Source organism: Phyllobates terribilis, unplaced genomic scaffold, assembly GCF_046119375.1.
Source record: "Phyllobates terribilis strain yellow unplaced genomic scaffold, ASM4611937v1 Scaffold_2__4_contigs__length_985480577, whole genome shotgun sequence".
In the NCBI taxonomy this organism is placed as follows: Eukaryota; Metazoa; Chordata; class Amphibia; order Anura; family Dendrobatidae; genus Phyllobates; species Phyllobates terribilis.
Genome location: NW_027362762.1, coordinates 728,002,001 through 728,074,089, shown reverse-complemented (window position 1 = coordinate 728,074,089; position 72,089 = coordinate 728,002,001).

Sequence of the window (72,089 nt, the reverse complement as noted above, 5' to 3'; positions counted from 1 at the left end):
AGAGCTAGCTGCAGAAAAAAATTATATTCAATTTGCAACCTGATGGAGGTCAGTATAGATGGACTAATAGACCAAGTCCCACACACTGCTACAAGCCCAAATATTTTTTCAGAGCTAGATGCAGAAAAAAAATATATTCAATTTGCAACCTGATGGAGGTCAGTATAGATGGACTAATAGAACAAGTCCCACACACTGCTAAAAGCCCAAATATTTTTTCAGAGCTAGATGCAGAAAAAAATTATATTCAATTTGCAACCTGGTGGAGGTCAGTATAGATGGATTAATAGACTAAGACCCACACACTGCTAGAAGCCCAAATATTTTTTCAGAGCTAGCTGCAGAAAAAAAATATTTTTAATTTCCAACCTGATGTAGGTCAGTATAGATGGACTAATAGACCAAGTCCCAGACACTTCTAGAAGCCCAAATATTTTTTCAGAGCTTGATGCAGAAAAAATTATATTCAATTTGCAACCTGATGGAGGTCAGTATAGATGGACTAATAGAACAAGTCCCACACACTGCTAGAAGCCCAAATATTTTTTCAGGGCTAGATGCAGAAAAAAATGATATTGAATTTGCCACCTGATGGAGGTCAGTATAGATGGACTAATAGATCAAGTCCCACACACTGCTAGAATCCCAAATATTTTTTCAGAGCTAGATGCAGAAAAAAATATTTTTAATTTGCAACCTGATGGAGGTCCGTAAAGATCGACTAATAGACCAAGTCCCACACACTGCTAGAAGCCCAAATATTTTTTCAGAGCTAGATGCAGGAAAAAAATATTTTTAATTTGCAACCTGATGGAGGTAAGTATAGATGGACTAATAGACCAAGTCCCACACACTGCTAGAAGCCCAAATATATTTTCTGAGCTAGATGCATAAAAAAATTATATTCAATTTGCAACCTGATGGAGGTCAGTATAGATGGACTAATAGACCAAAACCCACACACTGCTAGAAGCCCAAATATTTTTTCAGAGCTAGATAAAGAAAAAAATTATATTGAATTTGCAACCTGATGGAGGTCCGTATAGATGGACTAATAGAACAAGTCCCACACACTGCTAGAAGCCTAAATATTTTTTCAGAACTAGATGCAGAAAAAATTATATTGAATTTGCAACCTGATGGAGGTCAGTATAGATGGACTAATAGAACAAGTCCCACACACTGCTAGATGCCCAAATATTTTTTCAGAGCTAGATGCAGAAAAAAATTATATTCAATTTGCAACCTGATGGAGGTCAGTATAGATGGACTAATAGACCAAGTCCCACACACTGCTAGAAGCCCAAATATTTTTTCAGAGCTAGATGCAGATAAAAATTATTTTTAATTTGAAACCTGATGGAGGTCAGTATAGATGGACTAATAGAACAAGTCCCACACACTGTTAGAAGCCGAAATATTTTTTCAGAGCTAGATGAAGAAAAAAATTATATTCAATTTGCAACCTTATGGAGGTCAGTATAGATGGACTAATAGAATGATGCTATGCCCAAAAGGTTTTACTTCACTAGGTGCAGTAAAAAAATTGGTATTCTATACACAGGTGGTGTAGCTTGCAACACAGAGAGGCTACTCCACTGACTAACACACTCTGCAATACGCCAAAAAGGATTAGCTTTGCTAGATTTAGCCAAATGCTGCGAAAAAAATTGCACAGCACTGGCACAGACCTGCCTGGCAAAAACTGATAGGAACTGATGTAACTTAGTCCTGAAAAGGACTGCAATTACAATTAGTCTTTACTCCCAACCTTGTCTGTTTAAGAGCACAGACCTGCCTGATAAAAGTCGTAGGACATGCTGTAACCTAGTCCTTAAAAGGACTGCAATCACAACTCTTCCCTACTAGTGTTGAGCCACCCCCGTAGTGTTCGAGTTCGGTTCGGTTCGTCGAACACCCGTGTGTTCGCCGAACTGTTCGTCGAACTGTTCGTCGAACACCTTCGAACACCGTTAAAACCAATGGCAGGCAAACAAAAACACATAGAAACACATAGAAAACACCTTCAAAGGTGTCCAAAAGCTGACAAACTGCTCAGAAGACACAACTAACACATGGAAAAGTGACAAGTACATATAGTCATTCGAAAAGAAAAGAGGTGGAGGAGTAAAAGGAGGGGGAGACACAGATATAGGCATGTCATGCCCTTCTAAAATCCAAAAAGTGAGAAGCCGAGACGGCCAGTCCGCTCCTGCCCGTGCCACCTCCGTGTCGCCGGGTTTGTGCCAGAGCCGCGGTGAACCCTGACGGCCAGCCCCCCTCTCCCAATACTGGTGCCTGTCCGCTGGTGGGTCGAGAGAGCCCCCCTGTGGTGGAGGCAGCTCTAAGCTTTTTAATTTAAATTGTCCCTCTAATTTGAATGAATACACTTTAAATCCATTTACAAGGATCTATTGGAGGGCAAGTCTCATGCCAGCAGCCGCGTAATTCCAGCTCCAGTAGCGTCCACTAAAGCTGCTGCAGTTAAAAATATTTTATAAGGATCGAGCTCGGCTGTCCACCGCAAGGCATCCTAGTGCCAGTCCCAGCCCCTATGCCTTGGGGTGCCTCCTGATGCTCTTCACTGAGTATCCCGTGGTCCCGAAGCATTTCCTTTGAAAAAATTAAGTGTCCAAACTACAGGTGGTGTAGCTTGCTTAACAGCCGGGATAATCCGCTGACTAGCAGACACTGCTACTAGGCACAAAGTATTTCCTGGGCTAGATGCAGTTAAAAATTTGTAAGTAGATACTCTCGTTGGATGCTGAGAAAGCATTCCATAAAGTCTCCTGGCACGCCATATATGATTCTCTTAAAAAGCTTGGGGTAGGGGTCTAGGGGACCCTTTTATAGCCAAAATCACGGCCCTGTATCACAATACGTCACCTAGGCTGAAGATAAATGGAACTGTAGCACCGAGGGCTCGGTTGCTACAGACGTATTGCACCTCACCCAGAGGTGTGATATCTCACTCTCAGATAAGGATGGAGTGTGGATCAGGACCCGACACCTGCATGCATTACACCACATTGCCGTGGGGCAGGGCGACCAATATGCCCCTGAGATGGGCACGACAGTCCCTGTCCCTGGCTGGAGTGGGGGGAGGGAACACTGAGGAAGGGGAACCCTGCAGTGCAGGAGCAGGGAGGAAGCAGTTCCTGGGTGCATTGAGAAGGGAGTATAAAAGGTGGGCACCATCTTAGTTCAGTGCAGAGAAGTCTGAGCAGAAGTGGCAGGGAGCAGGGGCTCTGCATGAGCTCTGCTCCGGAGGCGGGCCTAGTAACAGAGGCCCAGGCCTGCAAGAGGGAGAAGGAAGGAAGAGGAGCGGAGAAGGCTCCAGGAACGAGGAATGAAGGGATCCCAGGGGTGCGGACGGGCGAGTCGCCACCGCACGCCCGAATCCACCTGCGTGGAGGGGTCAGGCCAAAGGGGGAGACCGGTCCCCGAACTAGTGGAGGCAGGAAACGACCCTCAGCTAGAAACCGGAGGCTCTGACATTTTATGTGGCGCAGCCCCTTGCTCCACCCGCTAGGTAGGCACCACATAGGGTCAGGGAAACTGGCGCCAAGTTTACCAAGAGGAGGCCCGAGGCAGCCGGACAGAAGTGTTGGTAAGAAGGCCAGACAAAGGACACACAAAGGGGGTCCTGTGAAGCGCTCCAAAGTTATCTGGGAGTTGTCTGAGCCCCTCACCTGGTGAGCACAGTACGACGTGGGCAGCCGTTACCTGCAGAAGTGGTCTGGATAATAAGAACTGTGAGTAAAGGCCCTGAACTGCATCACTGACTCCGTGTCGTTACTGCTGCTGCCCTGCACCATCACCCCCATCCTCCGCATACACTGCCCTGAGGCTATACTCCTCCCGTGGGGAGTTATGCTACGCTCTGCTGCACCCACAACACCAGCCTTAGCGGTCTGCCCTGTAGCGGCGGTTCACTCTGACCGCAATCCACGGGTGGCGTAGTCGGACATTTAAACATCAAAACCACATAAATAGTTCCGCCACTGGTTTGACCGCCCTGAGCCACGGAACCGGATCGCCGCCACGAAGACTACAACCACCAGCATCCACCAAAAAGGGTCCGGCTCCGGGTGTCCCAAGGCCCAGGGGGTGTGTCAGAACATTTTCATCACCTTTCACAATCACCAATGGGACAAGGCAGGGATGTCCTCTGTCCCCTCTCTTATACATCCTAGTGACGGAGCACCTGCTCTCATCAATTCGCCATAACCCCAATATTAGGTGGATTGAGGTGGGAGGCACCGAGTACAAGTGCTCTCTATTTGCTGATGATGTCCTAGTATATATCACTCAATCACATATATCCATCCCTGCTGTTATGGCTGAAATAGATCACTTTGCTACATGGTAAAATTTTAAAATCAATGCAGCGAAGTCTGAGGCCCTCGATGTCTCCCTCCCTAAATCCATATAGGATTCCATCCAGTCCAACTTTCCCTTTGCCTGGCCCTCACAGGGTATCAAATACTTAGGAATTCCTATTCATAGAGACCTCTCCCATCTATGTTATCTTAATTTTGGGCCCTTTATTGAACAATTCCATACAGACCACGGTTGGCAAGTTAGAACTGTAAGATTCACTACGTGAACCACTGGTGTTTTGTGGAAAAGCACATGTACACCGCGTTCCAAATTATTATGCAAAAAGTGTTTAGGAGTGATAAGGGAAGAATTTGTTTGTTTGTCAGTTAAACTCATTGATGGTGATGTGTGTCAGGGCTCTTTATATCACTGTAAGCAATTGCAGACACCTGTGCTAATTAGTTTGGCAGGTGTGTCCAATGAAAGGCAAGACTACTTAAGAAGGCTCTCTCACATTATTAAGCAGCCTACATTTTCTGCCAAAATGGGAAAGAAAAAGGATGTGTCGGCTGCTGAGAAGTAACAAATTGTGGAGTGTTTAGGTCAAGGCATGACTACAATCAACATTGTGCGATGATCAGGATGAAGTGTCTTGGCAATCAAGAAGTATGTAGCTGATTCACAGTACACACGTGTGCGTGCTGATAAGGGCAAATTGAGGACTCTTTCCTAAAGGCAATTACGTCAGGTTGAAAGAGCGGCGGCAAAAAAGCCTTGTCATAGCAGCAGACAAGTTTTTGAAGCTGCTTGTGCCTCCAACGTCCCCCGAACAACAAGATGCAGGGTCCTTCAGAGGTTTGCAGCTGTGCATACGCCATCCTGTCGACCTCCTCTATCCACTTCACACAAGCAGAAACGGCTCCAGTGGGCCAAACATTACATGAAGACTGATTTCAAAACTGTTTTGTTCACGGATGAGTGCCGTGCAGCGCTCGATGGTCCAGATGAATGGAGTGGAGGATGGCTGGTTGATGGACACCCCACGCAAACACGGCTACAGCGCCAACAAGGAGGATGTGGAGTAATGTTTTGGGCTGGAATCATGGGGAGAGAGATTGTCGGCCCCTTTAGGATCCCTGAAGGCGCTAAAGATGAACTCCATAATGTATGTGGATTTTCTCAAACAGCACTTCCTGCCATGGTTCAAGAAGAAGAACCGTGTATTTCACAGCAAGATCATTTTTCTGCATGATAATGCACCATCTCATGCTGCACATAAAACATCTGCATCTCTGGCTGATATGGGCATAAAAGGGGACAAACTTATGGTGTGACCCCCATGCTCCCCTGACCTCTACCCCATTCAGAACCTTTGGAGCATCATTAAAAGGAGTGTCTATGATGGCGGGAGGCAGTTCACATCTAAGCAACAGCTCTGGGAGGGTATTCTGTCCTCATGCAAAACAATTGAAGCAGAAACCATCCAAAACCTGACAAATTCAATGGACGAGAGAGTTCAGAAGCTCCTTTCGAACAAGGGGTCCTATGTGAAAATGTAACATCACCTAGAATAAAGTTTTGAGTTGAAAACTGTTTGATTTCAGTTTCTAACAACCTGCTAATGCTTATAATTTCAAAAATGACCATTTTTTTGTTCTTTATTAAAATGAAAAGGTTGATCGAAAAGTTTGGGGGATCTAAGAGTGTGGCAACCCAGTAGTCATGATTACTTCGAATTCTGACAATATGAGGGTCATGCTGCAGGTAGTGCAGCAAGAAGGCACTTATGTGTCTTGCGCATCTCGGAGCCCCAAAATTATTTTCCGGGCTAGATGCAGCTAAAAATTATTTTTAATTTTAAATCTGGTGAAGCTTATTATAGATGGCCTAATAGGATCAGTGCTGCACACTGCTACAAAGCCCAAATTATTTTCCAGTCAAGATACAGATAAACATGATTAGTAATTTGAAAGCTTAAAACGGTTGGTAGGGTGATTTTAACCAATCATCAAGCTTTTACTCTCCCCAGGATGACACAGGGGTAGAAAAGTCGTTTCGGATCCATGATTTGTTCATCTTTATGAACGTGAGTCTGTCTACATTATCAGTGGAGAGCCGCGTGCGCTTATCTGTCAGCACACCACCAGCAGCGCTGAACACACGTTCAGACAGAACGCTGGCTGCGGGGCATGACAAGATCTCCAAGGCGTAAGTGGCTAGCTCCGGCCATTTATCCAGATTGGAAGCCCAAAAAGAGCAAGGCTCCAGTGACACAGTCGTGGCTTCAATGTTTACTTGGAGATACTCCTGTACCATCGTCTCTAGGCGTTGACTATGTGTCAGACTTCTTGTCTCCTGTGGCCTTGCAAAGGATGGGCTAAAAAAGTGGTGAAATGATTCCGCAAAATTGATGTTACCAGCAGATACTGTGGTTCTGTTACGGTTTGAGTGCTGAACACTTGACGGTCCCACGGTTGGCAAGTTGGAACTGTGAGATTCACTACGTGCACCACTGGTATTTTGTGGAAAAGCACATGTAAGATTCTGCAGCAGTCTCTGCTGATACTCCTGCATGCGTGCATCCCTTTCTATGGCAGGAATAATTTCTGCAAATTTACTTTTGTACCGGGGATCTAACAGTGTGGCAACCCAGTAGTCAGGATTATTTCTAATTCTCACAATTCGAGGGTCATGTTGCAGGTAGTGCAGCAAGAAGGCACTCATGTGTGTTGCGCATCCAGGAGCACCAAGTCCCTGTTGTGTTGGTGGCGAGGTAACAATCATGCTTCCTTCCTCTGTCCTCTCCCCCCAACCTCGCACAACAGAAATGTGATCAAGGTCTCCCTCATCTGATGAGTCTTCCATCAGTTCGTCCTCCACTTCTTCCTGGGCTCCTGCACCTTCCTCACTAGTTTGGCTGCTACCATGCGCCCTGGTAAAATCATCTCCCCCACCCTCACATGCCTGCCGCCTTGGTGCTGCCGACCGTCTGGACCTTGCAGATGTTAGCCCTTCCGCATACAACTCCTCCTCCTCTTCTTCCTCCACCTCCTCTTGTGCCACCACCTGACTCCGAATTCTGTTTAACATGTGCTCCAGCATGTAAATCACCGGAATAGTCATGCTGATAATGGCATCGTCAGCACTAAACATCTTCGTCGCCATTTCAAAACTGTGCAGAAGGGTGCATAGGTCCCTGATCTGAGACCACTCCTCCAGCGTGATTTGCCCCACCTCTGAATCTCGTTGGCCCAGGCTATACGTCAGAACGTATTGCACCAGGGCTTGTCGGTGCTGCCACAGTCGCTGCAACATGTGCAGAGTTGAATTCCACCGGGTAGGCACATCGCATTTTAGCCGGTGAAGTGGCAGGCCCAACGACTTCTGTAGAGATGTAAGTCGCTGAGCTGCGGGATGCGAACGGCGGAAGTGAGCACACAGCGACCGTGCCCCCTGCAGAAGGCCATCTAGTCTGGGATAGTGGGCTAAAAATTGCTGGACAACCAGGTTCAACACGTGAGCCATACAAGGCACGTGTGTGACATTGCCCCGGCGAAGGGCCGCACCCAGGTTTGCAGCATTGTCGCACACGGCCTTCCCTGGTTTCAGGTCCAGTGGAGACAACCATTCATGAAATTGGTTCTCCAGAGCTGACCACAACTCCTCAGCTGTGTGACTCACATTTCCCAGACATTTCAATGTAAAAACCGCCTGATGACGTTGAGCCCTACTGCCAGCATAGTAAGGAGGTGTGCAGGATCCCTTCTGCGCAGTTAGAAAGCTTGTGGCATGACCAGACAGGCTTTGGGTGCAGGTGGAAGACCGAGAGGAGGTTGAGGAGGCAGAAGCAGTGGAGGAACTTTGACATAAAGAGGATTGACGCACAACTCGTGGGGACGGCAAGACTTGGACAGCAGCCCCTTGTCCTGCTGTCACCATAGTTACCCAGTGCCCAGTCAGCGACATGTAACGCCCCTGTCCATGCCTACTCGTCCAAGTGTCTGTGGTGAAATGCACCCTGTCACACACAGAGTTTCTCAAAGAAGCGGTGATGTTGTGTGCGACATGCTGGTGGAGCGCAGGCACACCTTTCTTTGAGAAGTAGTGCCGACTGGGCATCTGGTACTGGGGCACTGCGACGGACATAAGGTCTCGAAAATCCTCTGTGTCCACCAGGCGGAAAGGCAGCATTTCTGTAGCCAAGAGCTTGCAGATGGTGAAATTCAACCTCTTAGCTTTCTCATGGCTAGGAGGAAATGGTCTTTTACTTGTCCACATCTGAGGGACCGAGGGCTGGCTATTGTGCTTAGACGGGGTTGATAAGGGTGTCCCCGGCAAACTGCCGGTCTGTGAGGAAGATGCAGGCGGACATGTTAGGTTGCCTTGATCCAAAGAGCGATGTCGGACAGCGCTCAAGACCAGCTGGTGTTACCACCTCCAAAGAAAATGATGACCTGCCAATCACGCTGGCTGTTGCGGGTAAAGATGTGGCAGGTCTGCGCCCCAAAACAGGTGTGACTGCTGTCCCCCCAGTCACAGAGGATGAAGAGGCCGCGGATGCACAAGATATGGCAGACGGTGGTTGGCCCGGCCGGCTAGGCCGCATTGTAGCACACTGAGCTTCCCACTGCAACTTATGCTTCATGTCCATGTGCCGGTTCATGCATGAAGTACTCAAACTATGTATTTTTTGGCCTCTACTTAGCTTTTGCTGACAAATGTTACAGATAACACGAGTTGGGTCATCTTTATCGATCTGAAAAAATGCCCAGGCTATGCAAGGCTTAGCACCCATGCGACCTGAAGAGCCACCACGACTTGTGGTGAGAGGCAGAGTTGTGTTTGAGGATGCAGTTGTTGACGTGCTTCCAGTACTACGTCTCTGTCCTGGAAGGCGCAACCTGACCTCGTCGTCACTAGCATCTTCCTCCACCTCCTCTGCTGACCTCATCTCTTGGCTGACTGTTGGTTGACAGTAAGTGGGATCTCCGACCTCATCATCATCACCCTGTGCGTTATCACACCCGTCGTCCTCAGAGCCAACCTGTTCCTGCCCTGACAAAAAACTAAAGTTGTCGCTCCAATCAGGTATTTGAGTCTTATCATCGTCTTCCTCATTGTCTCCACCAACAGGAGTTACAGTTTGGGAATGAGGGTCTACATTATGGTCAGAACCTTCTGCGTCTGGTCCTGGATCCGACTCATAAAGATTCTGGGCATCAGTGCAGATCATTTCCTCGTCTGGATTCACAGAAGCGCTGGAGTCGACCTCTGATTCCCAGGCTATAGTATGAGTAAACAGCTCTGCAGACTCAACCATCTGTTCTACCTCATACTCAGACGGGCAGCTGGAGATTTGGGAGCTGTGAGGAAGCAAGTGCGATTTGGGTGACACCTTTGAGGACTGGAATATTTGTGATGTTGAAGTTGATGTGGAGGAGAGCCCACTTAAAGGAGCACTTGATATCCGTTGAAGCACCTGCTGTTTTTGTGCCTCATCTGGAATTTGTAGCGATTGGCGTGGCCGTAAGAAAGGGATCTTATCACATTGTCCGCTAAAAGAAGTAGACATTTTAGTTTGGCTGGAAGATGGTCTTTCTTCTGCACCTACCCCAAGGACACAACCTTTTTTCCCCTTCCCAACACGCCTATTCCCCTTTCCACCAGCAGCAGGCCTTTTTCCACTCATTTTGGTGGTTAACTAATTCACAACTCTGGAGTTGTTTGCACAAAAAAACAATGGATGGTAACCGAGCAGAGCTGAGTGGCCAAACTGTGGTATTAGGCCAAAACTATTGGCTGGGTTAGATGCAGAAAAAACTTATTTTTAATTTGCAACCTGATGGAGGTCAGTATAGATGGACTAATAGACCAAGTCCCACACACCGCTAGAAGCCCAAATATTTTTTCAGAGCTAGATGCAGAAAAAAATTATATTCAATTTGCAACCTGCTGGAGGTCAGTATAGAAGGACTAATAGAACAAGTCCCACACACTGCTAGAAGCCCAAATATTTTTTCAGAGCTAAATGAAGAAAAAAATTATTTTTAATTTGCAACCTGATGGAGGTCAGTATAGATGGACTAATAGACCAAGTCCCACACACTGCTAGAAGCCCAAATATTTTTTCAGAGCTAGATGCAGAAAAAAATTATTTTTAATTTGCAACCTGATGGAGGTCAGTATAGATGGACTAATAGACCAAGTCCCACACACCGCTAGAAGCCCAAATATTTTTTCAGAGCTAGATGCAGAAAATTTTTTTATTCAATTTGCAACCTGATGGAGGTCAGTATAGATGGACTAATAGACCAAGTCCCACACACTGCTAGAAGCCCAAATATTTTTTCAGAGCTAGATGCAGAAAAAAATTATTTTTAATTTGCAACCTGATGGAGGTCAGTATAGATGGACTAATAGACCAAGTCCCACACACTGCTAGAAGCCCAAATATTTTTTCAGAGCTAGATGCAGAAAAAAATTATTTTTAATTTGCAACCTGATGGAGGTCAGTATAGATGGACTAATAGAATGATGCTATGCCCAAAAGATTTTACTTCACTAGGTGCAGTAAAAAAATTGGTATTCTATACACAGGTGGTATATCTTGCAACACAGATAGGCTACTCCACTGACTAACACACTCTGCAATAGGCCAAAAAGGATTAGCTTTGCTAGATTCAGCCAAATGCTGTGAAAAAAACTTGCACAGCACTGGCACAGACCTGCCTGGCAAAAACTGATAGGAACTGATGTAACCTAGTCCTGAAAAGGACTCCAATTACAATTAGTCTTTACTCCCACAATCTATCTATTTAAGAGCACAGACCTGCTTGATAAAAGTCGTAGGAAATGCTGTAACCTAGTCCTTAAAAGGACTGCAATCACAACTATTCCCTACTCCCAAGCTATCTGTATATTTGTGCGAAAATTGGCTTGAAATTAACAAGGTATAGCGCACACAGCAACAGCGGTGCCGTCTAACACGCAGCTGCAGCAGTGAGAAAATGGTGGCGACGGGGAAAATGCCTTGGTCTTATAGGGCAAGGACATGTGACATACACTGCCAATCACACATGCCCTTGCTTGTGTGAAAAAAAGCACTTCGCTCCGTGTGTGCGCTGCTGATAGGCTGACAGATTGCACCTCCCCACTGCAAATGCGGGAAAGAGAAAAAAAAATGGAGATCTTCATTGTTCCTGCAGAGATCCATCCCCTGCCCCTCCCCCCGCCCCGCTGTACACTCAAACTGCGTATTAACATTAATTTTCATCATTACTGAGAAAAAATCCAGTTATTATTTTGGTGCACGAACAGTTATCGAACATAACCTCGAACAGCCGAATTTTTCTCAAATTGTTCGTGTTCACCGACCGGCTCGAACACCGACCAAAACAGCTCGAATTTGAGATTGGCGAACAGTTCGAGTAGAACAACGCTCATCTCTATTCCCTACTCCCAAGCTATCTGTAGATTTGTGCGAAAATTGGCTTTAAATTAACAAGGTATAGCGCACACAGCAACAGCGGTGCCGTCTAACACGCAGCTGCAGCAGTGAGAAAATGGTGGCGACGGGGAAAATGGCTGGGTCTTATAGGGCAAGGACATGTGACATACACTGCCAATGACACATGCCCTTGCTTGTGTGAAAAAAAGCAGTTTGCTCCGTGTGTGCTCTGCTGATAGGCTGACAGATTGCAGCTCCCCACTGTAAATGCGGGAAAGGAAAAAAAAAATGGAGATCTTCATTATTCCTGCAGAGATCCATCCCCTGCCCCTCCCCCAGTCCCGCTGTACACTCAAACTGCGTATTAACATTAATTTTCATCATTACTGAGAAAAAATCCAGTTATGATTTTGGTGCACGAACAGTTATCGAACATAACCTCGAACAGCCGAATTTTTCTCAAATTGTTCGTGTTCGCCGAACGGCTCGAACACCGCCCAAAACAGCTCGAATTTGAGATTGGCGAACAGTTCGAGTAGAACAACGCTCATCTCTATTGTTGAGTACCAGCATCAACAAGGGAGTAGGCAATAGTTGTGATTGCAGTCCTTTTAAGGACTAGGTTACAGCATTTCCTACGACTTTTATCAGGCAGGTCTGTGCTCTTAAATAGATATAGTGTGGGAGTAAAGACTAATTGTAATTGCAGTCCTTTTCAGGACTAGGTTACATCAGTTCCTATCAGTTTTTGCCAGGCAGGTCTGTGCCAGTGCTGTGCAAGTTTTTTTCACAGCATTTGGCTGAATCTAGCAAAGCTAATCGTTTTTGGCCTATTGCAGAGTGTGTTAGTCAGTGGAGTAGCCTATCTGTGTTGCAAGATATACCACCTGTGTATAGAATACCAATTTTTTTACTGCACCTAGTGAAGTAAAATCTTTTGGGCATAGCATCATTCTATTAGTCCATCTATACTGACCTCCATCAGGTTGCAAATTGAATATAATTTTTTTCTGCATCTAGCTCTGAAAAAATATTTGGGCTTCTAGCAGTGTGTGGGACTTGTTCTATTAGTCCATCTATACTGACCTCCATCAGGTTGCAAACTGAATATAATTTTTTTCTGCATCTAGCTCTGAAAAAAATATTTGGCCTTCTAGCAGTGTGTGGGACTTTCTCTATTAGTCCATCTATACTGACCTCCATCAGGTTGCAAATTAAAAATAATTTTTATCTGCATCTAGCTCTGAAAAAATATTTTGCCTTCTAGCAGTGTGTGGGACTTTCTCTATTTGTCCATCTATACTGACCTCCATCAGGTTGCAAATTGAAAATAATTTTTATCTGCATCTACCTCTGAAAAAATATTTGGGCTTCTAGCTGTGTGTGGGACTTGTTCTATTAGTCCATCTATACTGACCTCCATCAGGTTGCAAACTGAATATAATTTTTTTCTGCATCTAGCTCTGAAAAAATATTTGGCCTTCTAGTAGTGTGTGGGACTTTCTCTATTAGTCCATCTATACTGACCTCCATCAGGTTGCAAATTAAAAATAATTTTTATCTGCATCTAGCTCTGAAAAAATATTTGGCCTTCTAGCAGTGTGTGGGACTTTCTCTATTAGTCCATCTATACTGACCTCCATCAGGTTGCAAATTAAAAATAATTTTTATCTGCATCTACCTCTGAAAAAATATTTGGGCTTCTAGCTATGTGTGGGACTTGTTCTATTAGTCCATCTATACTGACCTCCATCAGGTTGCAAACTGAATATAATTTTTTTCTGCATCTAGCTCTGAAAAAATATTTGGCCTTCTAGCAGTGTGTGGGACTTTCTCTATTAGTCCATCTATACTGACCTCCATCAGGTTGCAAATTAAAAATAATTTTTATCTGCATCTAGCTCTGAAAAAATATTTGGCCTTCTAGCAGTGTGTGGGACTTTCTCTATTAGTCCATCTATACTGACCTCCATCAGGTTGCAAATTGAAAATAATTTTTATCTGCATCTACCTCTGAAAAAATATTTGGGCTTCTAGCTGTGTGTGGGACTTGTTCTATTAGTCCATCTATACTGACCTCCATCAGGTTGCAAACTGAATATAATTTTTTTCTGCATCTAGCTCTGAAAAAATATTTGGCCTTCTAGTAGTGTGTGGGACTTTCTCTATTAGTCCATCTATACTGACCTCCATCAGGTTGCAAATTAAAAATAATTTTTATCTGCATCTACCTCTGAAAAAATATTTGGGCTTCTAGCTGTGTGTGGGACTTTTTCTATTAGTCCATCTATACTGACCTCCATCAGGTTGCAAATTGAATATAATTTTTTTCTGCATCTAGCTCTGAAAAAATATTTGGGCTTCTAGCAGTGTGTGGGACTTGTTCTATTAGTCCATCTATACTGACCTCCATCAGGTTGCAAACTGAATATAATTTTTTTCTACATCTAGCTCTGAAAAAAATATTTGGCCTTCTAGCAGTGTGTGGGACTTTCTCTATTAGTCCATCTATACTGACCTCCATCAGGTTGCAAATTAAAAATAATTTTTATCTGCATCTAGCTCTGAAAAAATATTTGGCCTTCTAGCAGTGTGTGGGACTTTCTCTATTAGTCCATCTATACTGACCTCCATCAGGTTGCAAATTAAAAATAATTTTTATCTGCATCTACCTCTGAAAAAATATTTGGGCTTCTAGCTATGTGTGGGACTTGTTCTATTAGTCCATCTATACTGACCTCCATCAGGTTGCAAACTGAATATAATTTTTTTCTGCATCTAGCTCTGAAAAAATATTTGGCCTTCTAGCAGTGTGTGGGACTTTCTCTATTAGTCCATCTATACTGACCTCCATCAGGTTGCAAATTAAAAATAATTTTTATCTGCATCTAGCTCTGAAAAAATATTTGGCCTTCTAGCAGTGTGTGGGACTTTCTCTATTAGTCCATCTATACTGACCTCCATCAGGTTGCAAATTGAAAATAATTTTTATCTGCATCTACCTCTGAAAAAATATTTGGGCTTCTAGCTGTGTGTGGGACTTGTTCTATTAGTCCATCTATACTGACCTCCATCAGGTTGCAAACTGAATATAATTTTTTTCTGCATCTAGCTCTGAAAAAATATTTGGCCTTCTAGTAGTGTGTGGGACTTTCTCTATTAGTCCATCTATACTGACCTCCATCAGGTTGCAAATTAAAAATAATTTTTATCTGCATCTAGCTCTGAAAAAATATTTGGCCTTCTAGCAGTGTGCGGGACTTTCTCTATTACTCCATCTATACTGACCTCCATCAGGTTGCAAATTAAAAATAATTTTTATCTGCATCTACCTCTGAAAAAATATTTGGGATTCTAGCTGTGTGTGGGACTTGTTCTATTAGTCCATCTATACTGACCTCCATCAGGTTGCAAACTGAATATAATTTTTTTCTGCATCTAGCTCTGAAAAAATATTTGGCCTTCTAGTAGTGTGTGGGACTTTCTCTATTAGTCCATCTATACTGACCTCCATCAGGTTGCAAATTAAAAATAATTTTTATCTGCATCTACCTCTGAAAAAATATTTGGGCTTCTAGCTGTGTGTGGGACTTTTTCTATTAGTCCATCTATACTGACCTCCATCAGGTTGCAAAATGAATATAATTTATTTCTGCATCTATCTCTGAAAAAATATTTGGCCTTCTAGCAGTGTGTGGGACTTTCTCAATTAGTCCATCTATACTGACCTCCATCAGGTTGCAAATTAAAAATTATTTTTTTTCTGCATCTACCTCTGAAAAAATATTGGGCTTCTAGCTGTGTGTGGGACTTGTTCTATTAATCCATCTATACAGACCTCCATCAGGTTGCAAACTGAATATAATTTTTTTCTGTATCCACCTCTGAAAAAATATTTGGGCTTCTAGCTGTGTGTGGGACTTGTTCTATTAGTCCATCTATACTGACCTCCATCAGGTTGCAAACTGAATATAATTTTTTTCTGCATCTAGCTCTGAAAAAATATTTGGGCTTCTAGCTGTGTGTGGGACTTGTTCTATTAGTCCATCTATACTGACCTCCATCAGGTTGCAAATCGAATATAATTTTTTTCTCCATCTAACCCAGCCAATAGTTTTGGCCTAATACCACAGTTTGGCCACTCAGCTCTGCTCGGTTCCCATCCATTGTTTTTTTGTGCAAACAACTCCAGAGTTGTGAATTAGTTAACCACCAAAATGAGTGGAAAAAGGCCTGCTGCTGGTGGAAAGGGGAATAGGCGTGTTGGGAAGGGGAAAAAAGGTTGTGTCCATGGTTGAGTCTGCAGAGCTGTTTACTCATACTATAGCCTGGGAATCAGAGGTCGGCTCCAGCGCTTCTGTGATTCCAGACGAGGAAATGATCTGCACTGATGCCCAGAATCTTTATGAGTCGGATCCAGGACCAGACGCAGAAGGTTCTGAACATAATGTAGACCCTCATTCCCAAACTGTAACTCATGTTGGTGGAGACAATGAGGAAGATTATGATGAGACTCAAATACCTGATTGGAGCGACAACTTTAGTTATTTGTAAAGGCAGGAACAGGTTGGCTCTGAGGACGACGGGTGTGACAACGCACAGGGTGATGATGATGAGGTTGTAGATCCCACTTACTGTCAACCCACAGTCAGCCAAGAGATGAGGTCAGCAGAGGAGGTGAAGAAGAATGCTAGTGACGACGAGGTCAGGTTGCGCCTTCCTGGACAGAGACGTAGTACTGGAAGCACGTCAACAACTGCATCCTCAAACACAACTCTGCCTCTCACCACAAGTCGTGGTGGCTCTTCAGGTCGCATGGGTGCTAAGCCTTGCATAGCCTGGGCATTTTTTCATATCGATAAAGATGACCCAACTCGTGTTATCTGTAACATTTGTCAGCAAAAGCTAAGTAGAGGCCAAAAAATACATAGTTTGAGTACTTCATGCATGAACCGGCACATGGACATGAAGCATAAGTTGCAGTGGGAAGCTCAGTGTGCTACAATGCGGCCTAGCCGGCCGGGCCAACCACCGTCTGCCATATCTTGTGCATCCATGGCCTCTTCATCCTCTGTGACTGGGGGGACAGCAGTCACACCTGTTTTGGGGCGCAGACCTGCCACCTCTTTGTAGTGCCGGCGTCCCTGCCCTCTGCTAGGCAGGGACGCTGCTCCCCTCACCGCTCTGCTCCATGCCCGGCATCCTCCCCCCGCTCTGCTGTCAGCGCGCGCTCCGTCCCGGCGTCCACCTCCTGCTCTGCTCTCAGCGCGCGCTCCTTCCCGGCCCCTGTGCTTAGGGCGCGCGCGCGCTCCCCTCCTCTTAAAGGGGCCGCGCGCGCCGCCCTAAAGAGTCCCCGGCCAATGGCCGGAGGACTTCATCATATATAAGGCACCTCCTCCAAAATGGAGGTGCCCGAGCAATGTTGTTTGCACCTGTGTCTCACCTGTGCTTCAGCCCTCAGGTCCCGTTGCCAGTTTCCTGCCAGTTTCCTGCCAGTTACCTGCCAGTTACCTGTCTGATTCCTGCCTGAATACTTGTTACCTGTCTGCCAGTCTGAGGTCCGACGGTCTGCCTTACTACTCCTGTCAGTCTGTCTAAAGGACCAGTCTGCCCGCTCACCTGGGAGCGCATATCAGCTACCTGCCTGCTTGCCTGAGGTCCGACGGTCTGCCTTACTACTCCGGTCAGTCTGTCTATGGACCAGCTTGCCCGCTCACCTGGGAGCGCTTCTCCGTTATCTGCCTGCTTGCCAGCCCGGAGGCTCCGTTGTCACGTGCTGTGACCACCAGCTATCTCAGAGACTCTTGCCCGCTCACCTGGGAGCGCATCTCCGTTACCTGCCTGCTTGCCAGCCCGGAGGTCCCGTTGTCACGTGCGGTGACCACCAGCTATTCCAGAGACTCTTGCCCGCTCACCTGGGAGCGCTTCTCCGTTACCTACCTGCCTGCCAGCCCGGAGGTTCCGCCGTCACGTGCCGTGACCACCTGCTATTCCAGAGACTCTCGCTTGCTCACCTGGGAGCACACATCTACCATCTGCCTGCTAGAATACCCGGAGGCTCTGCCATCACAGGTCGTACCTACCCCTTACCCAGAGACTGCCCTGATCACTTGCCGTAACTCCCTGTCCGTTCACCCAGAGACTGCCACCCGCTCCCTTACAAGGGCCGCCCCCTTGTATAGTAGCTCAGAGGTTCCGCCTTCCGGACCCGTTACACTCTTTACCCGCAACAGCCAGCGTGATTGGCAGGTCATCATTTTCTTTGGAGGTGGCAACACCAGCTGGTGTGGAGTGCTGTCCGACATCGATAGCACCTCCTTTGGATCAAGGCAACCTAACATGTCCGCCTGCATCTTCCTCACAGACCGGCAGTTTGCCGGGGACACCCTTATCAACCCCGTCTAAGCACAATAGCCAGCCCTCGGTCCCTCAGATGTGGACAAGTAAAAGACCATTTCCTCCTAGCCATGAGAAAGCTAAGAGGTTGAATTTCACCATCTGCAAGCTCTTGGCTACAGAAATGCTGCCTTTCCGCCTGGTGGACACAGAGGATTTTTGAGACCTTATGTCCGTCGCAGTGCCCCAGTACCAGATGCCCAGTCGGAGCTACTTCTCAAAGAAAGGTGTGCCTGCGCTCCACCAGCATGTCGCACACAACATCACCGCTTCTTTGAGAAACTCTGTGTGTGACAGGGTGCATTTCACCACAGACACTTGGACGAGTAGGCATGGACAGGGGCGTTACATGTCGCTGACTGGGCACTGGGTAACTATGGTAACAGCAGGACAAGGGGCTGCTGTCCAAGTCTTGCCGTCCCCACGAGTTGTGCGTCAATCCTCTTTATGTCAAAGTTCCTCCACTGCTTCTGCCTCCTCAACCTCCTCTCGGTCTTCCACCTGCACCCAAAGCCTGTCTGGTCATGCCACAAGCTTTCTAACTGCGCAGAAGGGATCCTGCACACCTCCTTACTATGCTGGCAGTAGGGTTCAATATCATCAGGCGGTTTTTACTTTGAAATGTCTTGGAAATGTGAGTCACACAGCTGAGGAGTTGTGGTCAGCTCTGGAGAACCAATTTCATGAATGGTTGTCTCCACTGGACCTGAAACCAGGGAAGGCTGTGTGCGACAATGCTGCAAACCTGGGTGCGGCCCTTCGCCGGGGCAATGTCACACACGTGCCTTGTATGGCTCACGTGTTGAACCTGGTTGTCCAGCAATTTTTATCCCACTATCCCAGACTAGATGGCCTTCTGCAGAGGGCACGGTCGCTGTGTGCTCACTTCCGCCGTTCGCATCCCGCAGCTCAGCGACTTACATCTCTACAGAAGTCGTTGGGCCTGCCACTTCACCGGCTAAAATGCGATGTGCCTACCCGGTGGAATTCAACTCTGCACATGTTGCAGCGACTGTGGCAGCACCGACAAGCCCTGGTGCAATAGGTTCTGACGTATAGCCTGGGCCAACGAGATCCAGAGGTGGGGCAAATCACGCTGGAGGAGTGGTCTCAGATCAGGGACCTATGCACCCTTCTACACAGTTTTGAAATGGCGACGAAGATGTTTAGTGCTGACGATGCCATTATCAGCATGACTATTCCGGTGATTTACATGCTGGAGCACATGTTAAACAGAATTCGGAGTCAGGTGGTGGCACAAGAGGAGGTGGAGGAAGTAGAGGAGGAGGAGTTGTATGCGGAAGGGCTAACATCTGCAAGGTCCAGACGGTCGGCAGCACCAAGGCGGCAGGCATGTGAGGGTGGGGGAGATGGTTTTACCAGGGCGCATGGTAGCAGCCAAACTAGTGAGGAAGGTGCAGGAGCCCAGGAAGAAGTGGAGGACGAACTGATGGAAGACTCATCAGATGAGCGATACCTTGATCACATTTCTGTTGTGCGAGGTTGGGGGCAGAGGACAGAGGAAGGAGGCATGATTGTTACCTCGCCACCAACACAACAGGGACTTGGTGCTCCTGGATGCGCAACACACATGAGTGCCTTCTTGCTGCACTACCTGCAACATGACCCTCGAATTGTGAGAATTAGAAATAATCCTGACTACTGGGTTGCCACACTGTTAGATCCCCGGTACAAAAGTAAATTTGCCGAAATTATTCCTGCCATAGAAAGGGATGCACGCATGCAGGAGTATCAGCAGAGACTGTTGCAGAATCTTACATGTGCTTTTCCACAAAACATCAGTGGTGCACGTAGTGAATCTCACAGTTCCAACTTGCCAACCGTGGGACCGTCAAGTGTTCAGCACTCAAACCGTAACAGAACCACAGTATCTGCTGGTAACATCAATTTTGCGGAATCATTTCACCACTTTTTTAGCCCATCCTTTGCAAGGCCACAGGAGACAAGAAGTCTGACACATAGTCAACGCCTAGAGACGATGGTACAGGAGTATCTCCAAGTAAACATTGAAGCCATGACTGTGTCACTGGACCCTTGCTCTTTTTGGGCTTCCAATCTGGATAAATGGCCGGAGCTAGCCACTTACGCCTTGGAGATCTTGTCATGCCCTGCAGCCAGCGTTCTGTCTGAACGTGTGTTCAGCGCTGCTGGTGGTGTGCTGACAGATAAGCGCACGCGGCTCTCCACTGATAATGTAGACAGACTCACGTTCATAAAGATGAACAAATCATGGATCCGAAACGACTTTTCTACCCCTGTGTCATCCTGGGGAGAGTAAAAGCTTGATGATTGGTTAAAATCACCCTACCAACCGTTTTAAGCTTTCAAATTACTAATCATATTTATCTGTATCTTGGCTGGAAAATAATTTGGGCTTTGTAGCAGTGTGCAGCACTGATTCTATTAGGCCATCTATAATAAGCTCCACCAGATTTAAAATTACTAATCATGTTTATCTGTATCTTGGCTGGAAAATAATTTGGGCTTTGTAGCAGTGTGCAGCACTGATCCTATTAGGCCATCTATACTAAGCTCCACCAGATTTAAAATTAATAATAATTTTTAGCTGCATCTAGCCCGGAAAATAATTTTGGGGCTCCGAGATGCACAAGACACATAAGTGCCTTCTTGCTGCACTACCTGCAACATGACCCTCATATTGTCAGAATTCGAAGTAATCATGACTACTGGGTTGCCACACTCTTAGATCCCCCAAACTTTTCGATCAACCTTTTCATTTTAATAAAGACCAAAAAAATGGTCATTTTTGAAATTATAAGCCTTAGCAGGTTATTAGAAACTGAAATCAAACAGTTTTCAACTCAAAACTTTATTCTAGGTGATGTTACATTTTCACATAGGACCCCTTGTTCGAAAGGAGCTTCTGAACTCTCTCGTCCATTGAATTTGTCAGGTTTTGGATGGTTTCTGCTTCAATTGTTTTGCATGAGGACATAATACCCTCCCAGAGGTGTTGCTTAGATGTGAACTGCCTCCCGCCATCATAGACACTCCTTTTGATGATGCTGCAGAGGTTCTGAATGGGGTAGAGGTCAGGGGAGCATGGGGGTCACACCATAAGTTTGTCCCATTTTATGCCCTATCAGCCAGAGATGCAGATGTTTTATGTGCAGCATGAGATGGTACATTATCATGCAAAAAAATGATCTTGCTGTGAAATACACGGTTCTTCTTCTTGAACCATGGCAGGAAGTGCTGTTTGAGAAAATCCACATACATTATGGAGTTCATCTTTAGCGCCTTCAGGGATCCTAAAGGGGCCGACAATCTCTCTCCCCATGATTCCAGCCCAAAACATTATTCCACCTCCTCCTTGTTGGCGCTGTAGCCGTGTTTGCGTGGGGTGTCCATCAACCAGCCATCCTCCACTCCATCCATCTGGACCATCGAGCGCTGCACGGCACTCATCCGTGAACAAAACAGTTTTGAAATCAGTCTTCATGTAATGTTTAGCCCACTGGAGCCGTTTCTGCTTGTGTGAAGTGGATAGAGGAGGTCGACAGGATGGCGTATGCACAGCTGCAAACCTCTGAAGGACCCTGCATCTTGTTGTTCGGGGGACGTTGGAGGCACCAGCAGCTTCAAAAACGTGTCTGCTGCTATGACAAGGCTTTTTTGCCGCTGCTCTTTTAACCTGACGTAATTGCCTGTAGGAAAGAGTCCTCAATTTGCCCTTATCAGCACGCACACGTGTGTACTGTGAATCAGCTACATACTTCTTGATTGCCAAGACACTTCATCCTGATCATCGCACAATGTTGATTGTAGTCATGCCTTGACCTAAACCCTCCACAATTTGTTGCTTCTCAGCAGCCGACACATCCTTTTTCTTTCCCATTTTGGCAGAAAATGTAGGCTGCTTAATAATGTGAGACAGCCTTCTTAAGTAGCCTTGCCTTTCATTGGACACACCTGCCAAACTAATTAGCACAGGTGTCTGCAATTGCTTACAGTGATATAAAGAGCCCTGACACACATCACCATCAATGAGTTTAACTGACAAACAAACAAATTCTTCCCTTATCACTCCTAAACACTTTTTGCATAATAATTTGGAACACAGTGTACATGTGCTTTTCCACAAAACACCAGTGGTTCACGTAGTGAATCTTACAGTTCTAACTTGCCAACCGTGGTCTGTATGGAGTTGTTCAATAAAGGGCCCAAAATTAAGATAACATAGATGGGAGAGGTCTCTATGAATAGGAATTCCTAAGTATTTGATACCCTGTGAGGGCCAGGCAAAGGGAAAGTTGGACTGGATGGAATCCTATATGGATTTGGGGAGGGAGACATCGAGGGCCTCAGACTTCGCTGCATTGATTTTAAAATTTGACCATGTAACAAAGTGATCTATTTCAGCCATAACAGCATGGATGGATATATGTGATTGAGTGATATATACTAGGACATCATCAGCAATTAGAGAGCAATTGTACTCGGTGCCTCCCACCTCAATCCACCTAATATTGGGGTTATGGCGAATTGATGAGAGCAGGTGCTCCGTCACTAGGATGTATAAGAGAGGGGACAGAGGACATCCCTGCCTTGTCCCATTGGTGATTGTGAAAGGTGATGAAAATGTTCTGATGCACCCCCTGGGCCTTGGGACACCCGGAGCCGGACCCTTTTTGGTGGATGCTGGTGGTTGTAGTCTTCATGGCGGCGACCCTGTTCCGTGGCTCAGGGTGGTCAAACCAGTGGCGGAACTATTTATGTGGTTTTGATGTTTAAATGTCCGACTACGCCACCCGTGGATTGCGGTCAGAGTGAACCGCCGCTGCAGAGCAGACCGCTGAGGCTGGTGTTGTGGGTGCAGCAGAGCGTAGCATAACTTCCCACGGGAGGAGTATAGCCTCAGGGCAGTGTATGCGGAGGATGGGGGTGATGGTGCAGGGCAGCAGCAGTAACGACACGGAGTCAGTGATGCAGTCCAGGGCCTTTACTCACAGTTCTTATTATCCAGACCACGTCTGCAGGTAACAGCTGCCCACGTCGTACTGTGCTCACCAGGTGAGGGGCTCAGACAACTCCCAGATAACTTTGGAGCGCTTCACAGGACCCCCTTTGTGTGTCCTTTGTCTGGCCTTTCTTACCAACCCTTCTGTCCGGCTGCCTCGGGCCTCCTCTTGGTAAACTTGGCGCCAGTTTCCCTGACCCTATGTGGTGCCTTCCTAGCGGGTGTAGCGAGGGGCTGCGCCACATAAAATGTCAGAGCCTCCGGTTTCTAGCTGAGGGTCGTTTCCTGCCTCCACTAGTTTCGGGGACCGGTCTCCCCCTTTGGCCTGACCCCTCCACGCAGGTGGATTCGGGCGTGCGGTGGCGACTCACCCGTCCGCACCCCTGGGATCCCTTCATTCCTCGTTCCTGGAGCCTTCTCCGCTCCTCTTCCTTCCTTCTCCCTCTTCCAGGCATGGGCCTCTGTTACTAGGCCCGCCTCCGGAGCAGAGCTCTTGCAGAGCCCCTGCTCCCTGCCACTTCTGCTCAGACTTCTCTGCACTGAACTAAGATGGTGCCCACCTTTTATACTCCCTTCTCAATGCACCCAGGAACTGCTTCCTCCCTGCTCCTGCACTACAGGGTTCCCCTTCCTCAGTGTTCCCTCCCCCCACTCCAGCCAGGGACAGGGACTGTCGTGCCCATCTCAGAGGCATATTGGTCGCCCTGCCCCACGGCAATGTGGTGTAATTCATGCAGGTGTCGAGTCCTGATCCACACTCCATCCTTACCTGAGAGTGAGATATCACACCTCTGGGTGAGGTGCAATACCTCTGTAGCAACCGAGCCCTCAGGGTACTACAGTTCCATTTATCTTCAGCCTAGGTGACGTATTGTGATACAGGGCCATGATTTTGGCTATAAAAGGGTCCCCTAGACCCCTACCCCAAGCTTTTTAAGAGAATCATATATGGCGTGCCAGGAGACTCTATGGAATGCTTTCTCAGCATCAAACGAGAGTATCTAATTACAAATTTTTAACTGCATCTAGCCCAGGAAATACTTTGTGCCTAGTAGCAGTGTCTGCTAGTCAGCGGATTATCCCAGCTGTTAAGCAAGCTACACCACCTGTAGTTTGGACACTTAATTTTTTCAAAGGAAATGCTTCGGGACCACGGGATACTCAGTGAAGAGCATCAGGAGGGACCCCAAGGCATAGGGGCTGGGACTGGCAGTAGGATGCCTTGCGGTGGACAGCCGAGCTCGATCCTTATAAAAGTTTTTTAACTGCAGCAGCTTTAGTGGACGCTACTGGAGCTGGAATTACGCAGCTGCTGGCATGAGACTTGCCCTCCAATAGATCCTTGTAAATGGATTTAAAGTGTATTCATTCAAATTAGAGAGACAATTTAAATTAAAAAGCTTAGAGCTGCCTCCACCACATGGGGGCTCGCTCGACCCACCAGCGGACAGGCACCAGTATTGGGAGAGGGGGGCTGGCCGTCAGGGTTCACCGCGGCTCTGGCACAAACCCAGCGACACGGAGGTGGCACGGGCAGGAGCGGACTGAACGTGTCGGCTTCTCACTTTTTGGATTTTAGAAGGGCATGACATGCCTATATTTGTGTCTCCCCCTCCTTTTACTCCTCCACCTCTTTTCTTTTCGCATGACTATATGTACTTGTCACTTTTCCATGTGTTAGTTGTGTCTTCTGAGCAGTTTGTCAGCTTTTGGACACCTTTGAAGGTGTTTTCTATGTGTTTGCCTGCCATTGGTTTTAACGGTGTTCGAAGGAGTTCGACGAACAGTTCGACGAACAGTTCGGCGAACACACGGGTGTTCGACGAACCGAACCGAACTCGAAACACTACGGGGGTGGCTCAACACTACTCAACAACTGCCCTCTTCTGCTCACAAATCCTTCCCAACATCTGCAATATAGAGTTCCAACGCGTGGGGTCATCACACACCAGTCTGTGAACAAGAAGCTGCAAACGCTGCTGAAACACTGCAAAGGCGGCGGAAGCTGTAGCTGACTTTCTAAAATGGGCACACAGGCGGCGTACTTTAACAATCAGATCTTGCAGCTCCGGGTAGGATTTGAGAAACCGCTGAACCACGAGGTTAAGCACTTGGGCCAGGCATGGTACATGTGTGTGAGCTCGCCTCACCTCAGAGCCGCCACCAGGTTCCAGCCATTGTCACACATGACCATGCCTGGCTGTAGGTTCAGCGGTATGAGCCACAGATCTGCCTGCTCTTTGAGAGCTGTCCACAACTCTTCAGCATTCTGCGGTTTGTCACATAAGCATATTAGCTTCAGCACAGCCTGTTGCCACTTGGCGGAGGCAGTGCTGCCGTGCTTCCAGCTTGTGACTGATGTGGTCATTTCGGTGATGGAGGCTGAAGAGGAGGAGGCTGAGGAGGATTAGGTGCAGGAGCTGTAGACCGCGGGGGCAACCCTGATTGACCTAAGTCCCTCAATTCTTGGCGTCGGAAGGACGTGTTCCGTCTAAAGGTCTGACTGCGTCCCTGCTTTCACTATGTCAACCAAGAGTGCCGTTAGTGAGATGTACCATCCCTGCCCACAAGCACTTGTCCACGTGTCCGTGGTTAGTTGGACTTTCCCAGTAACTGCGTTGTTGAGGGCATGGCTAAGGTTTTGGGATACGTGCTTGTGTAATGCGGGGACAGCACACCGGGAGAAAGAGTGGTGGCTGAGGACCGAGTACCCAGGGATGGCCACCACCATCAGATTGTGGAATGCTTCCCTCTCCACGAGCCAAAAGGCAACATTTTGAGTGCAAGCAGTTGTGAAATTTGAGAATTTAGTAGTGTGGCCTGTGGGGCGTTAGCTGCATATTTTCTCTTGCATTCCAAGAACTGGTGTATGGACAACTGAACGCTGCGCTGGCACAAGGACATGGACGTGCTTCCTGATGCTGCTACTTGAGAGTGTGCGCAACGATAGGTGCAGGGCAGGAGGATTCTTCGCATGCACCGTGAACAGGGGATTGGCTTGCATGCACAATAGCGGAAGAAGCAATGGTGCCACCTGAAGACACTGTTCCTAGACCCTGGGATTCGGCCCACAAAGTTGGGTGCTTTGCTGCCATGTGCCTGATCATGCTGGTGGTGGTCAGGCTGGTTGTTTTGCCACCCCTGCTAATGCTGGCCTGGAAGGTGGTGCAAATGGCCTTTTTGGGGTTATCGGCAGAGTCTTTAAAAAAAAAACAGACTCGGGAAGACCTACCAGTTGTACTGGCAACTTCCTTCCTGTTGGTGTTACCGGGAACGGTTGCCTGCCTTCTGTCTGCGGCCACCACACTGCTTCTTCCTGCCTGTTTGGGTGCTCTGCCTCCCTCCCCTGTGTGCTGTTGTCCTTGCTCTGTATGTCCCCTTGCCTGGTTGGGTCAGTTACTATATCATCCACCACCATGGCTTTCACTTCCGCACCCTGGTCCTCCTCCTGACTTTCTGGCAATTGTGTCTCATCATCGTCCACCTCTTGTGACACTTTCCCACCGTCGCCTTCGTGTGACCGTGGCTGCTCAAATATTTGGGCATCGCTACACGTGATCTCCTCTTGCCCCGCTTCAAGTGGACTGGGCGAGATGCCCGAATCTATAAATGGAAAAGTGAACAGCTCTTCAGAGTGTGCAAGTGTGGGATCATGTGTCTTTGGGTACTCGGCATGGTGGGAGGAAGGAGGATCAGGGTGAGGAATATGCGTTCCAGACTCACAGCTACTAAGATTTGACCGTGTGGAAGACAGGGTGGTGGTGGTGGTGGCTAAGTGACTGAAAGCATTATCCGCTATCCAACCAACAACCTTTTGACACTGCTCTGGGTTCAATAGTGGTGTGCTGCGGTCCCCTAGAAATTGGGACAGGAAGATCAGGCGAGAAGATGTGGGTGTTTGTTGTGGCACAATTTCAGCTTGCCCACAGCCTTGTCCTCGGCCTCTGCATGCACCATTACCATCACGTCCAGTTCCCCGTCCCTTGCCACTTGCCTTGCCCATTTTAAATTGAGGACAGTATCTACCACGCTCACTGCAAATGACTGAGTTTGGAGCGAACTTATATGTGATCCGTGTGACGGAGACACCGGAGTTTCAAATACCTGGCCTGTAGGTAAGTAGTTTGAAAAGCAAGCTGGTGTGCATTGCTTCACTGACACACTAAAGGTAATTTTTAATGGAGGCCAGAAATGGCAGTATTTTCTGACAACATATATGTGATCCGTGTGATGGAGAAAACAGAGTTTTAAATACCTGGCCTGTAGGTAAGCAGTTTGAACAGCAAACTGCTGTGAATTGCTTCAATGACACACTAAAGGAAATTTTTAAAGGAGGCCAGAAATGGCAGTATTATCTGACAACGTATATGTGATACGTGTGACGGAGAAAACAGAGTTTTAAATACGTGGCCTGTAGGTAAGTAGTTTGAATAGCAAACTGCTGTGAATTGCTTCACTGACACACTGAAAGAAATTTTTAATGGAGTCCAGAAAAGACAGTATTTTCTGACAATGCATATGTGATCCGAGTGACAGAGAAAACAGAGTTTTAAATACCTGCCTGTAGGTAAGTAGTTTGAACAGCAAACTGCTGTAAATTGCTTCACTGACACACTGAAAGAAATTTTTAATGGAGGCCTGAAATGGCAGTATTTTCTGACAACGTATATGTGATCCGTGTGACGGAGAAAACAGAGTTTTAAATACCTGGCCTGTAGGTAAGTAGTTTGAACAGCATACTGCTGTGAATTGCTTCACTGACACACTAAAGGAAATTTTTAATGAAGGCCAGAAATGGCAGTATTTTCTGACAACGTATATGTGATCCGTGTGACAGAGAAAACACAGTTTTAAATAGCTGGATTTTTAGCGCTGTAATATGGAAAGGACCTGGCTTTATTCTGCAGTGCCAACAAGCAAATGGCGCAGAAAAACGGTGTTCTCTGGATTGCTTTTTAAGCAAATAATGAGGATTAAGATCCAAAGAAAAGTCCCCTGAGACCTGGTCCTTTGTATAGAAATATCTAACAGCAGCAGAAGGCAGAATTGGAATGGAGCCTCTTGTGCTATATGCACTGCAGTCTGCTATATCCCCTACTTGCCTGCCTATATACACTGTCTGCCTGATATCTTTGCAGATGGATTAGTTTTTCCTCAAAAGGACTGTTTGTTAAGATGGATATGTGTAATGTATGTTTTTTCTCCCTACACTACCTAACACACAAGCAAATCTCTCCCTGATGCAGCAGCACCTCTCCCTACACTGTCTGATTCCGGAGTGACTGTGACGAACATGGCGGTGCCAGGTCTGATATAGACCTGATGACGCTGTGCGGCCAGCCAGTCACTGTAATGCCACAACCAACATGGCTACGGCATTACAGTGAGTGGCAGGCAATCCCTGCATGATGATTGGTGCTCTAAAGAGCGCCAAACATGCAGGGAGGGGACCCGAGCTCCCGCAGAGCAACCCCGGAAATACTCGGCGAGGGCCGAGCATCTCGAGCAGTGAGATGCTCGGGCGAGCACCGAGGAGTAGCGAGCATGCTCGCTCATCACTATTTTCAATGCCTACTGAAGCATATCAGACCCAAAGTTGCATCATGCTGCGACCATACTTCACTTTAGACAGCGTGCTTTTTCATCACATGCTTTATTCTTCCATATCACTGGTCTAGAGACCCAAATTATTCCAGTTTTGAGTCTTTGTTCCACAGAACAGAATCACAGAACTGTGGATTATTTATGTTTTTTTTAGCCTACTTGAGACAGGTGTACTTTTTAGGTCAATAGAGGAGCACATCTTGTAGTTCTGCATGGAGATCTTCAGCCCTTAGTTTGTGCTTTACTGTTCCAATAGAAACCACAGTGCCTCTTTCTCCAAAATCTTCCAGCAAGACCTTTGCATTTACCTGATAATTTATGACTATCTGTTGCCTAAGGAATCCATTGTCAGCCTATGTCTTTTGAACTATTGATAAGGCCTCAGAACTGGGTTCCCCAATAATCTGCATAGAATTAATGACTAGAGATGAGCGTTGTTCTACTCGAACTGTTCGCCAATCTCAAATTCGAGCTGTTTTGGGCGGTGTTCGAGCCGATCGGCGAACACGAACAATTTGAGAAAAATTCGGCTGTTCGAGGTTATGTTCGATAACTGTTCGTGCACCAAAATCATAACTGGATTTTTTCTCAGTAATGATGAAAATTAATGTTAATACGCAGTTTGAGTGTACAGCGGGGCGGGGGGAGGGGCAGGGGATGGATCTCTGCAGGAACAATGAAGATCTCCATTTTTTTTTCTCTTTCCCGCATTTGCAGTGGGGAGGTGCAATCTGTCAGCCTATCAGCAGCGCACACACGGAGCGAAGTGCTTTTTTTCACACAAGCAAGGGCATGTGTCATTGGCAGTGTATGTCACATGTCCTTGCCCTATAAGACCAAGCCATTTTCCCCGTCGCCACCATTTTCTCACTGCTGCAGCTGCGTGTTAGACGGCACCGCTGTTGCTGTGTGCGCTATACCTTGTTAATTTCAAGCCAATTTTCGCACAAATATACAGATAGCTTGGGAGTAGGGAATAGTTGTGATTGCAGTCCTTTTAAGGACTAGGTTACAGCATTTCCTACGACTTTTATCAGGCAGGTCTGTGCTCTTAAATAGATAGATTGTGGGAGTAAAGACTAATTGTAATTGGAGTCCTTTTCAGGACTAGGTTACATCAGTTCCTATCAGTTTTTGCCAGGCAGGTCTGTGCCAGTGCTGTGCAAGTTTTTTTCACAGCATTTGGCTGAATCTAGCAAAGCTAATCCTTTTTGGCCTATTGCAGAGTGTGTTAGTCAGTGGAGTAGCCTATCTGTGTTGCAAGATATACCACCTGTGTATAGAATACCAATTTTTTTACTGCACCTAGTGAAGTAAAATCTTTTGGGCATAGCATCATTCTATTAGTCCATCTATACTGACCTCCATCAGGTTGCAAACTGAATATAATTTTTTTCTGCATCTAGCTCTGAAAAAATATTTGTGCTTCTAGCAGTGTGTGGGACTTGGTCTATTAGTCCATCTATACTGACCTCCATCAGGTTGCAAATTAAAAATAATTTTTTTCTTCATTTAGCTCTGAAAAAATATTTGGGCTTCTAGCAGTGTGTGGGACTTGTTCTATTAGTCCTTCTATACTGACCTCCAGCAGGTTGCAAATTGAATATAATTTTTTTCTGCATCTAGCTCTGAAAAAATATTTGGGCTTCTAGCGGTGTGTGGGACTTGGTCTATTAGTCCATCTATACTGACCTCCATCAGGTTGCAAATTAAAAATAATTTTTTTCTGCATCTAGCTCTGAAAAAATATTTGGGCTTCTAGCAGTGTGTGGGACTTGGTCTATTAGTCCATCTATACTGACCTCCATCAGGTTGCAAATTAAAAATAATTTTTTTCTTCATTTATCTCTGAAAAAACATTTGGGCCTCTAGCAGCGTGTGGGACTTGTTCTATTAGTCCATCTATACTGACCTCCATCAGGTTGCAAATTAAAAATAATTTTTTTCTGCATCTAGCTCTGAAAAAATATTTGGGCTTCTAGCAGTGTGTGGGACTTGGTCTATTAGTCCATCTATACTGACCTCCATCAGGTTGCAAATTAAAAATAATTTTTTTCTTCATTTATCTCTGAAAAAATATTTGGGCTTCTAGCAGCGTGTGGGACTTGTTCTATTAGTCCATCTATACTGACCTCCATCAGGTTGCAAATTAAAAATAATTTTTTTCTGCATCTAGCTCTGAAAAAATATTTGGGCTTCTAGCAGTGTGTGGGACTTGGTCTATTAGTCCATCTATACTGACCTCCATCAGGTTGCAAATTGAATAAAAAAAATTTCTGCATCTAGCTCTGAAAAAATATTTGGGCTTCTAGCGGTGTGTGGGACTTGGTCTATTAGTCCATCTATACTGACCTCCATCAGGTTGCAAATTAAAAATAATTTTTTTCTGCATCTAGCTCTGAAAAAATATTTGGGCTTCTAGCAGTGTGTGGGACTTGGTCTATTAGTCCATCTATACTGACCTCCATCAGGTTGCAAATTAAAAATAATTTTTTTCTTCATTTATCTCTGAAAAAATATTTGGGCTTCTAGCAGCGTGTGGGACTTGTTCTATTAGTCCATCTATACTGACCTCCATCAGGTTGCAAATTAAAAATAATTTTTTTCTGCATCTAGCTCTGAAAAAATATTTGGGCTTCTAGCAGTGTGTGGGACTTGGTCTATTAGTCCATCTATACTGACCTCCATCAGGTTGCAAATTGAATAAAAAAATTTTCTGCATCTAGCTCTGAAAAAATATTTGGGCTTCTAGCGGTGTGTGGGACTTGGTCTATTAGTCCATCTATACTGACCTCCATCAGGTTGCAAATTAAAAATAATTTTTTTCTGCATCTAGCTCTGAAAAAATATTTGGGCTTCTAGCAGTGTGTGGGACTTGGTCTATTAGTCCATCTATACTGACCTCCATCAGGTTGCAAATTAAAAATAATTTTTTTCTTCATTTATCTCTGAAAAAATATTTGGGCTTCTAGCAGCGTGTGGGACTTGTTCTATTAGTCCATCTATACTGACCTCCATCAGGTTGCAAATTAAAAATAATTTTTTTCTGCATCTAGCTCTGAAAAAATATTTGGGCTTCTAGCAGTGTGTGGGACTTGGTCTATTAGTCCATCTATACTGACCTCCATCAGGTTGCAAATTGAATAAAAAAAATTTCTGCATCTAGCTCTGAAAAAATATTTGGGCTTCTAGCGGTGTGTGGGACTTGGTCTATTAGTCCATCTATACTGACCTCCATCAGGTTGCAAATTAAAAATAATTTTTTTCTGCATCTAGCTCTGAAAAAATATTTGGGCTTCTAGCAGTGTGTGGGACTTGGTCTATTAGTCCATCTTTACTGACCTCCATCAGGTTGCAAATTGAATAAAAAAAATTTCTGCATCTAGCTCTGAAAAAATATTTGGGCTTCTAGCGGTGTGTGGGACTTTGTCTATTAGTCCATCTATACTGACCTCCATCAGGTTGCAAATTAAAAATAATTTTTTTCTGCATCTAACCCAGCCAATAGTTTTGGCCTAATACCACAGTTTGGCCACTCAGCTCTGCTCGGTTACCATCCATTGTTTTTTTGTGCAAACAACTCCAGAGTTGTGAATTAGTTAACCACCAAAATGAGTGGAAAAAGGCCTGCTGCTGGTGGAAAGGGGAATAGGCGTGTTGGGAAGGGGAAAAAAGGTTGTGTCCGTGGGATAGGTGCAGTAGAAAGACCATCTTCCAGCCAAACTAAAATGTCTACTTCTTTTAGCGGACAATGTGATAAGATCCCTTTCTTACGGCCACGCCAATCGCTACAAATTCCAGATGAGGCACAAAAACAGCAGGTGCTTCAACGGATATCAAGTGCTCCTTTAAGTGGGCTCTCCTCCACATCAACTTCAACATCACAAATACTCCAGTCCTCAAAGGTGTCACCCAAATCGCACTTGCTTCCTCACAGCTCCCAAATCTCCAGCTGCCCGTCTGAGTATGAGGTAGAACAGATGGTTGAGTCTGCAGAGCTGTTTACTCATAATATAGCCTGGGAATCAGAGGTCGACTCCAGCGCTTCTGTGAATCCAGACGAGGAAATGATCTGCACTGATGCCCAGAATCTTTATGAGTCGGATCCAGGACCAGACGCAGAAGGTTCTGACCATAATGTAGACCCTCATTCCCAAACTGTAACTCCTGTTGGTGGAGACAATGAGGAAGACGATGATAAGACTCAAATACCTGATTGGAGCGACAACTTTAGTTTTTTGTCAGGGCAGGAACAGGTTGGCTCTGAGGACGACGGGTGTGATAACGCACAGGGTGATGATGATGAGGTCGGAGATCCCACTTACTGTCAACCCACAGTCAGCCAAGAGATGAGGACAGCAGAGGAGGTGGAGGAAGATGCTAGTGACGATGAGGTCAGGTTGCGCCTTCCTGGACAGAGACGTAGTACTGGAAGCACGTCAACAACTGCATCCTCAAACACAACTCTGCCTCTGACCACAAGTCGTGGTGGCTCTTCAGGTCGCATGGGTGCTAAGCCTTGCATAGCCTGGGCATTTTTTCAGATCGATAAAGATGACCCAACTCGTGTTATCTGTAACATTTGTCAGCAAAAGCTAAGTAGAGGCCAAAAAATACATAGTTTGAGTACTTCATGCATGAACCGGCACATGGACATGAAGCATAAGTTGCAGTGGGAAGCTCAGTGTGCTACAATGCGGTCTAGCCGGCCGGGCCAACCACCGTCTGCCATATCTTGTGCATCCGCGGCCTCTTCATCCTCTGTGACTGGGGGGACAGCAGTCACACCTGTTTTGGGGCGCAGACCTGCCACCTCTTTACCCGCAACAGCCAGCGTGATTGGCAGGTCATCATTTTCTTTGGAGGTGGTAACACCAGCTGGTCTTGATCGCTGTCCGACATCGATAGCACCACCTTTGGATCAAGGCAACCTAACATGTCCGCCTGCATCTTCCTCACAGACCGGCAGTTTGCCGGGGACACCCTTATCAACCCCGTCTAAGCACAATAGCCAGCCCTCGGTCCCTCAGATGTGGACAAGTAAAAGACCATTTCCTCCTAGCCATGAGAAAGCTAAGAGGTTGAATTTCACCATCTGCAAGCTCTTGGCTACAGAAATGCTGCCTTTCCGCCTGGTGGACACAGAGGATTTTCGAGACCTTATGTCCGTCGCAGTGCCCCAGTACCAGATGCCCAGTCGGCACTACTTCTCAAAGAAAGGTGTGCCTGCGCTCCACCAGCATGTCGCACACAACATCACCACTTCTTTGAGAAACTCTGTGTGTGACAGGGTGCATTTCACCACAGACACTTGGACGAGTAGGCATGGACAGGGGCGTTACATGTCGCTGACTGGGCACTGGGTAACTATGGTGACAGCAGGACAAGGGGCTGCTGTCCAAGTCTTGCCGTCCCCACGAGTTGTGCGTCAATCCTCTTTATGTCATTTTTCCTCCACTGCTTCTGCCTCCTCAACCTCCTCTCGGTCTTCCACCTGCACCCAAAGCCTGTCTGGTCATGCCACAAGCTTTCTAACTGCGCAGAAGGGATCCTGCACACCTCCTTACTATGCTGGCAGTAGGGCTCAACGTCATCAGGCGGTTTTTACATTGAAATGTCTGGGAAATGTGAGTCACACAGCTGAGGAGTTGTGGTCAGCTCTGGAGAACCAATTTCATGAATGGTTGTCTCCACTGGACCTGAAACCAGGGAAGGCCGTGTGCGACAATGCTGCAAACCTGGGTGCGGCCCTTCGCCGGGGCAATGTCACACACGTGCCTTGTATGGCTCACGTGTTGAACCTGGTTGTCCAGCAATTTTTAGCCCACTATCCCAGACTAGATGGCCTTCTGCAGAGGGCACGGTCGCTGTGTGCTCACTTCCGCCGTTCGCATCCCGCAGCTCAGCGACTTACATCTCTACAGAAGTCGTTGGGCCTGCCACTTCACCGGCTAAAATGCGATGTGCCTACCCGGTGGAATTCAACTCTGCACATGTTGCAGCGACTGTGGCAGCACCGACAAGCCCTGGTGCAATACGTTCTGACGTATAGCCTGGGCCAACGAGATTCAGAGGTGGGGCAAATCACGCTGGAGGAGTGGTCTCAGATCAGGGACCTATGCACCCTTCTGCACAGTTTTGAAATGGCGACGAAGATGTTTAGTGCTGACGATGCCATTATCAGCATGACTATTCCGGTGATTTACATGCTGGAGCACATGTTAAACAGAATTCGGAGTCAGGTGGTGGCACAAGAGGAGGTGGAGGAAGTAGAGGAGGAGGAGTTGTATGCGGAAGGGCTAACATCTGCAAGGTCCAGACGGTCGGCAGCACCAAGGCGGCAGGCATGTGAGGGTGGGGGAGATGATTTTACCAGGGCGCATGGTAGCAGCCAAACTAGTGAGGAAGGTGCAGGAGCCCAGGAAGAAGTGGAGGACGAACTGATGGAAGACTCATCAGATGAGGGAGACCTTGATCACATTTCTGTTGTGCGAGGTTGGGGGGAGAGGACAGAGGAAGGAAGCATGATTGCTACCTCGCCACCAACACAACAGGGACTTGGTGCTCCTGGATGCGCAACACACATGAGTGCCTTCTTGCTGCACTACCTGCAACATGACCCTCGAATTGTGAGAATTAGAAATAATCCTGACTACTGGGTTGCCACACTGTTAGATCCCCGGTACAAAAGTAAATTTGCAGAAATTATTCCTGCCATAGAAAGGGATGCACGCATGCAGGAGTATCAGCAGAGACTGTTGCAGAATCTTACATGTGCTTTTCCACAAAATACCAGTGGTGCACGTAGTGAATCTCACAGTTCCAACTTGCCAACCGTGGGACCGTCAAGTGTTCAGCACTCAAACCGTAACAGAACCACAGTATCTGCTGGTAACATCAATTTTGCGGAATCATTTCACCACTTTTTTAGCCCATCCTTTGCAAGGCCACAGGAGACAAGAAGTCTGACACATAGTCAACGCCTAGAGACGATGGTACAGGAGTATCTCCAAGTAAACATTGAAGCCACGACTGTGTCACTGGACCCTTGCTCTTTTTGGGCTTCCAATCTGGATAAATGGCCGGAGCTAGCCACTTACGCCTTGGAGATCTTGTCATGCCCCGCAGCCAGCGTTCTGTCTGAACGTGTGTTCAGCGCTGCTGGTGGTGTGCTGACAGATAAGCGCACGCGGCTCTCCACTGATAATGTAGACAGACTCACGTTCATAAAGATGAACAAATCATGGATCCGAAACGACTTTTCTACCCCTGTGTCATCCTGGGGAGAGTAAAAGCTTGATGATTGGTTAAAATCACCCTACCAACCGTTTTAAGCTTTCAAATTACTAATCATGTTTATCTGTATCTTGACTGGAAAATAATTTGGGCTTTGTAGCAGTGTGCAGCACTGATCCTATTAGGCCATCTATAATAAGCTTCACCAGATTTAAAATTAAAAATAATTTTTAGCTGCATCTAGCCCGGAAAATAATTTTGGGGCTCCGAGATGCGCAAGACACATAAGTGCCTTCTTGCTGCACTACCTGCAGCATGACCCTCATATTGTCAGAATTCGAAGTAATCATGACTACTGGGTTGCCACACTCTTAGATCCCCCAAACTTTTCGATCAACCTTTTCATTTTAATAAAGACCAAAAAAATGGTCATTTTTGAAATTATAAGCATTAGCAGGTTGTTAAAAACTGAAATCAAACAGTTTTCAACTCAAAACTTTATTCTAGGTGATGTTACATTTTCACATAGGACCCCTTGTTCGAAAGGAGCTTCTGAACTCTCTCGTCCATTGAATTTGTCAGGTTTTGGATGGTTTCTGCTTCAATTGTTTTGCATGAGGACAGAATACCCTCCCAGAGCTGTTGCTTAGATGTGAACTGCCTCCCGCCATCATAGACACTCCTTTTAATGATGCTCCAAAGGTTCTGAATGGGGTAGAGGTCAGGGGAGCATGGGGGTCACACCATAAGTTTGTCCCCTTTTATGCCCATATCAGCCAGAGATGCAGATGTTTTATGTGCAGCATGAGATGGTGCATTATCATGCAGAAAAATGATCTTGCTGTGAAATACACGGTTCTTCTTCTTGAACCATGGCAGGAAGTGCTGTTTGAGAAAATCCACATACATTATGGAGTTCATCTTTAGCGCCTTCAGGGATCCTAAAGGGGCCGACAATCTCTCTCCCCATGATTCCAGCCCAAAACATTACTCCACCTCCTCCTTGTTGGCGCTGTAGCCGTGTTTGCGTGGGGTGTCCATCAACCAGCCATCCTCCACTCCATTCATCTGGACCATCGAGCGCTGCACGGCACTCATCCGTGAACAAAACAGTTTTGAAATCAGTCTTCATGTAATGTTTGGCCCACTGGAGCCGTTTCTGCTTGTGTGAAGTGGATAGAGGAGGTCGACAGGATGGCATATGCACAGCTGCAAACCTCTGAAGGACCCTGCATCTTGTTGTTCGGGGGACGTTGGAGGCACAAGCAGCTTCAAAAACTTGTCTGCTGCTATGACAAGGCTTTTTTGCCGCTGCTGTTTCAACCTGACGTAATTGCCTGTAGGAAAGAGTCCTCAATTTGCCCTTATCAGCACGCACACGTGTGTACTGTGAATCAGCTACATACTTCTTGATTGCCAAGACACTTCATCCTGATCATCGCACAATGTTGATTGTAGTCATGCCTTGACCTAAACACTCCACAATTTGTTGCTTCTCAGCAGCCGACACATCCTTTTTCTTTCCCATTTTGGCAGAAAATGTAGGCTGCTTAATAATGTGAGAGAGCCTTCTTAAGTAGTCTTGCCTTTCATTGGACACACCTGCCAAACTAATTAGCACAGGTGTCTGCAATTGCTTACAGTGATATAAAGAGCCCTGACACACATCACCATCAATGAGTTTAACTGACAAACAAACAAATTCTTCCCTTATCACTCCTAAACACTTTTTGCATAATAATTTGGAACGCGGTGTACATGTGCTTTTCCACAAAACACCAGTGGTTCACGTAGTGAATCTTACAGTTCTAACTTGCCAACCGTGGTCTGTATGGAATTGTTCAATAAAGGGCCCAAAATTAAGATAACATAGATGGGAGAGGTCTCTATGAATAGGAATTCCTAAGTATTTGATACCCTGTGAGGGCCAGGCAAAGGGAAAGTTGGACTGGATGGAATCCTATATGGATTTAGGGAGGGAGACATCGAGGGCCTCAGACTTCGCTGCATTGATTTTAAAATTTTACCATGTAACAAAGTGAACTATTTCAGCCATAACAGCAGGGATGGATATATGTGATTGAGTGATATATACTAGGACATCATCAGCAAATAGAGAGCACTTGTACTCGGTGCCTCCCACCTCAATCCACCTAATATTGGGGTTATGGCGAATTGATGAGAGCAGGTGCTCCGTCACTAGGATGTATAAGAGAGGGGACAGAGGACATCCCTGCCTTGTCCCATTGGTGATTGTGAAAGGTGATGAAAATGTTCTGACGCACCCCCTGGGCCTTGGGACACCCGGAGCCGGACCCTTTTTGGTGGATGCTGGTGGTTGTAGTCTTCGTGGCGGCGATCCGGTTCCGTGGCTCAGGGCGGTCAAACCAGTGGCGGAACTATTTATGTGGTTTTGATGTTTAAATGTCTGACTACGCCACCCGTGGATTGCGGTCAGAGTGAACCGCCGCTACAGGGCAGACCGCTAAGGCTGGTGTTGTGGGTGCAGCCGAGCGTAGCATAACTCCCCACGGGAGGAGTATAGCCTCAGGGCAGTGTATGCGGAGGATGGGGGTGATGGTGCAGGGCAGCAGCAGTAACGACACGGAGTCAGTGATGCAGTTCAGGGCCTTTACTCACAGTTCTTATTATCCAGACCACGTCTGCAGGTAACGGCTGCCCACGTCGTACTGTGCTCACCAGGTGAGGGGCTCAGACAACTCCCAGATAACTTTGGAGCGCTTCACAGGACCCCCTTTGTGTGTCCTTTGTCTGGCCTTTCTTACCAACACTTCTGTCCGGCTGCCTCGGGCCTCCTCTTGGTAAACTTGGCGCCAGTTTCCCTGACCCTATGTGGTGCCTTCCTAGCGGGTGGAGCAAGGGGCTGCGCCACATAAAATGTCAGAGCCTCCGGTTTCTAGCTGAGGGTCGTTTCCTGCCTCCACTAGTTCGGGGACCGGTCTCCCCCTTTGGCCTGACCCCTCCAAGCAGGTGGATTCGGGCGTGCGGTGGCGACTCGCCCGTCCGCACCCCTGGGATCCCTTCATTCCTCGTTCCTGGAGCCTTCTCCGCTCCTCTTCCTTCCTTCTCCCTCTTGCAGGCCTGGGCCTCTGTTACTAGGCCCGCCTCCGGAGCAGAGCTCATGCAGAGCCCCTGCTCCCTGCCACTTCTGCTCAGACTTCTCTGCACTGAACTAAGATGGTGCCCACCTTTTATACTCCCTTCTCAATGCACCCAGGAACTGCTTCCTCCCTGCTCCTGCACTGCAGGGTTCCCCTTCCTCAGTGTTCCCTCCCCCCACTCCAGCCAGGGACAGGGACTGTCGTGCCCATCTCAGGGGCATATTGGTCGCCCTGCCCCACGGCAATGTGGTGTAATGCATGCAGGTGTCGGGTCCTGATCCACACTCCATCCTTATCTGAGAGTGAGATATCACACCTCTGGGTGAGGTGCAATACGTCTGTAGCAACCGAGCCCTCGGTGCTACAGTTCCATTTATCTTCAGCCTAGGTGACGTATTGTGATACAGGGCCGTGATTTGGGCTATAAAAGGGTCCCCTAGACCCCTACCCCAAGCTTTTTAAGAGAATCATATATGGCGTGCCAGGAGACTCTATGGAATGCTTTCTCAGCATCCAACGAGAGTATCTACTTACAAATTTTTAACTGCATCTAGCCCAGGAAATACTTTGTGCCTAGTAGCAGTGTCTGCTAGTCAGCGGATTATCCCGGCTGTTAAGCAAGCTACACCACCTGTAGTTTGGACACTTAATTTTTTCAAAGGAAATGCTTCGGGACCACGGGATACTTAGTGAAGAGCATCAGGAGGCACCCCAAGGCATAGGGGCTGGGACTGGCACTAGGATGCCTTGCGGTGGACAGCCGAGCTCGATCCTTATAAAAGCTTTTTAACTGCAGCAGCTTTAGTGGACGCTACTGGAGCTGGAATTACGCGGCTGCTGGCATGAGACTTGCCCTCCAATAGATCCTTGTAAATGGATTTAAAGTGTATTCATTTAAATTAGAGGGACAATTTAAATTAAAAAGCTTAGAGCTGCCTCCACCACAGGGGGGCTCTCTCGACCCACCAGCGGACAGGCACCAGTATTGGGAGAGGGGGGCTGGCCGTCAGGGTTCACCGCGGCTCTGGCACAAACCCGGCGACACGGAGGTGGCACGGGCAGGAGCGGACTGGCCGTCTCGGCTTCTCACTTTTTGGATTTTAGAAGGGCATGACATGCCTATATCTGTGTCTCCCCCTCCTTTTACTCCTCCACCTCTTTTCTTTTCGCATGACTATATGTACTTGTCACTTTTCCATGTGTTAGTTGTGTCTTCTGAGCAGTTTGTCAGCTTTTGGACACCTTTGAAGGTGTTTTCTATGTGTTTCTATGTGTTTTTGTTTGCCTGCCATTGGTTTTAACGGTGTTCGAAGGTGTTCGACGAACAGTTCGACGAACAGTTCGGCGAACACACGGGTGTTCGACGAACCGAACCGAACTCGAACACTACGGGGGTGGCTCAACACTATTAATGACCCTAAATTCTAAACAGTCTTCGAAAAGTTTAATTGCTCTTTAAGATGCATTTACACTGCAGCTGATAATATTAAACAAATTATCGGTCTATCTAAACAAGCAGTAAATCACCTGATGGATGAGTAAAATAATCATTCCTTGGGTAACTTTAATTTTAAAATTACCTAAAGGGAGTCTGGCTGTTTTTCTTTCAGCATATGATTCATTCTTCCATTTCACTGGTCTTGAGTTGAGACCCAAAAAGTTCTAGTTTTGCCTCTTTCCTATACAGAACAGAATCACAAAACTTCTGTGCCTTATTTATATATTATTTTAGCATATTTGAGACAAACATGGCTTTTTGGTCAATACAGTTATACATCTGGTAGTTCTGTATGGAGACATTCAGTACTTAGTTTGTGTTTTACTATGCAAACGGAAACCACAGTGCCTCCTTCCAAAAAATCTTGCTGCAAGTCTTTTGCATTCACTGATAATTTTGTATTATCTGTTGCTTAAGATATCTATTGTTGGTCTGTGTTAGCTACCTTTTTCTGTTATGTCTAGGTCCTTATAGGGTAGCCAGTATGCCTCTGCTTTTTGAACTTGAAAAAAGCTTCCAACTGTGTTACTAGAATCATTCAAGGCTTTTCCTTTTGCAATCTTTTCCTTTTTCCATCTCTTCTATTAACTTTTTGGACTACTATTTGGACAATCAAAGAAAATTAGTGAACTTGTGGTCATTGTCCATCTAGAGTGGGCTCAAATTCTTCAGGAACACTGCAAGATATTGATGTCAGCAGGTCATAATAACCAAAGATTCTCTACTAAATACTAAAGACTAGATTTGAGCGAACATTTCACTGTTTGGTTTGGAAATGCTCGCCGAATGCTTAGACATTCGCCAAATTTATTTGTCGATTAATTTGTCAAACATTACCGAACACCAAAAGATTCAATGGGGGGGCAAAAAAAAGCATGTATAACACTTTCAAACTAGCCCAAAAACTGCCAAAATACATCCAATAAGGGGTAGACACCTGGAAAGTGCTATGAATTGACCCAGAGTACAAGTACTATAATTATTAATATTATTACAGCTACATTCATTCCGTGGCGCGTTACATGTGAAAATGGGTCACTGGCTGGTACAAGAGGAGAGAGGACCCTGCCCGTGAGGGCAGACAAACAATGTACAAGGGATGAGTGAGGGTACAGTAGGTCAGGGTACAGCTAGTCGTGCAGCAGTATGCTGGAGCGAGAGTTACCCCAGATTGCACACTTGTCACAAGAAGTAGGTTTTCAGCTTCATTTTAAGGTTTCCACGGTAGACGACTGTCTGATGTTTTGCGGTATAGAGTTACACAATAGGGGAGATGCATGGGACAAATCTTGTATGCAATCGTGGCAAGAAGAGATAAGAGGAAAGTAGCGAATGAGATCTGGGAAGGATGGGAGGTTGTGTGCAGGTACCTAGTACAGGGAGACTAGGTCTCACATGTATGGAGGAGACAGGTTTTCGATGTCTTGGTATGCCAAAGTTAGGCTCTTCCACTGGAGTCTCTGGGCAACAGGGAGCCAGTGCCGTGATTGACAGAGGGGAGAAGCCTGGGAATAGTAGGATGACTGGAGGATTAATCAGCCAGAACAGTTTAGGATAGATTGGAGGGGTGCGAGAGTGGTAGGAGGGAGGCCAAAGAGCAGGAGCTTGCAGTAGTCGAGGCGGGAGATGATGAGGCCGTACACTGGTGTTTTTCTAGATTTATGGTTGAGAAATGTGCGGATCCCCAATATACTTTGAAGTTTGAGTCAGCGGCAAGTGGAAAGGGCTTGGATATGACGTTTTAAGGACAGATCAGAGTCAAGCTTGTAGGACTGGGGAGAGTGGGCAGCCATTCACTTTGATGGATAGGTCAGTTGGGGGGATGAATGCGATGGTGGAAAAGCGATGCATTCTGTTTTATCCATGTAAGTTTTTACAATTCTAGCAGAGAAGAAAAATGAAATACACAACACACATTGTGGGATTCTGGTTAGTAAGGAGGTGATATCAGGTCCAGAGAGGTAGATCTGTGTGTCATCAGCATCAAGGTGATACTGAAAGCCGTGAGACTATGAGCTGTCCCAGGCGGAAGATGTAGATGGAGAAGAGCCTGGGACCTAGAACTGAACCTTGGGGGACCTCAACATATAGGGGGTGAGAAGAGGAGGTGGTGTGTGAGTGGGAGACACTGAATGTCCTGTCGGTTAGGTATGAAGAGATCCAAGACAAGGCCAAGTCTATGATGCTGAGAGATGAAAGTCTGTAGAAAGAAGGTATGGTCCACTGTGTCAAAGGCAGATGACAGCTCTAGGAGGAGGAGGACAGAGTAGTCTTGCTTGGATTTGGCAGTTAGTAGATCGTTGGTGACTTTATTCAGGGCAGTTTCAGTGGAATGATGAGGTCGTAAGTCAGATTGTAAGCGGTCAAAGAGGCAGCAGGAGGAGAGGTGGGAGGACAGTTCAAAATAGACGTGTTGATCCAGAAGTTTGGAGGCATAGGGGAGAAATGAGATGGGGCGATAGCTGAACATAGGATGGGTTAAGGGAGGGATTTTGGAGGATGGGTGTGATCGAGGTATGTTTGAATCATGACTGGGAAGACACCAGTTGTTAGTGACAGGTTGAAGAGGAGGGGTAGGCTTGGGATGAAGACTGTGGTATGGTTTGGAATGAGGTGGGATGGAATTGGGTCAAGTTCACAGGTGGTGACATGTGATTTTGAGAGTAAAGATGATCTTCCGTGATGGCGGAGAAGCTGGTTTTGGGGGAGGAGAGTTGAATCGTTATGAGAAGGGGCTGTTGAGACTTTAAGGAAAAGATTTGCCCTATGTTGTCAATCTTCTACTTGAAGAATGAGGCCAAGTTTTCAGCTGAGATGAGTGGAGAGGCGAGGGAGGGGGAGCTGGTGGACAGAGGATGGACATGAAAGTACTGAATAGCTGTTTAGGGTTGTGAGAAATGTATGATATGAGAAATGAGAATCAGGTTTGTTTTGCTGCTGTGAGCAATTGTGCAGCATTTTTAAAACGTCTGTTACTGGACCCCACTCCCTTTCTTTGGCAGTCACACAGGGGTTGTAAGAAAATTTGCTCCAGTAGATGACAAGCACTGCACCAAGTGGCCTCTGCTCCTCTTCCTCCACCTTAACATCACACACAGTACAGTCCTCAGAGATGGCAACCCTTTACCCTTGTTTTCACCCATGTCACAACTCTCTAACTGGCCAACTGACTGTGGGGAAGCACAGATGGGCGAGTCTGCAGAGCTATTCACACATTCTATTCCGGGGCATCAGAGGTCAGATCTAAAGCTTCACAGACTCAAGAGGGGGAAAGCATGTGTAGCAATGTCCAAATTTTTTTTCAGTTGATCGGGGCCCGGACGAAGTAGGGTCTGAGAAGAATCCAAACCTTCATCACCAGACGTTAACCCCTGGTGGTGGTCGTGGATGGGTTGGAGAAAGAAATTAATACACACCAGAACATAAAGAACTTAACTAATATACAAAAGGGGTTGGAAAATTAAACTACTAAAAAGCTAAGGTTGGAGAAAGAAATAAATACACACCAGAACATGGAGAACTAAACTAATAGAAAACAGGGGTTGGAGAACTAAACTAATAAGACAACAGGGGTTGTAAAACTAACCTACTAAACAGCTAGGGCTGGAGAATTAAACCACTACACACCAGGGGATGGAGAACTAAACCACTAGACACCAAGGTGTCACTAGACAGCAAGTGTTGGAATCCCCAAGGCTTGCGGGACAAACGTCTGTATCGAACACTTCCTCCAGTGCTTCTGCATCCTCCACCTCTTCTTGGGTCTCCACCTGCACCCTCAACCCCTGTCTTAATGAGACACACGTTCCAACAGTGCAGAGAGAATCCCCCACACCTGGGATGACTGGAGATTACGTAAGGGAATATATCGGTAGATTAGTTTAAAGATGTACAGAGAAGAAAGGTTATGGATGGCTTTGTACGTCAGTGTTAGTAATTTGAACTGGATACACTGGGAAATTGGGAGCCAGTTAAGGGATCTTATAGATTGCAATCTTATGGATTGCTGGAGTCAGTCCACAGTTAAAAAGCAGACATAGAGTGTCCGACTACTTTCTCATAGACTTTTCTTAGCCAGGGCTGCTTCTCGGCAAGGTTGGATGGGCCAATCAGAGAACCAGAGACTCCTCCGGTGGGCCCTGGCTTCTCCATCAGGAGAGTTCATAGTGTAAACCTTGCAGGTTTTGATGATGATGAGGCCATTCATCTCCTTAGTTTTCTGTTGCTTGAAATGCAAGCCTAAGTATGCAGCCAGCCACCCACCCACAGGCTGCAATACTAAACTGCAACCTTTCTGAACAGCTGCTTGCACTTGAAATGATGCCTTTTCAGCTCATGGAGGCGGAAACTTTTCACAACCTCATGGTGGCGGAGGCCGGGTCTCCATGCTCGGTCCCCAGCCGCCACTATTTCTCCAGGTGTCGTCTCCACCTTCCACAAGCATGGGTCCCAGAACATTACCTGTGCCCTCCCCAGTGCACTTAATGAGAAGGACCACCTAACCATAAACATGTGGACAAGTGAATGTGGCCAGGGACGGTACGGAGCCAGTCCACAGAAAATAAAAACAGCCATAGGGTGTTCGGGAACCTTCCCACACACTTTTCTCAGCCAGGGTTGCTTCTCGGCAGGGTTGGATGGACCCACCAGAGAACCGCAAAATGCTCCAGTGGGCCTTGGCTTCTCCTTCAGATGAGTTCATAGTGCAAACCTTGTAGCTGCTATGGGATTCATTAGTGGGGGAGAAATGTGAGCCCAATTTTCTACAGTCTGAAACTGCATCTCGGTGAGAGTTGTATTTCACCACAGCCATGTTCTTTAGCTCAGTGAAAGGACTGGCATAGAGGGAAACCGTATCTAGCTTGTTGCATAAGCAATGGCAGCCCGTCCAACATCAGCTCACACTTCTCCGTGGTGCTTAGTCACAGACAAAGATCTTTCTTTACGCTGAATTTAATCACTACAGAGTTGGACAATGATCTACAATGTGCTTTGAAAAATAATGTGCATAAGCAAAGCCATTGTTTAGGCCACTGAAGGTCATTAAACAAAACTCATAGAGCTTTCCCACAGACTGAAAGAGGGATATCAAGACTTCCAAGACAGCCAAGAGTACCCTGTCCTTCCCAAGAACTTGACTGTCCATGTTCTCCTCCTTATCCTCCTCCTCCTCATTGAGATGAGATGAGGCTGGGCTGCTGTTCCTTGCTCCACCTGCAGTGCCTCCTCTTTAACTGTGAGCATCGACCTTTTCAGTAGACAGAGAAGTGGGATGGTCACGCTAAGTATGGCGTCATCGCCGCTCACCATCTTGGTGGAGTCCTCAAAGTTTTGGAGGACTCCACAGATGTCAGACATGCAGGCCCACTGATCAGATCTTATGTGCAGAGGCTGACCTGAATTCCAATGGGTGTGTTGAATTTGGTACTCAATAACTGCCCTCTGCTGCTCAAAAATCCTTCCCAACATCTACAACGTTGATTTCCAACATGTGGTGACATCGCACCACAGTTGATGAGCAGGATGCTGCAAACGCTGTTGAATCACTTCCAGGCTGGCAGAAGATATAACTGACTTTCTGCAATGGGCACACATGTGTTCTACTTTCCCCAGCAACTCTAGCAGATCTGGGTAGGTTTTGAGAAACCGCTGAACAACAAAGTTTAGCACATTTAGTTCTCTATCATTACAAATGTTTACCCCTGTATGGAGAACAATATCAGCAACGAAAAGTTTAAAGATAAAATATAGTCTGCTTTATATACCACGGTATTAACAAAACCAATTTCGATTATATCTTGTGTATCCTTGTGACAAAAATATCTGCACCAAAGAATTAATTTCACTAGACTAGAAGTAGTATAATGGTGACCGACAACTCTTCCACTACAGCCAAACCCTATAGATGGACACCCAATCAGGATTCTCCACATTTCCAAAAATTAGTGGCAGACATCAGCAAAGTGGCATCAATTTCATCCTTATCCTGGTATGCATGTGATCTCTCATCGTTATCCTGGTATGCATGGCACCCCTCATCCTTATCCTGGTAGGCATGGCACAGCAATCCCCATCCTGGTATGCATGGCACCCCTAATCCTCATCACGCTGCACATAAAAAAAATTAATAGTTCTACCTTCTCTCTCCTCCAGCGCTGCGTCCTGCTCTGCTGTCAGCACTGATCTCACCATATGAGCCGCGAATGGCGTCACTGCCATGCATCCTCACAAGGTGAGATTAGCTGCGGGAATAGTCACCGAGCAGTGACTTTACCTTAAAAGCCGACACACAGTGTAGCCACAGCACGGCTCCTGCTGCTGCCGGGCGATCGTGTGTGACCACTATTAAAGAGAATGAATATTCCTGGGCGTGGAGAGGGGTGATAATTCATGCCCATTAATAGCGGGCACACGCTATTAGTGGCAAACAACAGCAAAGTGGCATCAATTTCAGTACAGTAGAAATTATGGAATTAGGAACAACAGCCAACCTAGTAGATGGGGACTCAATCAGAAGTGTTTACATTTCCCTAAATCAGGGCCTAACACCACCAAAATGGCATCAGTTTCCCCTGAGTAGAAGTAGTTTAATGGAGACAGAAACTTCTTCCACTACAGCTAAACCCAATTGATGAAGACCCAATCAGAATTCTCAACAATTCCAAAAATTAGTGGCAGACACCAGCAAAGTGGCATCAATTTCAGTACAGTAGAAATTGTAGAATTAGGAAAGACACCTCTTCCCCTACAGCCAACCCAGTAGATGGAGCCCCAATCAGGTGTGTTCATATTTTAATAAATTAGGGCATAAAACCACCAAACCACCAAACCACTATCAATTTCATTAGAGTTTAAGTAGTATAATGAGAACCGACACCGCTTCCACTACAGCCAACCCAGCACATGGAGACACAATCAGAACTCGTCACATTTAAAAAAATTAGGGCCTAAGACCATTGTTTCCGTGGCCTACAGATTGGAGATGGTGGAGTACAACCCCTTAGCATAGTCATGTGTAAGACTAAACAATATTTTATGTGACCACAACTGCGGAACCAAGGGCTAGCTGCAGTGCTGAGAGAGGGCGGAGTACATTGAAACGGACAAACTGCTAGACTGTGAGTGAGGTGCAGGCAGAGAAGTTACAGTCGATTGAGAAACATGTGGTGTAGTGATGAGCAAGCATACTCGCAAGTACTCGGTACTCGCCCGAAGATCTCAGTACTCGAGATGCTCGGAGCTCGCCGAGTACTTGCGAGATGCTCGGGCAGATGCTCGGGTGCCCTTCCTGCAGGTTTGGCGCTCTTTAGAGCGCCAATCAACATGCAGGGATTGCCTGCCACTCATTGTAATGCCACAGCCATGGTGGTCGTGGCATTACACTGATTGGCTGGCCGCACAGCATCATCTGGTCTATATCAGACCTGGCGCCGCCGTGCTCGTCACAGTCACTCCAAAATCAGGCAGCATAGGGAGAGGTGCTGCTGAGCTAGTGAAAGATTTGCTTGTGTATTAGGTAGTGTAGGAAGAAAAACCATACATTACACAAATCCATCTTAACAAACAATCCAACTGCAGAGATATCAGGCAGGCAGTGTATATAGGCAGGCAGTGTATATAGCAGACTGCAATGCATATAGCACAAGAGGCTCCATTCCAATTCTGCCTTCTGCTGCTGTTAGATATTTCTAGACAAAGGCCCAGGTCTCAGGGGCCAGGAATACTTTTTTTTGGATCTTAGTCCTCATTATTTGCTTAAAAAGCAATCCAGAGAACCCCGTTTTTCTGCGCCATTTGCTAGTTGGCACTGCAGAATACAGCTTGTCCCTTTCCATATTACAGCGAAAAAATCCAGCTATTTAAAACTGTGTTTTCACCGTCACACAGATCACATATATATTCTGAAAATACTGCTATTTTTGGCATCAATTCAGATTTTTTTTCACTGTGTCAGCGAAGTTTTTGACACCGGTTTTCTGTTCAAAATAGTTACCTACAGGCCTGGTATTTAAAACTGTGTTTTCTCTGACAAAAGGATCACATATACATTTTCATAAATGACTGCCATTTCTGGCCTTCATTAAAAATTTGTTTTAGTGTGTCAGTGAAGCAATTGACACCAGTTTGCTGTTCAAAATAGTTACCTACAGGCCAGGTATTTAAAAATGTGATTTGTCCGTCACACGGATCACATATAAGTTCGCTCCGAATTCATTCATTTGCAGTGAGCGTGGAAAATATTGTCCTCCATTGAAAATGGGCAAGGCACGTGGCAAGGGACGGGGAAGTGCGAACGAAAGTAAGTGTGTGACTTGTTTTTCAGTGACTTTGGATTCAGGGAGTTTGGAAGGGAGGACTTTGGACTGAATTGCTGACTGTATTTCATTCATTTCTTTACTTTACTTTTTACTTAACATTCTGTATATTGCAATCCCCATTAGGAAATGAGCTCCATTATTGACAATGCTATCCAGTGTACATCTTGCCACATGTATGTATTCCTTGAACAGCCGGTCGAGGTTGCTTACTGCTGCGCGAGATGTGTGCACGTTGTGCGTTTGGAAGCCCAGATACTGGATCTAAATTAGCAGCTGGCAACACTGAGATCCATTGACAACATGGAAAGGAGTCTGCTGCTCACTGAGCAGCAGCTCACTGGTGTAGATGTGGGGGAGGGTGGTAGTCGGGAGCTGCAGGACAGTGAGGTCGCTAGTTGGGTGACAGTTAGAAGGGGTGGTAGAGGGAAAAGTGCCAGGGAGGCTAGTCCTGATCTGGCACACCCCAATAAGTTTGCAAAGTTGGTAGATGAGGGGAGTGATGGTACAGGGGTCGCACTACTGCATCAAGGCATGTCCCCTGAAAGCCGGAGGAGTGTCAGCTCCAGTAAAGAGGGAAATAGGAGAGTAGGGCAGGCCAGACAGGTGCTGGTAGTGGGGGATTCAATTATTAGAGGAACAGATAGTGCAATCTGTCACAAAGACAGGGATCGTCGAACAGTGTGCTGCCTACCTGGCGCTCGAGTCCGGCACATCGCTGATCGGGTTGACAGATTACTGGGAGGGGCTGGTGAGGACCCAGCGGTCATGGTGCACATTGGCACAAATGACAAAGTTAGAGGTAGGTGGAAGGTCCTTACAGATGATTTCAGGGAATTAGGCTGCAAGCTGAAAGCAAGGACCTCCAAGGTGGTATTCTCTGAAATACTACCGGTACCACGTGCCACGCCAGAGAGGCAACGGGAGATTAGGGAGATAAATAAGTGGCTCAATAACTGGTGTAGGAAGGAGGGATTTGGGATCCTGGAGAACTGGGCCGAATTCTCAGTTGGCTACAGACTCTACGCTAGGGACCGGCTGCACCTTAATGGGGAGGGTGCAGCTGTGCTGGGGGAGAAAATGGCTAGAAGGTTGAAGGAGTGTTTAAACTAGGGATTGGGGGGGAGGGTATTCATTTTATAGGTGGGTAAGATAGTGCAGATAGTGACCTGGGCACAAATAAAGAAATTGGGGGTGGGGTTAGAACAGTCAATAAAGTAAGAAGGAATAGAGGTACAGAGAGATACATAAAATGCATGTACACTAATGCCAGAAGCCTCACCAACAAAATGGAGGAATTAGAATTAATTTTGTTGGAAAATAATTATGACATGGTAGTGATATCTGAGACGTGGCTGGGCGAGAGCCATGACTGGGCAGTTAATTTACAGGGCTGTAGTCTGTTCAGAAATGACCGTGCAAACAAGCGAGGGGGGGGTGTGTGTTTATATGTAAAATCATCCTTAAAACCTGTCTTGCGGGAGGATATATGTGAATCTAATGAAAATGTAGAGTCCCTGTGGGTGGAGATAAGGGGAGGGGGAAAAAATAATAAATTACTGATAGGAGTTTGCTATAAGTCTCCAAAAATAATGGAAGTAGCAGAGAATATCCTCGTAAAGCAAATAGATGAAGCAGCGACTCAAGGAGAAGTCATTATTATGGGAGACTTCAACTACCCTGAAATACATTGGGGGACAGAAACATGTAGTTCAAGCAAAGGAAATAGGTTTTTGACTACTATGAGAGACAATTACCTTTCACAACTGGTTCAGGACCCAACAAGAAGGGGGGCACTGCTAGACCTAATATTAACCAATAGGCCAGACCGCATATCAAATATACGAGTTGGGGTCACTTGGGTAATAGTGATCACAAAATAATACGTTTTCATGTAACCTTTAATAAGATGTGTAGTAGAGGGTTACAAGGACACTAAACTTCAGGAAGGCAAATTTCCAACGGTTAAGAGATGATCTTAGTGCAATAAAATGGGACGATATCCTGAGACATAAAACTACACAAAGCAAATGGAAGACATTTATTAACATCCTGAATAGGACCTGTGTACAATATATACCCTATGGGAATAAACATGCTAGAAATAGGAGGAAACCACTATGGCTAAATAGAGCTGTAAGGGGCACAATAAGTGACAAAAAGAAAGCATTTAGAGAACTAAAGCAAGTAGGTAGTGATGAGGCATTAAATAAATAAATAAAATTAAATAAATTATGTAAAAACCAAATCAAGGCAGCAAAGATTGAGGCAGAGAGAATCATTGCCAGAGAAAGTAAAAATAACCCCAAAATATTCTTTAACTACATAAATAGTAAATAACTAAAAAGTGATAGTGTTGGCCCCCTTAAAAATAGTCTGGGTGAAATGGTGGATGAGGATGAGGAAAAAGCCAATATGCTAAATGATTTTTTTTCAACCGTATTTACACAAGAAAATCGCATGACAGAAAACATGATTAGTGATAACAAAAATTCTCCAGTAAATGTCACTTGCTTAACCTAGCAGGAAGTACGGCGGAGTCTAAAAATCACTAAAGTTGACAAATCCCCGGGCCCGGATGGGATACACCCGCGAGTACTGCAGGAATTAAGTAACGTCATAGATAGACCATTATTTTTAATCTTTAAAGATTCCATAATAACAGGGTCTGTACCACAGTACTGGCGTATAGCAAATGTGGTGCCAATATTCAAAAAAGGGACAAAAACTGAACTTGGAAATTATTGGCCGGTAAGCTTAACCTCTACTGTGGGTAAAATCCTGGAGGGTTTCCCTTAGAGATGCTATACTAGAGTATCTGAAGAAGAATAACCTCATGACCCAATATCAACATGGGTTTACGAGGGACCGTTCCTGTCAAACTAATCTGATCAGTTTTTATGAGGAGGCAAGTTCTGGACTGGACCAAGGAAATGCAGTGGATGTTGTGTATATGGACTTTTCAAAAGCTTTTGATACGGTTCCAGACAAAATGTTGATACATAAAATGAGAACAATGGGGATAGGGGAAAATATATGTATGTAGGTTAAGAATTTGCTCAGTGATAGGAAACAAAGGGTGGTTATTAATGGAAAACACTCAGACTGAGTCTCAGTTAACAGTGGGGTACCACAGGGGTCAGTATTGGGCCCCCTTCTTTTTAATATATTTAATAATGACCTTGTAGGGGGCATACAGAGTAATATTTCAATATTTGCAGATGACACTAAACTCTACAGGGTAATCAATACAGAGGAGGACAATTTTATATTACAGGAGGATCTATGTAAACTAGAAGCTTGGGCTGATAAATGGCAAATGAGCTTTAATGGGGATAAATGTAAGGTAATGCACTTGGGCACAGGAAATAAAATGTATAATTATATGCTTAATTGTAAAACACTGGGCAAAACTGTAACTGAAAAAGACCTGGGTGTATTGGTGGACGACAAGCTCAAGTTTAGTGGCCAGTGTCAGGCTGCTGCTGCAAAGGCAAATAAAATAATGGGATGCATTAAAAGAGGCATAGATGCTCATGAGGAGAACATAATTTTACCTCTATACAAGTCATTAGTGTGACCACACTTAGAATACTGTGTACAGTTCTGGTCTCCGGTGTATAAGAAAGACATAGCTGAACTAGAGCGGGTGCAGAGAAGAGCGACCAAGGTTATTAGAGGACTGGGGGGTCTGCAATACCAAGACAGGTTGCGGTTATTTACTGTGGAAAAAAGAAGGCTTAGGGGTGATCTTATTACTATGTACAAGTATATGAGGGGACAGTACAAAGACCTTTCTACTGATCTTTTTACTCTGAGGCCTGAGACGGGGACAAGGGGGCATCTTCTACGCCTGGAGGAAAGAAGGTTTAAACATAATCACAGACGGCAATTCTTTACTGTAAGAGCAGTGAGACTATGGAACTCTCTGCCGCATGATGTTGTAATGAGTGATTCACTGTTAAAATTTAAGAAGGGCATGGATGCCTTTCTTGAAAAGTATAATATTACAGGTTATATATACTAGATTCCTTGATAGGGCGTTGATCCAGGGAACTAGTCTGATTGTCGTATGGAGTCGGGAAGGAATTTTTTTCCCCAATGTGGAGCTTAGTGTTTGCCACATGTTTTTTTTGCCTTCCTCAGGATCAACAAGTTAGGCTATGGGTTGAACTAGATGGACTTAGTCTTCCTTCAACCATAAAAACTATGTGATGGTGATGGTGCATGAGGAGGCCAAGGACAAGGCCGTGGGCAAGCTGAAATTGTGCCACAACAAACACCCACATCTTCTCACCCGACCTTCCTGTCCCAATTCCTAGGGGACTGCAGCACACCATTATTGAACCAAGAGCAGTGTCAAAAGGTTGTTGGTTGGATAGTGGATAATGCTTCCAGTCACGTAGCCACCACCACCACCACCACCCTGTCTTCCACACAGTCAAGTCCAAGTAGCCGTGAGTCTGGACCGCATATTCCTCACCCTGATACTCCTTCCACCCACCATGCCGAGTGCCCGGAGATGACTGATCTAACACTTGGACACTCTGAAGAGCTGTTCACTTTTCCATTTATAGATTCGGGCCTCTTGCCCGGTCAACTTGAAGCGGGGCAAGAGGAGATCGCATGTAGCGATGCCCAAATATTTGAGCAGCCACGGTCACACGAAGGCAATGGTGGGAAAGTGTCACAAGAGGTGGACGATGATGAGACACAATTGCCAGAAAGTCAGGAGGAGGACCAGGGTGCGGAAGTGAAAACCGAGGTGGTGGATGATATAGTAACTGACCCAATCAGGCAAGGGGACATACAGAGCAAGGACAACAGCACACAGGGGGAGGGAGGCAGAGCACCCCAAAAGGCAGGAAGAAGCAGTGTGGTGGCCGCAGACAGAAGGCAGGCAACCGCTCCCATAACACCAACGCGAAGGATATTGCCAGTACAACTGTTAGGTCTTCCCAAGTCTGGTTGTTTTTTAAAGACTCTGCTGATAACCCCAAAAAGGCCATTTGCACCAACTGCCAGGCCAGCATAAGCAGGGGTGGCAAAAAGACCAGCTTGACCACCACCAGCATGATCAGGCACATGGCAGCAAAGCACCTGTCATTGTGGACCGAACCCCAGGGTCGAGGAACAGTGTCTGCGGGTGGCACCATTGCTTCTTCCGCTGTTGTGCATGCAAGCCAATATCCTGTCTATGGTGCATGCGAAGATGCCTCCTGCCCTGCACCTGTCATTGCACACTCTCAAGTAGCAGCATCAGGAAGCACGTCCATGTCCTTGTCCCAGCGCAGCCTTCAGTTTTCCATACCCCAGTCCTTGGAACGGAATCACAAATACGCAGCCAATGCCCCACAGGCCACACTACTAAATTCTCACATTTCACGACTGCTTGAGCTCGAAATGTTGCCTTTTAGGCTCGTGGAGACGGAAACATTCCACAACCCGATGGCGTTGGCCATCCCTCGGTACTCGGTCCCCAGCAGCCACTATTTCTTCCGGTGTGCCGGAATTACACAAGCTCGTAGCCCTACACATTAGTCGTGCCCTCAACAATGGAGTTACCGGGAAAGTCCACCTAACCACGGATATGTGGACAACTGCTTGTGGGCAGGGACGGTACATCTCGCTGACGGCACACTGGGTTAACATAGTGGAAGCCGGGACCCAGTCAAACCTTGGGACGGAACACGTCCTCCCGACGCCATGGATTGTGGGCCCTAGGTCAATCAGTGTTGCCCCCACCATCTACAGCTCCTGCACCTCATCCTCCTCAGCCTCCTCATCTTCAGCCTCCATCTTTGAAATGGCCACATCTGTCACAAGCTGGAAGCACTGCAACACTGCCTCGGCCAAGCGGTAACAGGTTGTGTTGAAGCTAAAATGCTTAGGTGACAAACCGCACAATACTGAAGAGTTGTGGAGCCGGAAAGAGCAGGCAGATCTGTGGCACACACCACTGAAACTACAGCCAGGCATGGTCGTGTGTGACAATGGCCGGAACCTGGTGGCGGCTCTGAGGCGAGGCGAGCTCACACATGTACCATGTCTGGCCCATGTGCATAACCTTGTGGTTCAGCGGTATCTCAAATCCTACCCGGAGCTGCCGGATCTGCTTGTTAAAGTACGCTGCCTGTGTGCCCATTTTAGAAAGTCGCCTACTGCCATGTTTCAGCAACGTTTGCAGCTTCCAGCTCACAGACTGGTATGTGATGTCCCCACGTGTTGGAACTCTACACCACAGTTTTTTGTGAGCAGAAGAGGGCAGTTGTTGAGTACCAGCATCAACAAGGCCGTCGGTATTCAGTTCAGACACCACACATAAGACCTCAGGAGTGGACATGGATGTCAGACATATGTGCCATCCTCCAAAACTTTGAGGACTCCACCAAGATGGTCAGCAGTGATGACGCCATAATTAGCATCACCATTCCGCTTCTCTGTCTTCTGAAACGCTTTCTGCTCACAATCAAAGAGGATGCATTGCAGGCGGAGCACGATGAGATGCAGCAAGGAACCATACAGGGTGATTACACATAACCCAGTCTCATCTCATCCCAACGTGGATTGGGTGACAATGAGGAAGAGGAGGAGGAGAAGGAAGAACCGGAGCTAGTTTCATGCGATATAGACAGCACAACCTGCACAGCTGTCATACTGTCTGTTCAGTGTGGATGACCTGAGGACAGAGAGGAGGAGGAGAGCATGGTCAGTCATCCTCTTGGTGAGGACACGGAAGACTTTCCTGTTTGTAGTCTTGCACGCATGGCTGAGTTTATGTTACGCTGCCTTTCCCATGACCCTCGCGTTCTCAAAATTTTGGGTGACAGTCATTACTGGTTGGTGACAATTCTAGAAGCACGCTACAAGGAGTACTTTATATCTCTTATTCCTGAGGTGGACAGGTCTACAAAAATGGGGCTGTACCAGAAGGCCCTTGTTGTGGAACTATTAAATAAATTCCCATCTGAAAATGCTGGTGGCAGAGGGCACACTTCGTTGGACAACCAAGGAGTGCAGGCGAGAGACACACAACTTTAATCCAGCAGAGGCAAGGGAACAATGTCAAAGTTCTGGGAGAATTTTCTCAGACCCACCCATCGCAAAAGCCATGAGGCGCGGGGTACTCTCACAAGGAGTGAAAAGTTTGGGAAGATGCTGAGTAGTGTTGAGCCACCCCCGCAGTGTTCGAGTTCGGTTCGGTTCGTCGAACACCCGTATGTTCGCCGAACTGTTCGTCGAACTGTTCGTCGAACACCTTCGAACACGTTTAAAACCAATGGCAGGCAAAAAAAAACACATAGAAACACATAGAAAACACCTTCAAAGGTGTCCAAAAGCTGACAAACTGCTCAGAAGACACAACTAACACATGGAAAAGTGACAAGTACATATAGTCATGCGAAAAGAAAAGAGGTGGAGGAGTAAAAGGAGGGGGAGACACAGATATAGGCATGTCATGCCCTTCTAAAACCAAAAAAGTGCGAAGCCGACACGGCCAGTCCGTTCCTGCCCGTGCGACCTCCGTGTCGCCGGCTTTGTGCCAGAGCTGTGGTGGACCCTGACTGCCAGCCCCCCTCTCTCAATACTGGTGACTGTCCGCTGGTGGGTCGAGCGAGCCCCCCTGTGGTGGAGGCAGGTCTAAGCTTTTTAATTTAAATTGTCTCTCTAATTTGAATGAATACACTTTAAATCCTTTTACAAGGATCTATTGGAGGGCAAGTCTCATGCCAGCAGCCGCGTAATTCCAGCTCCAGTAGCGTCCACTAAAACTGCTGCAGTTAAAAAGCTTTTATAAGGATCGAGCTCGGCGGTCCACCGCAAGGCCTCCTACCGCCAGTCCCAGCCCCAATGCCTTGGGGTGCCTCCCCGATGCTCTTCACTGAGTATCCCGGGGTCCCGAAGCATTTCCTTTGAAAAAATTAAGTGTCCAAACTACAGGTGGTGTAGCTTGCTTAACAGCTGGGATAATCCGCTGACTAGCAGACACTGCTACTAGGCACAAAGTATTTCCTGGGCTAGATGAAGTTAAACATTTGTAATTAGATACTCTCGTTGGATGCTGAGAAAGCATTCCATATAGTCTCTAGGCACACCATATATTATTCTCTTAAAAAGCTTGGGGTAGGGGTCTAGGGGACCCTTTTATAGCCAAAATCACAGCCCTGTATCGCAATACATCACCTAGGCTGAAGATAAATGGAACTGTAGCACCCTGAGGGCTCGGTTGCTACAGAGGTATTGCACCTCACCCAGAGGTGTGATATCTCACTCTCAGGTAAGGATGGAGTGTGGATCAGGACCCCGACAACTGCATGCATTACACCATATTGCCTTGGGGCAGGGCGACCAATATGCCCCTGAGATGGGCATGACAGTCCCTGTCCCTGGCTGGAGTGGGGGGAGGGAACACCGAGGAAGGGGAACCCTGTAGTGCAGGAGAAGGGAGGAAGCAGTTCCTGGGTGCATTGAGAAGGGAGTATATGTAACGGGTCTGGGAGGCGGAACCTCTGAGCAACTATACAAGGGGGCGGTCCTTGTAAGGAAGCGGGTGGCTCCCAGGGAAGACGGGCAGGTAGTCACGGCAAGTGACAGGGACAGTCTCTGGGTAGAAGGGCAGGTAGTCACGGCAAGTGACAGGGACAGTCTCTGGGTAGAAGGGCAGGTAGTCACGGCAAGTGACAGGGACACTCTCTGGGTAGATGGACGGGTACTCACGGCAAGTGACAGGGACAGTCTCTGGGTAGAAGGACAGCAGGCAGGTGACTGGTGAGCGCTCCCAGGTGAGCGGGCGAGAGTCTCTGGACAGGCAGGTGGTCACGGCAAATGACGGCAGAGCCTCCAGGTAGGCTAGCAGGCAGGTAGCAGGTGAGCGCTCCCAGGTGAGCAGGCAAGAGTCTCAGGACAGGCAGGTGGTCATGGCAAGTGACGGAGGAGCCTCCTGGTAGGCTAGCAGGCAGGTAGCAGGTGAGCGCTCCCAGGTGAGCAGGCAAGAGTCTCTGGACAAGCAGGTGGTCACGGCAAGTGACGGCGGAGCCTCCAGGTAGGCTAGCAGGCAGGTAGCAGATGAGCGCTCCCAGGTGAGCAGACAAGAGTCTCTGGACAGGCAGGTGGTCACGGCAAGTGACGGCAGAGCCTCCAGGTAGGCTAGCAGGCAGGTAGCAGGTGAGCGCTCCCAGGTGAGCAAACAGGCTGGTCCATAGACAGACTGACAGGTGTCGGAAGGCAGACCGTCGGACCGCAGGCTTGCAAGCAGGTAAACGGATATCAGGCAGGTATCAAGCAGGAATCTGACAGGTGACTGGCAGGTAACTGGTAATGGGACCTGAGGGCTGAAGCAGAGTGAAGGCTTTGCAACAACATTGCTCGGGCACCTCCATTTTGGAGGAGGTGCCTTATATATGGTGAAGTCCTCCGGCCATTGGCCGGGGACTCCTTAGGACGGCGCGCGCGGCCCCTTTAAGAGAGAGGGAGCGCGCGCCCGTGCGCCCTAAGCACCGTGGCCGGGAAGCAGCGCGCGCTGCCAGCAGAGCGGGAGGAAGACGCCGGGCACGGAGCAGAGAGGTGAGGGGAACAGCGTCCCTGCCTAGCAGGAGGCAGGGACGCTGACGCTACAGTACCCCCCCTTTAGGCGCCCCCTTTTTTAGGTCAGAGAGAAATTTATCAAGGATGGGAGGGGCATGGATGTTCTCCCGGGGCTCCCACGTTCTCTCCTCAGGATCAAACCCCCTCCAATCTAGCAGAAAAAAGGTTTTTCCTCTTACCCTTTTGGTGGCCAGAATGTTCTCTACCTCAAACTCGTTCTCAGCGGAAACCGGAGCAGGAGGCGTACCTGTAGACTTGGAAAAAGAGTTAAGTACCACGGGTTTGAGGAGAGATACATGGAAGGAGTTAGGGATCCGTAAGTTGGCCGGGAGTTTTAATTTATAGGCCACCGGGTTGATCTGTTTGATAACTTCCAGTGGGCCGATGAACCGAGGCCCTAACTTGTAGGAAGGAATCTTGAGCCGGACATATTTGGACTAGAGCCAGACTTTATCTCCAGGACGGAATTGTGGAGGATCCAGGCGTTTCTTGTCAGCGTGTTTTTTCATCCGCTCGGACGACTGAAGGAGTGCGGATCGGGTACTCTCCCAAATGGAGGAGAATTCGCTAACGAGAGATTCCGCAGCTGGATTGTCCACCGAGGTGGAGACGGGAAATGGGATCCAAGGATGCTGACCGAAGACTACAAAAAACGGGGATTTGGAGGAAGATTCGCTCTCGTGATTATTGTAAGAGAATTCGGCCCATGGTAGGAGATCCACCCAGTCCGAATGGTGGGCATTAACGAAGTGCCGGAGGTAACTGGTCAGGTTCTGATTGATCCGCTCCACTTGACCATTGGACTGTGGATGGTAAGCGGAGGAGAAGTCCAGAGTGACGTCAAGCAACTTACATGTGGCTCTCCAGAAGCTTGAGGTGAACTGAACCCCACGATCTGACACGATGTGGAGGGGCAGGCCATGGAGACGGAAGATGTGGCGGATAAAGTCTTTAGCCAGTTCGGGTGCAGACGGGAGACCCGGCAGGGGAATGAAGTGCACCATCTTGGAGAAGCGATCAGCGACCACCCAAATGACCGTACAACCGGCAGAGACAGGAAGATCCGTTATAAAGTCCATAGCAATATGCTGCCATGGGGCAGCAGGTACTGGAAGAGGAAGAAGGCGACCGGCTGGCAGGTGTCTCGGAACTTTGTTGCGGGCGCAGGACACACAGGCAGAAACAAAGTCTATTACATCCTTGTGCAGGGTAGGCCACCAGTAATGCCGAGTAATGAGCTGGAGGGTCTTTTTCTGACCGGCGTGGCCAGATAGCTTAGACGAGTGACCCCAGTGTAGGACCTTCTTCCGATCAGGTACTGTTACGAACGTCTTACCGGGAGGGAGACGATTTAGATTCACGGGAGCCACTTGCATTACTCTGGCAGGATCAATGATGTGCTTAGGTTCCTCCTCTAGATCAGATACCAGGAAGGATCGGGACAAGGCGTCAGCTTTGATGTTTTTGTCTGCCGGGTGAAAATGAAGAACAAAATCGAAGCGGGCAAAAAACAAGGACCACCGGGCTTGGCGCGGGTTAAGTCTCTGGGCGCTCTGAAGGTAAGCCAAGTTCTTGTGGTCCGTGTAAATTATTACCGGGTGAAGAGCCCCCTCGAGCAGGTAACGCCACTCCTCCAGTGCCAGCTTAATGGCTAACAATTCTCGGTCTCCAATAGAATAGTTGCGCTCAGAAGAGGAGAAGAGTTTGGAGAAAAAAACGCAGGTTACCATTCTTCCGGAAGATGACTTTTGGGTAAGTACCGCCCCTGCTCCGGAGGAGGAAGCGTCAACTTCTAGGAAGAATTGTTTGTTGCCGTCCGGACGATGCAGCACCGGGGCGGAGGAGAAGGCCTGTTTTAAGGAAAGAAAGGCCTCCTCAGCTTCGGGCAGCCATCTTCTGGGATTAGTACCCTTACGGGTGAGCGCAGAGATAGGGGCAGTCCGGGAAGAGAAGTGCGGTATGAAGAGGCGGTAAGAGTTGGCGAAGCCCAGGAACCGCTGAATAGCCTTCAACCCCTCTGGTCGGGGCCACTTCTGGATGGCAGACAGTTTCTCAGGATCCATTTGTAGACCGGTCTGAGAGATTATGTAGCCCAGAAATGGAAGAGAGGTCTGCTCAAAGATGCACTTCTCATATTTAGCGTAGAGGTGGTTCTGCCTGAGCCTGAGCAGGACCTGACGAACATCCCTCCGGTGAGTAGGAAGGTCCGGAGAGAAAACCAAGATGTCGTCCAGGTACACCACCACGCAGGAGTAGAGAAGGTCACGGAAGATGTCATTGACCAACTCTTGAAAGACGGCAGGAGCGTTACAGAGACCGAAGGGCATTACAAGGTACTCATAGTGGCCGTCCCGGGTGTTGAATGCCGTCTTCCACTCATCCCCCTGACGGATACGGACCAGGTTATACGCCCCACGGAGATCCAGTTTGGTGAAGATTCTAGCCCCCCTCAGGCGGTCAAATAATTCAGGAATGAGCGGGAGGGGGTATTTATTCTTCACTGTAATCTGGTTAAGGCCTCTATAATCTATACATGGACGGAGTGAGCCGTCCTTCTTTTTGACGAAGAAGAAGCCTGCTCCCGCCGGGGAGGTAGATTTCCGGATAAATCCCCGGGCCAGATTCTCCTCAATATATTCTGACATGGACCGGGTCTCCGCTGCGGACAAAGGGTAGATACACCCACGGGGAGGAGTAGAGCCGGGTATCAGGTCGATTGGACAATCGTATGGTCTATGAGGGGGTAATGTCTCTGCTTCTTTTTTATTGAAGACATCCGCATAAGACCAATAGGGAACCGGTAGACCGGGTAGATTGACTGGGGTAGGAGAAGGACGAGCAGGATGAACGGGAACTAGACAAGTCCTATGGCAGTCCTGTCCCCAGCGAAGGACTTCTCCGGTCTGCCAGTCAAGCACGGGTGCATGTTTCTGGAGCCAAGGTAGGCCTAACAAGAGTGCGTGAGAGAGTCCAGGCAGAATATGAAAGGAGATGCTCTCAGAATGCAGCATTCCCACCTGTAGAGTTAGAGATTTGGTGATGAGTTGGATGGGATGTGGTAAGAGGCCCCCATCCACGGCGGCGACAGATAAAGGTACGGCCAGAGGTTTGGTGGGAATGCGGTATTTCTCTACCAGAGACTGAGAAATGAGATTTCCAGCAGCTCCTGAGTCAAGTTGAGCCAGTTCGAAATAGCAGTTCTCTCCGCAGCTGATAGAAACTGACAGCATCAGAGATGGAGAGGGTTTACTTTTGTCTAGGGCGACCTCTCTGAGCGATCCTAGACACAGGCGTTTCCCGACCTCTCTGGGCAGGAACGGATCCGGTGCTCCTTACTGCCACAGTAGAAGCAGCTCCCCACGGCACGGCGTAAGTCTTGACGGGTTTTGACCATCTTGGTCTGCTCGACCTGCATAAGCTCAGGTGAGTGTGCCTGGGGAGTAACGGAGGGAGTGATGAGTTTCTGGAGGGTGGGGGCTAGACGTGGAAACCTCCTCTCACGGGTGACCTCTTTGGCGTGCTCCTGGAATCGGATGTCAATCCGGGTGGCAAGTGTTATTAAGTCGTCGAGAGTGGTAGGAATGTCCCGACCGGCGAGTTCGTCTTCAATATGGCCTAACAGACCCTCCCAGAAGACAGACACCAGAGCGTCGTTATCCCAGGCCAGCTCCGAAGCAAGGGTACGGAGCCGTATGGCATATTGGCCCACGGTGAGATCTCCTTGACGGAGGCGTAGCAGAGACGATGCGGATGAGGTCTTCCGTCTGGGTTCGTCGAAGACTTTCCGGAAAGCCGTGAGAAAGGCTGGCAGGTTGGACAATAGGGGATCTCCTCTCTTCCACAGAGGATTTAGCCAAGGCAGAGCCTCCCCCGTGAGATGGAACATGATAAAGGCTACTTTGGACCGGTCGGAGATAAACTGGTGGGACAAGAGTTCAAAGTGCAGGGTGCACTGGTTTATGAAGCCCCGAGCTTGAGCGGAGTCACCTCCGAAACGAGGAGGTGCAGAAAACCTTGGTCCGGGACAGGATACCATGGTATTGGTGGGCAGCGGCGATGCCGGGTTGCGAGTCATGACACTAGCGGTGGTTGCTGGTGGAGCAGACAGAGTGTCCAGGCGAGAGTTGACACTCCGCAGGTGACTCAGGATGGACTCCTGTTGGGACCTCTGACGGGACAGTTCATGACATAGGTCCGAGAGCGAGGGAGCTTGGGTGCCACCGGATTCCATGGCCCGAGCAAACTGTAACGGGTCTGGGAGGCGGAAACTCTGAGCAACTATACAAGGGGGCGATCCTTGTAAGGAAGCGGGTGGCTCCCAGGGAGGACGGGCAGGTAGTCACGGCAAGTGACAGGGACAGTCTCTGGGTAGAAGGGCAGGTAGTCACAGCAAGTGACAGGGACAGTCTCTGGGTAGAAGGGCAGGTAGTCACGGCAAGTGACAGGGACAATCTCTGGGTAGAAGGACGAGTACTCACGGCAAGTGACAGGGACAGTCTCTGGGTAGAAGGACAGCAGGCAGGTGACTGGTGAGCGGGCGAGAGTCTCTGGACAGGCAGGTGGTCACGGCAAGTGACAGCAGAGCCTCCAGGTAGGCTAGCAGGCAGGTAGCAGGTGAGCGCTCCCAGGTGAGCAGGCAAGAGTCTCAGGACAGGCAGGTGGTAACGGCAAGTGACGGCGGAGCCTCCAGGTAGGCTAGCAGGCAGGTAGCAGGTGAGCGCTCCCAGGTGAGCAGGCAAGAGTCTCTGGACAGGCAGGTGGTCACGGCAAGTGACGGCGGAGCCTCCAGGTAGGCTAGCAGGCAGGTAGCAGATGAGCGCTCCCAGGTGAGCAGACGAGAGTCTCTGGACAGGCAGGTGGTCACGGCAAGTGACGGCGGAGCCTCCAGGTAGGCTAGCAGGCAGGCAGCAGGTGAGCGCTCCCAGGTGAGCGGACAGGCTGGTCCATAGACAGACTGACAGGTGTCGGAAGGCAGACCGTCGGACCGCAGGCTTGCAAGCAGGTAAACGGATATCAGGCAGGTATCAAGCAGGAATCTGACAGGTGACTGGCAGGTAACTGGTAACGGGACCTGAGGGCTGAAGCAGAGTGAAGGCTTTGCAACAACATTGCTCGGGCACCTCCATTTTGGAGGAGGTGCCTTATATATGGTGAAGTCCTCCGGCCATTGGCCGGGGACTCCTTAGGACGGCGCGCGTGGCCCCTTTAAGAGAGAGGGAGCGCGCGCGCGCCCTAAGCACCGTGGCCGGGAAGCAGCGCGCGCTGCCAGCAGAGCGGGAGGAAAACGCCGGGCACGGAGCGGAGAGGTGAGGGGAACAGCATCCCTGCCTAGCAGGAGGCAGGGACGCCGACGCTACAGTATAAAAGGTGGGCACCATCTTAGTTCAGTGCAGAGAAGTCTGAGCAGAAGTGACAGGGAGCAGGGGCTCTGTATGAGGTCTGCTCCGGAGGTGGGCCTAGTAACAGAGGCCCATGCCTGGAAGAGGGAGAAGGAAGGAAGAGGAGCGGAGAAGGCTCCAGGAACGAGGAATGAAGGGATCCCAGGGGTGCGGACGGGCGAGTCGCCACCGCACACCCGAATCCACCTGCGTGGAGGGGTCAGGCCAAAGGGGGAGACCGGTCCCCGAAACTAGTGGAGGCGGGAAATGACCATCAGCTAGAAACCGGAGGCTGTGACATTTTATGTGGAGCAGCCACTCGCTACACCCGCTAGGAAGGCACCACATAGGGTCAGGGAAACTGGCGCCAAGTTTACAAAGAGGAGGCCCGAGTCAGCCGGACAGAAGCGTTGGTAAAAAAGGTCAGACAAAGGACACACAAAGGGGGTCCTGTGAAGCGCTCCAAAGTTATCTGGGAGTTGTCTGAGCCCCTCACCTGGTGAGCACAGTACGACGTGGACAGCCGTTACCTGCAGAAGTGGTCTGGATAATAAGAACTGTGAGTAAAGGCCATCACTGACTCTGTGTTATTACTGCTGCTGCCCTGCACCATCACCCCCATCCTCCGCATACACTGTCCTGAGGCTATACTCCTCCCGTGGGGAGTTAAACTACGCTCTGCTGCACCCACAACACCAGCCTCAGCGGTCTGCCCGGCAGCGGCGGTTCCCTCAGACCGCAATCCACGGGTGGCGCAGTCGGACATTTAAACATCAAAACCACATAAATAGTTCCGCCACTGGTTTGACTGCCCTGAGCCACAGAACCGGGTTGCAGCCACAGAGACTACAACCACCAGAATCCACCAAAAAGGGTCCGGCTCCAGGTGTCCCAAGGCCCAGGGGGCGCGTCAGAACATTTTCATCACCTTTCATAATCACCAATGGGACAAGGCAGGGATGTCCTCTGTCCCCTCTCTTATACATCCTAGTGAAGGAGCACATGCTCTCATCAATTCGCCATAACCCCAATATTATGTGGATTGAGGTGGGAGGCACCGAGTACAAGTGCTCTGCATTTGCTGATGATGTCCTAGTATATATCACTCAATCACATATATCCATCCCTGCTGTTATGGCTGAAAAAGATCACTTTGTTACATGGTCAAATTTTAAAATCAATGCAGCGAAGTCTGAGGCCCTCGATGTCTCCCTCCCCAAATCCATACTGGATTCCATCCAGTCCAACTTTCCCTTTGCCTGGCCCTCACAGGGTATCAAATACTTAGAAATTCCTATTCATAGAGACCTCTCCCGTCTATGTTATCTTAATTTTGGGCCCTTTATTGAACAACTCCATACAGACCACGGTTGGCAAGTTAGAACTGTAAGATTCACTACGTGAACCAATGGTGTTTTGTGGAAAAGCACATGTACACTGTGTTCCAAATTATTATGCAAAAAGTGTTTAGGTGTGATAAGGGAAGAATTTGTTTGTCAGTTAAACTCATTGATGGTGATGTGTGTCAGGGCTCTTTATATCACTGTAAGCAATCACAGACACCTGTGCTAATTAGTTTGGCAGGTGTGTCCAATGAAAGGCAAGACTACTTAAGAAGGTTGTCCCACATTATTAAGCAGCCTACATTTTCTGCCAAAATGGGAAAGAAAAAGGATGTGTCGGCTGCTGAGAAGCAACAAATTGTGGAGTGTTTAGGTCAAGGCATGACTACAATCAACATTGCCAAGACACTTCATCCTGATCATCGCACAATCAAGAAGTATGTATCTGATTCACAGTACACATGTGTGTGTGCTGATAAGGTAAAATGGAGGACTCTTTCCTACAGGCAATTACGTCAGGTTAAAAGAGCAGCGACAAAAAAGCCTTGTCATAGCAGCAGACAAGTTTTTGAAGCTGCTGGTGCCTCCAACGTCCCCCGAACAACAAGATGCAGGGTCCTTCAGAGGTTTGCAGCTGTGCGTAAGCCATCTTGTCGACCTCCCCTATCCACTGCACACAAGCAGAGATGGCTCCAGTGGGCCAAACAATACATGAAGACTGACTTCAAAACTGTTTTGTTCACCGATGAGTGCCGTGCAATGCTCGATGGTCCAGATGGATGGAGTGGAGGATGGCTGGTTGATGGACACCCCACGCAAACACGGCTACAGCGCCAATAAGGAGGAGGTGGAGTAATGTTTTGGGCTGGAATCATTGGGAGAGAGATTGTCGGCCCCTTTAGGATCTCTGAAGGGGTAAAGATGAACTCCATAATGTATGTGGAGTTTCTCAAACAGCACTATCTGCCATGGTTCAAGAAGAAGAACCGTGTATTCCACAGCAAGATCATTTTCATGCATGATAATGCACTGTAGCATGCTGCACATAACACATCTGCATCTTTGGCTGATATGGGCATAAAAGGGGACAAACTTATGGTGTGACCCCATGCTCCCCTGACCTCAACCCCATTAAGAACCTCTGGAGCATCATCAAAAGGAGTGTCTATGATGGCGGGAGGCAGTTCACATCTAAGCAACAGATCTGGGAGGGTATTCTGTCCTCATGCAAAATAATTGAAGCAGAATCCATCCAAAACCTGACAAATTCAATGGACGAGACTGTTCAGAAGCTCCTTTCGAACAAGGGTTCCTATGTGCAAATGTAACATCACCTAGAATAAAGTTTTGAGTTGAAAACTGTTTGATTTCAGTTTCTAATAACCTGCTAATGCTTATAATTTCAAAAATGACCATTTTTTTGGTCTTTATTAAAATGAAAAGGTTAATCGAAGAGTGTGGTGGATCTAAGAGTGTGGCAACCCAGTAGTCAGGATTACTTCGAATTCTGACAATCTGAGGGTCATGTTGCAGGTAGTGCAGCAAGAAGGCACTCAAGTGTCTTGCGCATCTAGGAGCCCCAAAATTATTTTCCGGGCTAGATGCAGCTAAAAATTATTATTAATTTGAAAGCTGGGGGAGCTTAGTAGAGATGGCCTAATAGAATCAGTACTGCACACTGCTACAAAGCCCAAATTATTTTCCAGCCAAGATACAGATAAACATGATTAGTAATTTTAAATCTGGTGGAGATTAGTATAGATAAGCTAATAGAATCAGTACTGCACACTGCTACAAAGCCCAAATTATTTTCCAGCCAAGATACAGATAAACATGATTAGTAATTCTAAAGCTTAAAACGGTTGGTGAGGTGATTTTAACAAATCATCAAGCTTTTACTCTCCCCAGGATGACACAGGGGTAGAAAAGTCATTTCGGAACCATGATTTGTTCATCTTTATGAACGTGAGTCTGTCTACATTATCAGTGGAGAGCCACGTGCGCTTATCTGTCAGCCCACCACCAGCAGCGCTGAACACACGTTCAGATAGTACGCTGGCTGCGGGGCATGACAAGATCTCAAAGGCGTAAGAGGCAAGCTCCGGCCATTTATCCAGATTGGAAGCCCAAAAAGAGCAAGGGTCTAATGACACAGTCATGGCTTCAATGTTTACTTGGAGAAACTCCTGTACCCTCGTCTCTAGGCGTTGACTATGTCTCAGACTTCTTGTCTCCTGTGGCCTTGCAAAGGATGGGCTAAAAAAGTGGTGAAATGATTCCGCAAAATTGATGTTACCAGCAGATACTGTGTTTCTGTTACAGTTTGAGTGCTGAACACTCGACGGTCCCATGGTTGGCAAGTTTAAACTGTGAGATTCAATACGTGCACCACTGGTGTTTTGTGGAAAAGCACATGTAAGATTCTGCAACAGTCTCTGCTGATACTCCTGCATGCGTGCATCCCTTTCTATGGCAGGAATAATTTCTGCAAATTTACATTTGTACCGGGGATCTAACAGTGTGGCAACCCAGTAGTCAGGATTATTTCTAATTCTTACAATTCGAGGGTCATGTTGCAGGTAGTGCAGCAAGAAGGCACTCATGTGTCTTGCGCTTCCAGGAGTACCAAGTCCCTGTTGTGTTGGTGGCGAGGTAACAATCATGCTTCCTTCCTCTGTCCTCTCCCCCCAACTTCGCACAACAGAAATGTGATCAAGGTCTCCCTCATCTGATGAGTCTTCCATCAGTTCGTCCTCCACTTCTTCCTGGGCTCCTGCACCTTCCTCACTAGTTTGGCTGCTACCATACACCCTGGTAAAACCATCTCCCCCACCCTCACATGCCTGCCGCCTTGGTGCTGCCGACCTTCTGGACCTTGCAGATGTTAGCCCTTCCGCATACAACTCCTCCTCCTCTACTTCCTCCACCTCCTCTTGTGCCACCACCTGACTCCGAATTCTGTTTAAGATGTGCTCCTGCATGTAAATCTCTGGAATAGTCATGCTGATAATGGCATCGTCAGCACTAAACATCTTCGTCGCCATTTCAAAACTGTGCAGAAGGGTGCATAGGTCACTGATCTGAGACCACTCCTCCAGCGTGATTTGCCCCACCTCTGGATCTCGTTGGCCCAGGCTATACCTCAGAACGTATTGCACCAGGGCTTGTCGGTGCTGCCACAGTCGTTGCAACATGTGCAGAGTTGAATTCCACCGGGTCGGCACATCGCATTTTAGCCGGTGAATTGGCAGGCCCAACGACTTCTGTAGAGATGTAAGTCGCTGAGCTGCGGGATGCGAACGGCAGAAGTGAGCACACAGCGACCGTGCCCTCTGCAGACGGCCATCTAGTCCGGGATAGTGGGCTAAAAATTGCTGGACAACCAGGTTCAACACGTGAGCCATACAAGGCACGTGTGTGACATTGCCTCGGCGAAGGGCCGCACCCAGGTTTGCAGCATTGTCACACACGGCCTTCCCAGGTTTCAGGTCCAGTGGAGACAACCATTCATTAAACTGGTTCTCCAGAGCTGACCACAACTCCTCAGCTGTGTGACTCACATTTCCCCGACATTTCAAAGTAAAAACTGCTTGATGACGTTGAGCCCTGCTGCCAGCATAGTAAGGAGGTGTGCACGGTCCCTTCTGCACAGTTAGAAAGCTTGTGGCATGACCAAACAGGCTTTGGGTGCAGTTGGAGGACCGAGAGGAGGTTGAGGAGGCAGAAGCAGTGGAGGAACTTTGAGATAAAGAGGATTGACGCACAACTCGTGGGGATGGCAAGACTTGGACAGCAGCCCCTTGTCCTGCTGTCACCATAGTTACCCAGTGCCCAGTCAGTGACATGTAACGCCCCTGTTCATGCCTACTCGTCCAAGTGTCTGTGGTGAAATGCACCCTGTCACACACAGAGTTTCTCAAAGAAGCGGTGATGTTGTGTGCGACATGCTGGTGGAGCGCAGGCACACCTTTCTTTGAGAAGTAGTGCCGACTGGGCATCTGGTACTGGGGCACTGCGACGGACATAAGGTCTCGAAAATTCTCTGTGTCCACCAGGCGGAAAGGCAGCATTTCTGTAGCCAAGTGTTTGCAGATGGTGAAATTCAACCTCTTAGCTTTCTCATGGCTAGGAGGAAATCGTCTTTTACTTGGCCACATCTGAGGGACCGAGGGCTGGCTGTAGTGCTTAGACGGGGTTGATAAGGGTGTCCTCGGCAAACTGCTGGTCTGTGAGGAAGATGCAGGCGGACATGTTAGGTTGCCTTGATCCAAAGGTGGTGCTATCGATGTCGGACAGCACTCAACACCAGCTGGTGTTACCACCTCCAAAGAAAATGATGACCTGCCAATCACGCTGGCTGTTGCGGGTAAAGAGGTGGCAGGTCTGCGTCCCTAAACAGGTGTGACTGCTGTCCCCCAAGTCACAGAGTATGAAGAGGCCGCGGATGCACAAGATGTGGCAGACGGTGGTTGGCCCGGCCGGCTAGGCCGCATTGTAGCACAGTGAGCTTCCCACTGCAACTTATGCTTCATGTCCATGTGACGGTTCATGCATGAAGTACTCAAACTATGTATTTTTTGGCCTCTACTTAGCTTTTGCTGACAAATGTTACAGATAACACGAGTTGGGTCATCTTTATCGATCTGAAAAAATGGGCAGGCTATGCAAGGCTTAGCACCCGTGCGACCTGAAGAGCCACCATGACTTGTGGTCAGAGGCAGAGTTGTGTTTGAGGATGCAGTTGTTGATGTGCTTTCAGTACTACGTCTCTCTCCAGGAAGCCGCAACCTGACCTCGTTGTCACTAGCATCTTCCTCCACCTCCTCTGCTGACCTCATCTCTTGGCTGACTGTGGGTTGTCAGTAAGTGGGATCTCCAACCTCATCATCATCACCCTGTGTGTTATCACTAGTGTTGAGCCACCCCCGTAGTGTTCGAGTTCGGTTCGGTTCGTCGAACACCCGTGTGTTCGCCGAACTGTTCGCCGAACTGTTCGTCGAACACCTTCGAACACCGTTAAAACCAATGGCAGGCAAACAAAAACACATAGAAACACATAGAAAACACCTTCAAAGGTGTCCAAAAGCTGACAAACTGCTCAGAAGACACAACTAACACATGGAAAAGTGACAAGTACATATAGTCATCCGAAAAGAAAAGAGGTGGAGGAGTAAAAGGAGGGGGAGACACAGATATAGGCATGTCATGCCCTTCTAAAATCCAAAAAGTGAGAAGCCGAGACGGCCAGTCCGCTCCTGCCCGTGCCACCTCCGTGTCGCCGGGTTTGTGCCAGAGCCGCGGTGAACCCTGACGGCCAGCCCCCCTCTCCCAATACTGGTGCCTGTCCGCTGGTGGGTCGAGAGAGCCCCCCTGTGGTGGAGGCAGCTCTAAGCTTTTTAATTTAAATTGTCCCTCTAATTTGAATGAATACACTTTAAATCCATTTACAAGGATCTATTGGAGGGCAAGTCTCATGCCAGCAGCCGCGTAATTCCAGCTCCAGTAGCGTCCACTAAAGCTGCTGCAGTTAAAAAGCTTTTATAAGGATCGAGCTCGGCTGTCCACCGCAAGGCATCCTAGTGCCAGTCCCAGCCCCTATGCCTTGGGGTGCCTCCTGATGCTCTTCACTAAGTATCCCGTGGTCCCGAAGCATTTCCTTTGAAAAAATTAAGTGTCCAAACTACAGGTGGTGTAGCTTGCTTAACAGCCGGGATAATCCGCTGACTAGCAGACACTGCTACTAGGCACAAAGTATTTCCTGGGCTAGATGCAGTTAAAAATTTGTAAGTAGATACTCTCGTTGGATGCTGAGAAAGCATTCCATAGAGTCTCCTGGCACGCCATATATGATTCTCTTAAAAAGCTTGGGGTAGGGGTCTAGGGGACCCTTTTATAGCCAAAATCACGGCCCTGTATCACAATACGTCACCTAGGCTGAAGATAAATGGAACTGTAGCACCGAGGGCTCAGTTGCTACAGACGTATTGCACCTCACCCAGAGGTGTGATATCTCACTCTCAGATAAGGATGGAGTGTGGATCAGGACCCGACACCTGCATGCATTACACCACATTGCCGTGGGGCAGGGCGACCAATATGCCCCTGAGATGGGAACGACAGTCCCTGTCCCTGGCTGGAGTGGGGGGAGGGAACACTGAGGAAGGGGAACCCTGCAGTGCAGGAGCAGGAAGGAAGCAGTTCCTGGGTGCATTGAGAAGGGAGTATAAAAGGTGGGCACCATCTTAGTTCAGTGCAGAGAAGTCTGAGAAGAAGTGGCAGGGAGCAGGGGCTCTGCATGAGCTCTGCTCCGGAGGCGGGCCTAGTAACAGAGGCCCAGGCCTGCAAGAGGGAGAAGGAAGGAAGAGGAGCGGAGAAGGCTCCAGGAACGAGGAATGAAGGGATCCCAGGGGTGCGGACGGGCGAGTCGCCACCGCACGCCCGAATCCACCTGCGTGGAGGGGTCAGGCCAAAGGGGGAGACCGGTCCCCGAACTAGTGGAGGCAGGAAACGACCCTCAGCTAGAAACCGGAGGCTCTGACATTTTATGTGGCGCAGCCCCTTGCTCCACCCGCTAGGAAGGCACCACATAGGGTCAGGGAAACTGGCGCCAAGTTTACCAAGAGGAGGCCCGAGGCAGCCGGACAGAAGTGTTGGTAAGAAAGGCCAGACAAAGGACACACAAAGGGGGTCCTGTGAAGTGCTCCAAAGTTATCTGGGAGTTGTCTGAGCCCCTCACCTGGTGAGCACAGTACGACGTGGGCAGCCGTTACCTGCAGACGTGGTCTGGATAATAAGAACTGTGAGTAAAGGCCCTGAACTGCATCACTGACTCCGTGTCGT